The sequence below is a fragment of the Cryptomeria japonica genome, chromosome 3 (genome assembly GCF_030272615.1).
Source record: "Cryptomeria japonica chromosome 3, Sugi_1.0, whole genome shotgun sequence".
Taxonomy (NCBI): Eukaryota; Viridiplantae; Streptophyta; class Pinopsida; order Cupressales; family Cupressaceae; genus Cryptomeria; species Cryptomeria japonica.
This window is the reverse complement of record NC_081407.1, coordinates 110,193,345-110,265,433: the sequence shown is the minus strand read 5'-3', so window position 1 is coordinate 110,265,433 and position 72,089 is coordinate 110,193,345. Positions and strand designations below refer to the sequence as shown.

Sequence of the window (72,089 nt, the reverse complement as noted above, 5' to 3'; positions counted from 1 at the left end):
CTAAGTCAGAATCTGCATTCAAAGCTATTGTTTCTAGGAAGTAGAAATATGATCTGGGAGAAAGTTCCACAAGGGTGTCCAGATATGAGAAGGAGATGAGAGAACTTGAAGAAGAAGAAAGAGAGCTTGAGGAGCGTGAAGCCCCGATTGCCAGGATATTGCTTAAGGGTACATGTAAGTATGAAGGAAAGTTACCTCTTAAATGCTTTTTCATGTAACAAGATAGGATAGTTTTCTTCAAGGTGTCCGAAAAGGGTTCCTAAGAAGCCATTCAAGCCATACAAGTCTAAATATTAGAAGAAATGTTATTATGATACTGATGAAGGTGTGATATATGATTAATCTGAGAAAGGAAATTCAGGAGATGAATGGGTGTTTATTACTATCAAGGATGATGATCAAGTGCCTACTGATTCTACTAGCTGCATTAATGAGGAGAAAGCTTTGGATGCTAAAGTTGAAGAGAAGGATGAATGGGTTATTGCCAGTGGTTCCTCTCATCATATGATAGGTGATAAGGGTAATTTTATGAGTATGGAAAAGTATGATGGTGGTGTAGTAAGATTTGGTGATGACAAAGCTAGTTTAATTTGTGGTATAAGTTCTATTTCTCTTGATGGTAAGCACAATATTGATGATGTCTTATATGTTGAAGGTCTAAAGCATAACCTTTTGAGTGTTGGATAGATGGTTGACAGGGGATATGATTTACAATTTAAGAATGAAAAGTGTGGAATCTTAAGTGGTTCTATAATTGAGATTGCATCTGGTACAAAGACTAAAGGTAATATCTTTCACTTGAATGATGGTGGTAAAAGTTGTTTGATTGCACATTTTGATGAAAGTTGGTTATGGCATAGAAGGATATGTCATGTGAATTTTGATTGCATGGTTAAGATAAGCTCTACTTAAGAAGTAAGAGATCTTCCTAAGTTGGTAAAGCCTACTAATCCGGTATGTAACGAATGTTAATTAGGGAAGCAAACAAGAGTTACTTTAAAAAGAATACAACATTGTTCCAATGGATTATTGGATCTTGTGAAAATTGATTTGTGTGGTCCTTCTAGAGTGAGAAGCTTGTAGTTGGACATGTATTTCATGTTGTTTAATGATGACTATTCAAGGATGATGTGGGTTACTTTCTTAAGGGAGAAATCATAAGCATTGGAGAAGTTCAAGATTTTCAAAGCTATGGTTGAGACTGAGATAGGATTGAAGCCAAAGTGTCTAAGATCTGATAGAGGTAGTGAGTTCACTTTCAATGAGTTCAATGCATGTTGTAGAGAGGAAGAATAGAACAATTCAGGAAGCTGCCAAAACCCTGATGATTGAAGGAAATATTCTGCATATCTATTGGAGAGAATTTGTGAGTACTGTTGTATACACTCTTAAATGAGTACATATCAAAGGTGATACCGGTAACAATCCTTATGAGTTATGGTTTGGTCATGTTCCTACAATTAGATATTTCAAAAAATTTGGAAGTAAATGCTATATCAAAAGAGATGAAGGTGTAGGGCAATTTGATGCTGGATGTGATAAAGAATTTTTTTTTGGTTATTCTACTAAGAGCAAAGCCTACCAATATTATAATAAGAGACTAAGAAAGATAGTTGAAAGTGCTAATGTGAAAGTTGTTGAAGACAATGAGAGATAGATCAAATCTTGTGGATATGATTTAGATGATCAGGATGTTAGTTCAAATAAAGGAAAGCAAGTGTAGACCCAGAATCAAATTCGTATTGTTCCAGAAAAGCCTGAGAATGAAGGAGAGACAAGTGCTAGTGCAGAAAAAAGAGTTCAAGAGTCTAAAAATCAAGAAAATCTTAAGACTCCTAGGTATGTGAGGTTAAATCATTCAGAAAATTAGATCATAGGAGATAAGAATAAAGGTGTGATGACTAGAAGAAGAATTGCAGAAGAGTATTGCTTGATTTCTAAGATTGAACCTAAGGATGTTAATGAAGCATGCAAAGATGAAAATTGGGTTAAAGCAATGGAAGAAGAATTGAACCAGATTGAAAAAAATAATACATGGATTCTCGTTCCCAGACCTAAAGATAAAAAAGTAATTGGAACTAAATGGGTCTTCTAGAATAAATTGGATGAACAAGGTGAAGTTGTTAGGAATGAAGCAAGACTTGTTTGTAAGGGATATTCTTTGATGGAAGGTATTGATTTCGAGGAGACTTTTTCTCTGGTTGCTAGAATTGAAGTTGTTAGACTAATTCTTGCTTATGTTGCTTACAAAGATTTTAAAGTTTATCAGATGGATGTCAAGTCAACCTTTCTTAATGGTGAGTTGGAAGAGAAAGTCTATATTGAGCAATCAGATGGATTTCAGTTGTCAGATTAGGAAGATATGGTTTGCAGATTGAAGAAAGCATAGTATGGACTGAAGCAAGCCCCCAAAGCTTGGTATGTCAGATCGAGTAAGTATTTCATGAAGCATGAATTCAATAAAGGTATTGTTGATAGTAATATGTATTTCAAGATTGATCATGATAACATTTTAATTGTTGAGGTTTTTGTTGATATTATTTTTGGTGGAGATGATAGTTTGTGCAAGAAGTTTGTTGATGACATACAAAATGAGTTTGAGATGTCTATGATTGGTGAAAAGAAATTATTTTTGGGATTGCAAATTACTCAGTCAGATAAAGGTATTTTTATATCTCAGTCCAAGTATGTGAAGGAATTGTTGAAGAAGTTTGGTTTAGATGACTCAAAGCCAGTTGGTACTCCTATGGTGAATGGAAGTAAGTTGATAAAGGATGATGATTATCCGAAAGCAAATCAGACTAGATACAGATCTATGATTGGTGGATTGTTATATTTAACTTAGACTAGACCAAATATTATGAATTTTGTATGTCTTGTTGCTAGATTTCAAGATGATCCTTAGGAATCTCATGTTGTAGCTATGAAAAGGATATTTAGATATTTGAAAGGGACAGTTGATTTTGGTTTGTGGTATCCTAAAGATGATGACTTTACTTTGAGTGATTTTACAGATGCTGATTGGGAAGGTGATGTTGATGACCGAAAGAGTACTAGTGGTGGTGCATTTTTCTTGGGAAAGAGATTGGTTTCGTTGATGAGTAAGAAGCAAAATGCAATTTATTTATCTACTACAGAAATTGAATACATTGTTGCTGCTAGCAACTGTATTCAGGTGATATGGATGAAGTAGATGTTGAAGGATATCAGATTTGTTTATGATGTGCCTACTGCTATATACTATGATAATTTAAGTGCAATCAACATTTCTAAGAATCTGGTGTTGCATTCAAAGACAAAGCATATACCAATAAAGTTTCATTTCTTGAGAGAGAAGGTGAATGAGAAGGAAGTCAGATTGGAGTGTGTGTCTACAAAGGAACAAATTGCAGATATCTTCATGAAGCCTTTGCCTAAGGATACTTTTGAGTATCTCAAAGAGAAGCTAGGGGTGATTGCCCCTCTTGATAAGAACTAAGATGCATGGATTTGCATTAGTCCGGTGGATTTCATAGTCATATCTTGTTATCTGAATTGATGAGTGGTGACTGCTACTCAAGGGGAGTAGTCATTGTTGAGATTCACATGTTCAGATTTGGGGGAGAGATATTCAGTTTAGCGAGTTTTGTGAGTTAGTTCAAAATGAAGAGAATCAAGATTGCAAATATGTCTTTCTGCATTGATGTCAAAGGGGGAGAGAATCACGTGAAAAATCGAGTAATAATCTAAAGGGGAGATTGTTGATTATTGAGAGTTGTTCTTCTTTGTCACTAATTGTTTTTCACGTCATATGTTTCCATCAATGCCAAAAGGGGAGATTGTTGGGATAGTGTGCAAATATGTGATTGCATTGGTTAAGTGATGTGTTGTCATTGATGTCAACATATTCCTCTGTGTGTTCCATTGTTGCAGTCATATTATGTGAGTTGGTTTGGCCAGTGTGTTGTAGGTGAGTTGTTGCAAATTAAAGGGTTTTCAGATAGGTATCTCTAGTTGATTTAGCTAAAGTTTTGGTGGTCTGCATGGTGATTTGATCAAGTTATGAGATCTAGTATTGAGGTTGGTTTCTCAGTTGTTTAATGATGATCAATGTTCTGGATTTTTCTCTGCATTACTCCATGTTGTAATATCTTGGTTTGTAGATTTGGTAGAGTGTTTGGGACGTTCTGGTGTGTCCTTAATTCAGATGGTTCATAATTTGGAGATCCTCAAGTGAATCTTTTAGTTTGAAAGTTAGTTCAGTGAGTGTTCTTGAAGTTTGATATAATGATGATGGAGATTCTAGTAAGTGGTGATGTTGTGGTTGTTTCTGTGGTAATTCATGATGCTTGTGGATGTTTCTAGATTGTGTCTATCCATGTTGATGGTCCATATTGATCATTGTGTGCATTATTGATGATCTTCCTTGATCCACTGGTGTTCTTCATGTTCTTGGACGACATGATGATTGTAGCATGTTGCAAATGTTTGAGGTATAATTCTTGGAGGTGTTTCATATTTGAGGCATAATTCTTGGAGGTGTTTCATGTTCGAGGTGGTGATTTAGGTCCATACCATGTCTTAGATGACATTCTTTTGGTCCACATATGTTATTGTAGCGTGTATGGTTATATCTTTGTAATTTGTGATGTGTGTTGATTCGACCTTGAAAGATAGGTTGATGATATGTATAAATAAATGTGATACTCATTGTAATTGAGTATGTGAATGATTTGTGTGTGCGAATAATGTATTAATCATTCGGTAGGAGAGAAGAAGTGTGAAGAAGTGTGAAAGAGTAGAGTATGATCTTAACCGGAATTGTAACCAGGCATGAGAAGATGCTATTATATTAGTTCATGATCTTTTAGATGTAATCTGATTGTTATTTGTAAGGCAGTGAGCCTTCCCCAGGGTTGTAGCACTCTTTGTTATGTGTTTTGAGCAGTGAGCTCTAGGTAGTGTGCTTGAATGCATGTGCATTCCCCATTGTAGTATTTCATATAATTCTAACACGATATTATCTTATTGTGGGTAGGTTCCCACCATAGTTTTTCCGTTAACTGGGTTTTCCACGCCAAAAATATTGGTGTTATGTGTGTTATTGATGTGGTGCTGATTTATGCTTTCACTATTATTTAGAATTGTGTTTGAGTTAAGTAGAGTTTGTGAGAAAACTGATTCACCCTCTCCCTCCTAGTTTTATGCATTGTTGCCAGCATAATCTACCCCCTAACCATTTGCACACACTTAATTTTTTGATTAAGTGAGGTCAAACCTCCCCATCAAATCAAGTGCATGGCTCTTGTCACCTCAAATACTTCAAAGAAGTTGTTTATTCCTTTATTCCTCTCATTCCTCCCCCTTTGGAGTGTGAGGACAAATTTTCCTTTATGGAAAGATCTCCTCCTAGACCCCAAAGTACCATCTACCTCACCTCATGGTGCCACTTGGCTCCATCCCATGAGGTTAGAAGACCAAATCATTCTCTACCCTTGATCTCATGATCTAGTCCTAGCCATATATCTCATCCCCCTCAACCTATATGCATCCCACCCTTAACCATTTTTTATCGATCTCTCACTCATTTTATAACTGAGCATAGTTATATTCCCAAAATTATTAATGAGCACCATATCCAAATTGAATATCATGTGGAGAAATCTACTCAACAATGAGTCTAATATAGTTTGTATTCATAAAATTATGTGTTCACTTGAATTTGTTCACCCAATCTGAGTGGTTGCTTATCATTTATGTTGTTTGTTTATTATTGCTTAAAATAATTTACTTGACATAAATTTCATGGACACATATGTATTATATTTCTCTTATGCGTCTTACAATATCATAAACTCTTACCCATCTTAAATGGTAGGATGGTCTTACATGTGTCATACAATAAATGACAACTTTTGGAGTCTCACTCAAAGAATCTTGAGATCCCTTCCATGTGTAGCACCCTTTTATATGATGTCCCAACGTTAATAGTTAATGAAATATATACAAACCTTGGAAGTTGGAAGGTGTCCAAACTCACCCAGTCCTAACATGTTTAATTCATATGCCCTCAAATATTTTATGTTTATTATGCCTTAGTTTTTGTATATTTTTGCCTAATTACCTTATGTGTTACTATGTCACATGTTTATGTTGTTTGCAACTTATGTTACTTGCATGTCATATTTTTATATCATTTCCATGTTTATGATGCTTATATATTGTTTTTATGATATTTATCGTGTTTATGATCCTTACAATGTTGTGAGTTTGCGTTTGTGATCCTCATCATCCTATGATTTTATAGTTATAATCCTAATCATGCTTACATATTATATTTAAAATCCATACCATATATATATATATCATATACTTAAATGTTATGGCCTTTGCAATGCCCATGTATTTTCGTCCATGTTATGACCCATCTCATCTTTTGCATCTTATTTATATTGTTTGTGATCTTTACCTATCCTTTGAGTCCATCTTATCACTCTCCCATTCGAAGGCAACATTATTCGCTTACTTTCATGCTTTTGGGTGTTTACATAATTATATTTTCATATATTCCATGAGGTTACATGATAATATTTTTATATAATTTACTACATGTTTGGTTTGCTTACATGTTCTTTATCCATGACTATGCTTGTCTTGTCTTTTTCCTATATTGTGAGCAACCTTTTATACATTCCTTCATGATGTTCTCCATCTTATGTGCTTACATACTTATGATGCAATTATATATGTAGTTAAATTACATGCTTTAGCATGCCTATATATATTTTCTTCTCTCCTTCAATTCCTTGCATCCCATGTATGCAACTAATTGTATAGGTCATATATGTCACAAAATATTCCTTTTTAGTCATATTTTGTAGTGGTAAGTTCATATCCATTCTAATATCTAAATAATATTTGTATTTTTTTGTCAAAAGATTATGCACAATCAAAGATTTGTATCACTTTTCATCATAGGAAGGATCTCTCACCTTTTTTTCTCTACTTCTACCTTTTCAAATTCTTTCTTAAGTAAGTTGTAATTCATTATTATCTCAAATGTTTCAATGAAACACTCAATGCAAGAAGAATTGAAGAATGTTTTGTTATTCTATATGGATTATTATCCTTTGATTGTCTAAAAAATATTTACTTTTACATGTTGACTACTATTCTTATTTAATTTAACATATATCTCCCTACACATAAAAAAGAAGGCAAAATTTTATGGTAAAGTGCATACTCTTGTGCAAATTCAGCTCATGACATCACATATTTGATCCCCAAAGATTTAAGTCTTAATCTCCAAACCCACTTTTCATCACATAGATTAGATCAGTGAGTGTGGACTTGACCTAGGTCACTTCCACAAACATAAACTTGAGATCCTTGAATTTTCAAAAATCAAAATTTATACCTTGACAATATTTCTAGTGTGGTTGTGAGTCAACTTAGCACACATTTTATTAATTTTTGGGCATGATAGTTGTATTTAAAAACATGCATTTAGTCATATGGAATCATATAAGAGATATCAAAGGAGCATGCTAGGGTTTTATTGGTAGAGTATGTATGGGAGCATTCTAGGAAAATTATCAAATCAATTTATAAAGCACATCAACATGGGTTTGTTGCACAGTTGCTTGATGCCTTCAGTATTTTCCTCATACACATAAAGCTAGTCTACTAGGGGTCTGGCAAAAGAGAACATAATCCTCAAAATTCAACAAACTACCCAAATATGTGTTTTAGAAATGTGTTAATTTGTGTGCACTTCCAAATGTCAAGGAATCAATGCAAACAAGATGCAATAGTTTTTGAAAAGGCAAATCATTCTTCTAAGTTAAGGATCACTTACATGCACCATATCACCCTTATATTTTGTGGATTTGATCTTTGACAATAGACAATCAAATTTACAAGTTAACAATAGATTACAAAATCAAGAACCTCAATAAATGTATTTTAAATTCTTAAAATAGAATAGTAATATTTTACATCAAAACAAGAAATAAATACTCATAATTAATTAATCTTCATATTTTATTTTGAATCCTTTTTATATTTAGAAAATTTATATTTCAATATATGTAATTAAATTAATTAATACTAATTTATAATTAATTAATAAACCTAGGAGATTAAACCCATATAAAGCTTAAGTAAGCTAATCAACCTATTGTTGAAAAGAAAGAACCTAGGAAATCAAGACTATATCACGATCCAATTTGAATGCTGCAATTTCATTCAACTTGTAGAAGTCTCTTAAAATTATCATACATATGTAGATTTTGGAGTAGTCATGATAGAAATGCACTAATGAGTGGATTTGAAAGAGTTTAAAAGCTAGAAAAGAAATGATGGTTGGGAAGGAAACAATAGAAAAGACAACACTTTGATTTGACATCCACTTGAAATGCATAGAAGGTTGGGCATTTGGCATTATTTAAGAATGGAAAGATTCTACATGGGAGTTGATGATTATGAAAGAAAAATCTATGCCGGTCCACAAGGATTATAATATCATATTCTACTACTCTACACCATCCAAGAATGGTCAATAAAATCTCACAACACTTCCATTCAACATTACCTATGGAACCCACAATTGTAAGCCCTTGGATTTTCCTAATCACAACCCACATAGAATCCATTATGGGGACTTCATAAAATTTTTATTGAATATTTATTTGATGAAGATTCATATAGATAAGGTTTAGAGGGATTTTATAGTATTTTTAAAGATCTTTGTAATAAAGATATATATATATAGATATGTTTATTAAGGTTAGATTTTTTTTTTTTTAAGTCATATATATAAAGTTTGGATGAGTTTTATAATGGTTTTTATAAAGATTTGTTTGATAAAATTTGATATGGATAAAGTTTAAAAAAGTTTTATATCATCTTTAATGAAGACTTATTTACTAATAATAATGATTTGTGTATATAATATTTCTTCAAGTTTTTACAACACTTTTAATGAAGAGGTATTCAATAAAAAAATTGTATAGACAAAGTTTGGATAGAGTTTACAATAGTTTTAATGAAGACCCATTTAATAAAAAAATATATAGACAAGTTTTGGATGGGATTTACAATAGTTTTAATGAAGAACTATTTAAGAAAGGTTCATTAGACAAAGCTTAAAAGAGTTTTACAACATCTTTAATAAAGATTTTTTAATTTTAAAAATAATAAGATAAAGTATAAAATAACTTTACAACAAAAATCCATTTAACAAAAGCTCACATAAACAAAACTCAAGAAAATTTACAACATTTTTAATGAAAATAATTTAATAATAACTTACATAACAAGCTTTTAAATCTATTAAATAAAATAAAAAATATATTTAAAGTAGTCATATCATTAAAATCATTAATATTTAAAATAAAGAAAATTTTCCATTATAGAGAAGGCCTTGAAATTCTCCATGACATGATGTCTCCCTTGTCCATTGTCACATTCTTGTTGATGGCATTTTCTTATTGTTTTAGTACTAACATGGGTTTATCTATCAAGGTAATAATTGGAAAATGGGCAAAGGGGATGTGATGAGTGTTAGAATGGAATGGACATCTCCATGTTGGGGCTCACTCATCTTCCAATTAGATTGATTTAGAATGTCCACACATCTCTTCATGTTGGCCTTTATTTACTCCTCCCAACAACATATGAGACACAGTTTTCTAAGAAATAATATATTAAAATTGGGGATTTTCAATATGGACATTTTTTAAACAAAACATAGATGATGTAGCCAACATTCTTAGCAGACATACCACATGGAAAAATCCCTTGAAAAACATGATATAGTGGGGTTAGTGATAGGGACCAATCCCAATGCCTGATACTCTTATGGTCCCTAGGCAATGGCCTTAGTCATCATTAACATTCATTCTTCCAATGCTCTTCTAAAAGAGAGTATTGACTCATTTCTTGGCCCATTTAGATACAAAGGAATACTATTTTGGATTAAGGTTTCGATGCTAAATATTATAATAAAGATATAAGAGAATGCTCTTTTGGATTTTAATATTACACTTATTTTTAATACCCACTTGCAATATATTTGATTTCTACTTACTCCAACATGTGGTTTTGGTAAGCTATATATGGAAACTACTTGTTTTATTGAATAATGTTGATTATTTTGGTGAGCTATGTGGGGGAACAACTTTTATTATTGAATTGTTTTATTATATATAAATTAGGGAGCTAATAGGGTTTAAAGGTCGGTATGTATTTGATATGATTGGATTTTATGGTTGTTTAAAGGTTATTTCATATTATGTTTAAAAAAATGTTATATAAATATGTTTTGTGTTTGTTTTAAATAAAAAGGTTGGTATATATATCTTAAATATAATTATATAAAAAATGTTGAGATATTAGTTTTAAAGTGTTTATATTGAATTATTATTTAAGACTTATAAGTGCTTCGAGATTGTATTTTTTAATTTCTTTTAAATAGATATTTAAAATATTTATAGTACTAATATCATGTAAAATGTTAAATTCAATGCCTAACATTATTTTAATGAATCAATCATTTCCCTTTGCAAATAGTTACAATAATTTTAAGTTTTATTTTGATTTTTTTAATTATACTAAACTTTAAAAAATTCTTTGTTAATAATCAAAGTATATTTTATTTAGCCATATACATAATATTCATGACATTGAGCACATAAGGACTCACAATTTATAAGGGTTCCACTTATGAGATGTTAATTCCCTTAGGAGTGTCGCTTGCATTTTAATGATGAGATGTTAGATGATACTACATTATGGTGCTATTTGATAGGTTTCCTTTGTTAGTTTAGCTCCTCTAAGTTGATGCTTACTTATTTGTGCGATTTGTGGAGGAATGCCTATTATGTCAAGAGGAGATCAAGGAAAAGGAAAATAATATGATCATTGTATGTGATGTTGAAGGCCTAGAAGATGATAACATGGTGGTCAATGTGACCATAGGTTGAATGAATTTTGTATAAAGTATATCCAAGGAGATTACGAACTTTAAAATTATGGGTGTTTGCAAAGAAAATGAATGCAAAGTATTCAATAAATATTAGTATTACCACAAAGAACTTCTTGATAGATACAAAATAATCTCTAGCATGATGCAATGTTATTTGACATTAAATTGAGTATAAGTTGTGTTGGTGTACTCTTTGTGGTAGCAACAATTTTCCTATTAAAGGGAGCTTTGAAGGAATCTTAAGAGCAATATGCTTTCAATTACTAGATGATTTATAACACTTGAACCAAATTTTTGAAAACCAAGGTAAACTATGATCCAAGGGACTATAGGGAATTATTACATGTCTCAATTTGAATCTATCTCCTTCTATTGTGAATAAAGAAAGTGCATGTTATGTTCATGATGAAGAAGATTATTTAGAAGAAATACCAAGTTGGGATTGCATTAGTGTGAAAGTATCAAGGATAGCACAAACTATATAATTTTTTTTCCCTTCCCAATTTGTAAGGAAAATATACTTTGGATGAAAGATTTGAAAATAACTAAAAACTATTAATATATTGAATAAAGGTTCTATTGGTTTAGAATAGAATATTTTGTTAAAAATCAAGTTGAACACTTCTAAAATAGAAATCTAAATTCAATTATAAATCTATTTTTTATCTATTAATTTACCAAATGAAAATTGTAAGAAATTAAGTTAGCAACATAGACAAATATGAAATAGAAGAAATAAACACATAACAAAGTGTTTACATGTAGAAACCATTTCAAGAAAAACAAATCCATCAAGAAGAGAGGCCCAAGTCAAAAGGAAACTTGTATGAAAGCACAAAATTACAAATGGGGGATATTAGAGGCAATTTGGGGGCATTAGAACATTGACAGACATGACCTTATATTGGAAATAAGTATTGATTACTACATATTCATTTTTTCAAATGCCATGTACATCACATGCCCCCCTACCCTACTATTCTAGTTGCCCCACCCCCTGAGAGCCTCAATATTTTCTCTAAGCCGAACCCCCAACCAGAGTCCAGCCATCAATGCAGCCAGGAATGCAACTACACCTTCTCTCCGATGCTTACTTTGGGATTCTTAGTCATCATTGAACATGCCATCTTGGCCTATTTTACTTTAAGCACCCATAATTCCCTAGTGGTTCACATTCAAACTTCACATTTTTTTGTTCCTTGCCATGGTTTAAATTGATAGTAGTGATTTTGAAATTGGTCCATAAATATGCACATAGTTTTGACCTTTGGATCTTCAAATTCTAATTTAATTATGGGCTAGAGTTAACTCAATTACAAAATACTCAAATAATGGTGCTAGGCTGTTGTATAAAAAGACAAACTCTAATTTATTTTAGATCATCCAATATAGAGAGTATATTCACATATTACTACAACATCATATAAGGAACATTGCATCAACATATTAGATCGTAATACAAACACATATGCATTTGCATTATTGTTTAGCATATCTCCAAAATTGTTTCCAATAGTTAAAACACTTTGAAGAATTAACTAAGTCAAAATATGAGAAGCTAATTACATTCCTCTCCTATCACAGGAAGTTCTAACAATGCTTCCAAGCACCACCATTTTTAGATAACATAGACATACATATTTCTAAAGATCAAGAATGCAAAGTTTAAGGTCATATATAAGTATCAATACTATGAAAAAAAGATTAAAATCATAGATACCAAATCAAAACCATAGATATGGAATTGAACCTAAACTAAGTATAAACCACCTATTGGTCTCTTGGAGCTTCACAATTTGTTAGTAGAACAAGGAGTTAGATCACTAAGAAAAAGTTACAATATAACATCTTCCTCACACAAAGCTAGCTAAATACACTAATCCTCTTTTATCATCTTGTAGATCATGAATGTTTTAAATTTTATAAACTCAACCCCATAAAATAAGTTGACTATTACACTACACTAATTTAGAAAAGGATCCCAAATAATCATTTATTTCTATTTACGTCTACGTATTAATTGGAAGTCCAATTATTTTCCACCAATTAAAATGGACCCAAAAAGACTCTTGATTGGTATATCGAAGTACTACAATTAAATTGCAGAGATATGAGTATGAATGCCCTCTAGTACTTAAGCCTAAGGTTGAGATTTTGCCTCGACCAAACGTCATTTTCCTTCTCGACCAACGTCTCCATCAAAGGATTAACAACTCAAATCCATACCAAAATAATTAGTACAAAGTGAAGCAATTACAGGAAGAAATTGTGTCTTTGAACAGAAAGTATAGCAGAAGTAGCACCATCAGAGGAGTGAGGACCACTAAAACCCACCAAGAATAGTAAGCACGACAGTATGATCACAGGCCAACAGCCATACCAAATGTATCAACGGCCAAAATAGCGGGTCCCAACATTTTTTACAAGAGAAGTTTCGGATCCCAACTCTCTGAAAAGCGATTAGCAGGAGCACCTCCCAACTGCCCAAAAGCAACTCTAGCAGTTAAAATAGCTGCAACGGATACCAACTACCGAAGAGAATGCCAAAGTTTATGATTGGCAGACAAATCTGTCGGCAGACAGAATTTACAACAGCACCAGCATGACAGCAATATAAAAAGACAATATGATAATCATGAAAAATCCTGAATATAGTAAGCAATAAAAAATCATAAAATAAAGGCTGAGAAATCCCATCTGGAATAATGATGAGCGTGCAGAAAAACATTAAAAAGGAAGCAGTAAGGGAGAGGAAAGAGGACTGCAATTCTAGTCGTCCAATCCGTATACGTGTTAAAAAAAAAGCCCTCTGATTATTCTCTTGTCCGGACACCCACATCCCTATATCTTGTCTGACCCTCCCGGCCAATACCCACTTCTTCAAATCTTATGTCCTCCAATACCCATGTGATATTCCACACATTTTCTGTACTGATAATTTTCCTCTTTTCCAATGCCCATATCTTGCCTGTTGTGTAAAAGGTCCTTAATGCCAATGCTAATGAATTTGTAACAGTAGAAGTGATTGACAGAAGCGACTGAGAAATTAGTTAAACGATAGATGGAGCCTTCCCGGAGGCTATAGCAGCAAGGCCTGTCTTTATATAGGACCGAGAAACTGAGGGAGAATCATTAATTTGTGAGTTAGAATCATCTTCGCCATAGAACTTAGGAAGCTCAGGCAATGGTAAGGCTTGCTTAGTGCAGGACCAGAAGGCACCTCATATTTTCCAATATCAAATCCCTAGACCATGTGTATTTATTGTTGTAAGAACACCCGCTTTAGTAGATCCTTGTTTTGCCTGCGTTCAACGCCCACATCATCAAATGCTTTTCGTAATTAAATTTTGGCCCATGTTATATTGCCCCTTTTCCTCACACCCAAATCTTTAGATCATTTGTTTTCATTGTTTTAAGGACACACACATTTCTGAATCCTCCTTGGCTGGTGCTTCGTGTAGCATCCTCATCACCAAATGCTCTCTTACTGTAAATTTGGCCTCTTGCAAATTACCTTGTTTACAAATACGGGTGCACCCAGGCCATTTATATATATTGCTTGAAGGACACTCACATTTCTGAATCCTCCCTGCTGTTGTGTTTTCTGCAGCACCCATATCTTGGAGAGCTCTCATTTTGTCCGTTTTGCCCTTGACAAATGCCTTGTTTTCTTCATTAAATGGATCTTTAGTTCATCATTGCAGGAGAGGATGCATTTTCTAAAGGCCAGTAGACGGGAAGAAATCTATTAACTTCGGCAGGATTTTCATCTGCAACAGTTAGGCAACTTATTTTGTTTTATCTCATCAGAAGAAAAGGTTTGTCTATTTCAATTTTTACAAAGTTGATGCAAGTTGTTTGATTTTGGAACAAGTTTTGATGATGGCTGGAGGTGCTATCATTCAGCTTTTTTCTATGATTGGTGTTTGGTTTGAATTGCTAAAGTTTTCATTAGTGGGGCTAGCATCAATTTTTGTTGCTTTGTTTGTGTATTTGCACAGTATACATGATACTGAGGGTCGAAGGGGTGATCCAGGGCTGCATGGGGTTTGTGATGCTGACTGCTGCAAGCTTTTTCAAAGGTAGAATTTTCTTGGGACGTAAAAAAAATGACCCTTGGAATATTCTCGATCTCTCAGGCTAAATTAGATCTTTGAATACGTTAATGGCTTGATAGTACATGTTCATTAAGGGATGAAAAACTATGTAGACTTTATTGTGACTAGCATTTTTTAATCTCGGCTGGTTAGCATTTTTTCCCTTTCCCGTTCAATAGAAAACCATAAACTTATGAACGAATTTGCTAACATATTGTAAGAAGTTAATACAAAACAAGGAGGTATAGAATCAGTGCGGTAATTTATATGTGGGAAATGATTTAACAAGTTTGCGAGCCAGTTCCTAAAAAATCTGTCCTGAAAGGAAAATTGTGTGCAGAATGTTTGAGAGGAAGCAGATGAAGAAGATATAGATAATGAGATTTTCTTGTGTAACCTTGTTACTGTTGCAAGACGTGTATAAGACAAAACACATACACATGAATTAACGTCAAGTGTTTAGTTTATTGTAGACAGGAAAAATCTTGTTTGATGAAGGGGTACACGCTGCTTTGTTATTTGACTTTCAATAACTGCTAATTCGGACAAAAATAGCTGTCTAATGAGAAGTTAAAAAATGATTTTTCTAAAACTTTCGTAACCGAACAAATATTAATATATAATCAAAATCTGCCGCAGGAAGTTGTGACATGCTACCCTGAGATGCAGTGTTACCTATATGTTAAAACTAAAGCTTAAGAACCTTTGTCGTCCATATTTGAGATTTGGATTAGCTGCTGCTGCTAATTATTCTACTGAATTATAATTCAATAGGTGGCGTGGTAATAATAGGAAAGCAACACTCTGCTTTGTACATTGCGTTTTTTGGATACCCGTTTATATGCAATGGTAGCGTTTTGTTATTTAAGGAGTATATCTATAATCGTACTTGTTAAGGGGAGCCTATTTTACTTGTCATAAAATGCCACTACGCTTTATTGAAGTCCCTGTCTCAGGCAACTTTAAAACCTGGCACTTGTCCTGGACAGTGTGGAAGAAATTTATATGGTAACATATTAAACATTTACTGTCACTGGTCACCAACTCTACCTATAGAAGTCAACTATTCACATTAATAAGATTAATTAACTGTGTTAATGATTCTTATCATGCAAAGTCCTCACTCCCTGGATGCACAGTGGTTCCTGAGTCCAAGATTGTTTGTGGAATTGCATACAAGTTGCATCAAAATGAACTGCTTATAATGCAGGAGTAAGATTGTGGTATTTGTGAGTACTGTGATATTATGCCTCTCTTTTACAGGTCAAAGAGGAATGTATGTTAGGCACAAAAAACTGACAAAACCTCTGACAAATTGCCTGTCAAATAAAACATTTGCTTGTGGTATTCACTGACAGGAAGCCTGATGGGAAGGAACGGAGAGGTGTGGGATTTGCAACATAACAACCTTGCTGCTTGGTGGGCACTGGGCACTGATGCAGTCAAACAATTTATCATTAAGATAAATTTTATTTCTGAAGATCTTCATCATGTAATGCTGATACTTGGGTTATGTTACAAATGACCATTGATCAGCTTTGAATGGCATGTGGTGAAAACATTCAGTACTTTGGTGGAGTTTCTATAACTAAATAGATTCATAATCTGTCATCAAAGTTCTGATTCTTAGATTATTTTCCTGAAATCTGAGTCTTTGATGCTGGCGCTCATACTACTTACCAACATTTCATGAATTCCAATCACAAGTCCCATTGGATTTGTCCAATAAAAAAAATAAGTCCAAGTTATGGAAGTAAATGTAAATGTTTCCTGTAAGTTATAGAGTATCACACTCAGGAGAAGAGCAAAAATTGCCCTAGATTTTCTATTTAATGGGACAAAGAAAATACTTTATCATGGGTGGTGTGAGCTCCTCAAATAGTGCTTGACTAACGTTTGCGTAGTTGCTTATAGAGATATAAGAATCAGGATGACATTTCATATGAACCTTACCGCTAGACATAACTGTCTTGCATAGATTACAATATAGCTACTACCTCTGCAAATGTAAGTGGATCAAACAGCACAATGGCTTCCTTAAGAAATGACACAATTACAATCTGAAATAGGGACCTGAAGTTGATGCTGGCAGCCCTCTGTTTCTCTGCTGCTGTATATAAGGATATTATGATATATCTGTTCTGTGTTAGCCAACAGTAAAAGCTCCAGTGCGATTCAATTTAGGACAATCATAATAATTTTCTTCTTCACGCCCCTTGAAAAAATTGTCTGAGCCTCAGGTTATCCCTACATCCCATGCCATCTTAGCTATATGCGATAATTCTGGGATAGTTCTAGTTTTACTATCCTCACAGCTACTGGGATGAAGATAAAAGAGACTCCAGTTTCTGTTCAATACTGTATTTGACACAGGAACTAACAGGGACTGATTATGCAACGAATTATATAGTCTATTAGTTAGAAGATGGCCTCCAAAGATATCAAAATATACTGCAAAGAAAAAGTATAGAACTTAACTTTGCTAACTTGGAAGTCTCTGCTCCCTGGTTGGAGGTATCTAAATGGATCTCTCCCACAGGAATTGTTGTGGGCTTTAAAGATTTTAATGGTTTCTAAAATTCTTAAAAGATTATACAGAAGGCGTTTGATGGGGAAATGAGGATGGGTTACCCCTGCTTTTTGTTTTATATTATGATTGCGTTCTCTTTAAAACAATGTGAATTGGATCAGAGATTGTTGGAGAATTCACTGGTGACAGGTGACTGATATTAGAAACATCACCAAGGATATCATTCATATTGTTTTAAATGAAGTTGAGCATGGTTCTTAAGTTCTGAGTCGAGGCCTACAGGTGTGTAGAAACACTTAAGTAGTTCCTTCCTTTCAGCTAGAGGGTTTCCTCTCTGATAGCAATTGAACTCGGTTGTTCTATTTGTTTGCTTGCCCAAGCTCTGTTAAAGTTTGTGTGAAGTGAGCCAACTAGGTTATTTTTGAGTGTACCCAATAGATGGATTTGTCTTTAGGTCAATCTTGCAAAGGACCTTAAAAGTTAATAACACTCAGGCGGGAAATAAGGTCTTCATCCAAGGGTTCAGTTTATCAAGCTGAAAAACATATGCTGACCTAAAATGGATGATTGATGAGTTTTTAACCAAGGTTCCATGTTTTCCTAAATGTCAATTTTGTGCTTAAGTGCAAACATGAGGAAAACAAAAGGAATCTATGGCTTCAAGGCATCAGTCAGATCTTCAGAAAGAGAGAAATTGATGGAACAAATTCCAGACTAGTATTATGAGAATCTTGACTTAAGTGACAGAATTCAATGTCCAGCCACAGATGTTAAGAGTTGCTGCCACAACAGTTCTCAAAGTGACAAATAGGATGTTGGACAATTGAGATGCATGTGGATGCATTTTAAGGGTTTAAAAGGTCAGAATATGCCAAATGAAGTCTTTAAGGTATGAGTTAACAAAAAGGTTGTGAAAATGGTCGGAAGGCAAAATACTTTGGAAGACGCGACTGACATACAAGAATGGTGGAGAGATCAACTACTTCGAAGGGTTACTGACAGAGGAACTATGCCAACACAAAATCCTTCTCTAGACCAGCTGGAGGCAGATTTTGGAGAGAAGCTCGGTGTATTCTTGGAGTGCTATAATAAAACAGACAGCTCAATTTGTACATCGCATCCAGAGAGAACCAATGTACTTTGTATGAATGTCCATCAAGTATTACTCATTTTCCCATGGATTTTAAAACTCTAGATGGTTTTTTCAGCTAAACATTTGTGTCAAGCTTGTTTTACGTTATTGTGTTTTTATTCAATATGTTGATTTTCATTTTCAAGCATGCACAACATTAATGAAAAATAATTAGAATGTATTTGAGCAAACAATGATATGAATTCAAGGTCTATGCAATGAATTGACCTAATTTATAAGTTTAGCAATTAGAAATCACATGATTTTGTTTTCAGAGCTAGGACCAATATTAGGAATGCCCTGTAGTTTAATGTAATAATCCTCACTAACAATCCTCACTAGAGTCATCAGGCAGCTATTACCTGAGAGTTTAATGTAATTAAGGATAGCTAGGCTGTTATTTTTTTCAAAGCTGCTTCTCAAGCTCTAATTAGATCATCATCTCCAATGAATTTGTAACATGACAGTAAAGGAGATTTGGGTGTCAGAAATAAGTACTTGATTAGCTAGCATAGGCCCTCAGACTCTACCAGCCTTAATTCTCAGAATCATGCCTTCAAAGGGCATCTAAACAGATGGCCCAAACATCAGCCTTCCAAACTGATAAAGAAACCAAAATCTCATACACAACAGGAAGAAGGATAGCTCACTAACTCAAAAGCTACTCTCAGTGCTTAAGAAGATGTGCTTGGAGGCCCTTTCTAAGGATGAGACATGGAAGTTTTGTCATAGAATGCTAGGAGTCTTCTTATGGATTGTTGCAGAAATAAAAGTTGTGAGGTATAGGAGGTGTGGATATTTTGTCTGCAAGAAGCCAAAATTTTTGGGTTCAAGTTGCATGTCTCTTTCAACAGCATTTGGTTTAACTTTTTCTGCTTCATCCATGATAAAACTATTGATAGGGAAATGGCTCCCATAAGGTCTGTCGTATAAATTGGATGTATCTACCATACGTGATAATTGGTTAATATCTTTTATATAATCAATTCTTCCATAATATTTGTCATTTCAAATTCTTTCTCTCATGAACATGACCATTAAAGCTCTAATTGTGGCAGTGGCCAGCCACAGCAGAAGTAAACAATGACAGAATGCTTTTAATAATTTGAGCTGAGAAATTGTAAAAAAGGAGAGCCCTGTTTCAGTAGAAATTAATGGCCATTTTATTTTTGTGGAAAATAAAGAATAGAAAAACAATCATGGACAGATTCTACTGCTACACTACTAGCCTCACTTCACTTCATTTGCCTTATACCTATATACTTATTTTTGAAGTACTTTACATTTAGCCCACATTTATTGAGTTTGACTACTGATTTGAGTGGTGTATGTGCAAGTACCGTTGAAATCCAATTGTAGTTGTCTATTATATTAGTGTTCCATTGTGGGTGCACATATTCCGTGGAATGATCTGTAGCAAGTATAGATCCATTTCACTCCCCTCCTATGAAGTCTGTCCAACTTTAATTCAACATAACCAATTAAATGCATCCCATGTCCTTAGTACTTCCGTATTAAAAATACTTGATCACCACCCAATATGCAAGGTCTCTATGTTTCAGATTCTCGCATCATGGAATTTGTGCAATAAATATCATAAGATCCATAACACTTAGTTAAATGAGAATGGCACACAATCAACAGTGGTGCACATATTCCATGGAATGATCTGTAGCAAGTATAGATCCATTTCACTCTCCTCCTATGAAGTCTGTCCAACTTTTAATTCATACATAACCAATTAAATGCATCCCATGTCCTTAGTACTTCCATAACAAAAATACTTGATCACCACCCAATATGCACACATCATGGATTTTGTGCAATAACTATCATAAGATCCGTAATATTTAGTCAAATGAGAATGGGTCACATGATCAATAGTGTTCAACCATAATGTCTCCCTGCATTCTTAGCACAACTCATTGAATCTCTAATTTCAAAATAGCAGGATTAGGACATAGATAATTTATTTCTGTTGAATATATATCATGTTTGAATGGTTCCAACTCCGTATTCATGAGTAAATCCTTATTATCGTACAAACAATTTGCAGGATTGTTACCAAATATTTAATCAGATTGAAAAGTAATATTTCCAACTCAAAATATATCCTTAACAAAATGGTTTTAAAAATTGGCAGCCCAAAAGTTAAACTTGGACTTAGAATTTTGCAAAAAACTAGGCTTACTAATAAAAATATATAAATTCAAATATCATGCAAAACACTGAATTAAAAGAATTCATGGGTAATTTTTCTATTAGTTTTAGAGCAAAAAGGAGTACAATGTACATCATAGTGCCATAAATGCAGTGTCCCTTGAGGATGTATTCCTGAGGTAGAACTGATGCAATATCAAGGTCGGAGAGCTCAACAAAGGGCTGTCTAATCAAGCAGCAAACAGAGGACACACAACATACACCAAAACAAAACTCAGATTCAATGCAAAGACTTAAATTGAATTACGGAAAAGATGTCATTACAGGATTTCAGAGATTACAATGCTCCTTCATGGGTACAAAGTTGAAAACAGGAACTCATCATCTTTCTCCATGCTATTGAACCTCCCACATTCCTGTTAGAGCCAAGATCAACTGGATGAATAATGGTACTTAGTTGAGCTGCAAAAGTCAAGCAATCGTATACTCTGCAATAGTTAAAATGATAGTATGCAAAACAAAATAAATGAGAGCAATGACACAATTGATTGAATAAAAGTGTGAGTAAAATGTGCAAGTAGGCTTGCATATATAGGCAAGCTAGTGAGGTGAGAAGGTAGGAGAAAATGACTAACTACCCCTCCATATGTGGGGCACTTGTGAACACATTTGACAAGTGTGTGAACAAGTGGCATGTGTGTGTGCAAGAGGTGTCTCACTAAGTCAGTACACATGTCTCACCACGTGAGGTGAGACAACTCTCCAAAAGTCTCTAAATGGAGACTTAAACAATGTGAACAGGACTCTACCTAAGTAAGCTAAAAGCAAACTAGATACATATAGTCACTATTTTACACCAACATCCCCCCTTAAGTGCAACTTGGGGAGTAAAATAAACAAGATGATGATGGGTATGGCTACTAGCCATGCTAGGTACCCATGTACAATGAAAGTTTCCCATAAAGTGGAGAAAGGTAGAAAAACCTTGTGGGGAAAAAGCTACCTTCCAAAAGAGAGATGATACAAAAGATGTACGAAATGCCCCCCCTCCCCCCAAAGGAGAGAGAAAAGAGAGATTATGAAGCCCCCCATAAGATGATGCTCAAATGCTCCATGTGCTATCCTGCTGGAAAGAATCTCTGGATGCTCTTGGTGAAGCGTCTCTGAATTCTAATGCAACATTTGATGGTGGAGATGAACAATCCATGCTTAAAGCTGTGAGTGCATGACCCTTAGATTTATCCATTGCCTTAGAAGATTCTTATTAGAATAATATCTTTCTCTTTGTGTTATTAATGGGCATTTAAGTTGTTTCTAATTTCGCCTCTAGTTAACGATTGTTTCTTTTAGAAACATCGTCTTTGTAACTCTATTTAAAGGAGCTTTGTCTCCTTGATTAATTGAACAACATCGATTCTTTGAAATCCATATGCTTTTGCATTTGTATTATGGTATCAGAGCCTTGGTTATTTTCAAAATAATTTTTCAATTAAAAATTCGTCATGAATTTTTAACAGTTTTTTTTTGAATTTTTTTTTTGTTTATTTGAAATTGTTGCTTTGGCAGTTCGTTTTGGCTACAGCTGTTAGGGTTTTTTGGCTATTTTCTGCCCTCTCCCGTGACCCGTCTCTCTTGCATTTCGCGCAACCATGCGACGCGTTTTTTTCCCGCTGCAGATTTTTTTCTGCCATTTTTGGACGGAAATTTGCATTTTCGGCTAGGGTTTTGACCCTTCAGATTCAGTTGAAAAAAATTTCTGAGCACAGATTCGTGGTGGGTTTTTCGAGATCTCAACTGGGTCGTCGTCAGAATTTTGTGGGTGCCTCGATTTTCGTGCCTCAATTTTCGAGCCAGCGGATCCAAATTCCGACAGCAGATTCTTTCTGGGTTTTTCGCAAGGATCTCTGGGTTGTCTTTGGATTTTTCTGGGTCAGCCGGAATTTTTTTCTTGAAATTTGTGCCTGTCGTACTTCATTTTTGAAGTCTGTACCTGCATCTGCCTCTGTTTCTGCATTGGGATTTGAATTTTTTGAATTCTGTGCTAGCACCTCTTCTCAATTTTTTCGTTTTCCATGCATTGGGAAACGTGCAAGATGGTGTCATTGACCAACTTGATGTTGGAAGGCAGTCAGGTTTTGTGCACTTAGCATCTTCTTAGTACCTCATTTTTCGTGCCTCAAAAAACATGAAGATGGCTTATGGGCATCGATGTTTGTTTCGGTAAATTCTGATGGGTTTTAATATTTTTTCCCTTAAAAAAATCTGTGGGTTTTAATAATTTTGTCCTAAAAAATTATCTATGGGTTTTTAAATATTGTCCCTGTAAAAAAAAAATCATGAGGGTTTATGATTTTTTCCTCAAAAATTGTACTTTGCTGCAGTCTGTTTTTCGTCGCACCTAGAGTTGTTGTGCGAACATCTACACTAGTCTCTTATTTGCAGTCTATTTTTCGGGCATCTTGCTCATCTGCAATAGTTTGTAGGGTTTGCCGATTTTTTCCTCAAAATTGTGACAACTATTCTTGGTGTGTCTCTGGTTACAGGGAGGGACAGTTCTCCAACATCAGGTTGGATGGTTGGTGTTGTTTTGAGTATCTCCAGAAGTTTTGCAGTTTCTGGGAGAGTTGGTGACAGACTCATCTCAAGTGGCAGAGTTAGTGGCATGCTCTTGTCTTCTGTTGTAGTGTGTTCTAAGAAGAAGGGGGCAACCTTCTCTGTTATTTCTCTTGGTAGTTAGAACGATGACCATTAAGGGAGGGTATTAGAATAATATCTTTCTCTTTGTGTTATTAATGGTCATTTAAGTTGTTTCTAATTTCACCTCTAGTTAACGATTGTTTCTTTTAGAAACATCGTCTTTGTAACTCTATTTAAAGGAGCTTTGTCTCCTTGATTAATTGAACAACATCGATTCTTTGAAATCCATATGCTTTTGCATCTGTATTAATTCTGAACTTGGTGAATACTCAATGCTAGATTCAAAAATCTCATGTTGCACAAGAAGATGCATTAGTTGGTAAATCCTTTTCTGCATACTTTTGTTCTCATTATGTCCTGATTTCTTGCAAAAGGCACATTTCACTTTTTCTGTCTTGGTTTTCCCTTGATTAAAAAAAGTGTCAATTTAATTGGTAGAATTCTTGTCTTCTTTACCTTCCTTATCCTGTTGATAAGTTTGTTTCCCCCCTTTGTTTGAAGCCTTATGTTCCCCCTTTCCTGCAATGAGGGCATCGGGTTTAGTGGTCTGAAAGGTGTTCATGTAGATTAACTTATCTTGCTCCCTTATTAAGTTTGCAATGAAATTACCCAGCGAATGGCATTTTCCATGTGGCTCCAAGAGCTCTCTTAGTGGAATAAAAGGTGGATAAAAAAAATAAAAATTTAGTAGTTAGTCTTGAAAGAATAGAGAGGATGAGTTGATCCTCTTTTTTTTTCTATGCCAGTCTTTGAGTTGCAACCATAGTGATTTGAATTTTGTGAAATAATCCTCCAAGGTGTCAGTCTCTTGGACTCAAACTTAAGAGTTCATTTTCTAGCTCGTGAATCCTTAATTCATCAATTTTCCCAAAGAGTTGTTGAAGGGCTTGCCAAACTTCATTAGGTGTTTTAAGGCCTCTACATGGAATAGAAGTTCAGGAGATAGATTTAGACACAATAAGACGAAGGCTTGATCACACTTATTGAACCACTTTTTCTTATCTTTTTCTGAATTGGGTTCTTTCCCTATACCCATAATTACTCTATAATACTATATAACCATTGATCCTTTAACATAAGGAAAATGGCCATTTTCCATTCATGATAATTGAAGGGTGTTAAAGGCTTAATGGTTTTGTTGAACTTCATGCTTAGTATATTTGGTTGCAAAACTTGATGTGCAAAAAGAAATGCTGAAAGGGAAATGTGGAAGTGTTCAAAGTCAGAAATGCTCAATGGCACAACTCAAGACAGCCCCCTTGATGCAATATGAGATGACCCCCACAATTTTTGGCAATTTATAACTTAGTGCGTTTTACAATGTAAATAGGTCCAATGTGTGGGAAATGGAAAAATAATAACTTTTGCAAAAAATGCACTCAATTTTAAGGTACCAATCAAAAGTTATTACATAAACAAATTCCCATAAAATAGGCCTATTTTTAATACAGTTGCACTAAAATAAAATAAAAATGCCTTAGATGGAAGTGGACCTAGGCTTCCAACTACTCATTGGAATCGGCATGAACAATGGTTTTCAACGATTACTCCCACTTGAAAAATCGACTCTATACAAATTATGCAAAAACAAAAATGTCCCTCCCTTTACGAGCTTATAACAAACTGTGATTGTTCTGTTCTGTCAAAAAATGACCACCATATGAACAAATCGCTGTCAAAGATTAGTGTTAACAGTTCAGAAAAACAAATTCTTGTGATAAATGTTAACATCAATGATATAAACGGGTATTTGACTTTGTCTTCATGCCAAATGTGAAAGTTGACTAGTTGAAGGCCACTAAAGGAGGCATTTGGCAGCAAATAGGAAACAACTTGCTGTCAAAGATTAGTGTAAATACAGGCCCATGTGGAGAAGACCCTCCTAGATGGAGTGCCAAGTGTGAAAAAGATTCTTCAATCCTACAAGAAGAGGGGCATGTGGATTTGAGCAAGCATGGGAAAGTGATGAGGGCATTAGGAGTGCAGTTATGATTGGTTCTTGAACACTAAATGCATAGGGGTTGCTTGCTAGAAAAAATCTTGCAAAGATGCTATAGATAAGAATTAAACTCTCAACCAATAGACAATAACAAATTTGTTGGTTGATGTGCAAAATAAACTTCAGATGAACAAAGAAAGTGCTATTCTCCTTCTTGTGTGGCTTGACACGGTGTGGTGTGGCTTGTATAAAGCTTGTTTGCAAATGCTAGAGACACAACAGACAAGGAAGAGTATTTGACCTTGGTATTGATGGCAAAAATGGTGTGAAGATTGAATGGAAATTGTTGGGAGTGCATTGTAGGTGTGACCGGTTCAAACCACTATAAACCTTTAAACTTGGGCAGATGATGGTGCAATGGTGGAAGGCGTTGCAGATGATGGAAGGCACTGCTGGTTGATTTCAATGGCAAGCAGATTGGTTTGCATAGATCTCAACAGAGATTTCGAAGACCTGACGCCAACAAATGAGATGCTCACACTGCACCAAACTTGGTGTTGACAAACAGTCCCTTGCAAAGTGTGGCCTTCTACTATGAAATGGATTGCTTCAGCAAACAAAACCACTGCTTCGACAAACAATCTTCTTTGCAAAAGAATTCATTCCACATGAAAATGCACGGGAGAAAGAGAGAAGCAATTTAATGCAAACAATGTTTTAAATTTAACTATGCATATTACTAGACTATCAATCAAACTAGCAAGGCTTTGATACCATGTTAGAGCCAAGATCAATTGATGAATAATAGCATTTAGTTGAGCTATGAAAGTCAAGCAATCATATGCTCTACAATAGTTAGAAAACAATGGTATGCAAAACAAAATAGATGAGAGCATTGACAATTGATTAAATAAAAGTGTAAGTAAAATGTACAATGCAAGCTTGCATATGGAGGCAAGCTAGTCAAGTGAGACAATAGAAGAAAATTATTAACTACCCCTCCATATGTGGGACACTCGTGAGCACACTTGACAAGTGTGTGAGCAAGTGGCATATGTGTGTGCAAGAGGTGTCTCACTAAGTGAGTACATGACTCAAATCACATGAGGTGAGACAAATCTCCAAAAGTCCCTAAGTGGAGACTTAAACAATGTGAATAGGACTCTACCTAAGTAAGCTAAAAGAAAGCTAGATACATAAATCCACTATTTACACTAACAATTCCAAGGGTTTGGATGACCTCCCATGATCCTAAGGTGTGTTGTTCCTTTTCCTTTTCTAGTTTTGGTTCTATCATTTCCTCCTTAAATCACAATGGCCCTAACCATGTTTTCATGGATGTCTACTTACTAGTTCCTTGAATTGATTTGTCCATGGACTCCAAGTCCTATTACTTGTTGATGGCACGTGACATTAATTGAATCCCCATTTAGATCCATACTAACCACCAATTGACACATGCCTACATCTTATGTATTGAGGAATCTTTGACTAAGTGACAAGGTGATATAGGCTAAGCATAATCCAATTGCTCTTTGCCATTCCTTTGTGTTTCAAAAAGTGACCAATGAAAAGGCAATGGTGATAGCTTGAATATTTATAGCCTTGCACAATACCAAACATGATAGCTCGAATATTTCTAGTTTTGGTTCTATCTTTTCCTTCTTGAATCACGATGGCCCTAATTGGGTTTCCATAGGACGTCTACTCACTAGTCCCTTGAATTGATTTGTCCAATGACACTAGTGTGGAATCCAACTCCTACTGCTTGTTGATGGCACGTGACAGTAATTGAATCCCCATTTAGATCCATGCTAATCACCAATTGACACATGCTCACATCTTATGTATTGAGGAATCTTTGACTAAGCGGCAAGTTTATAAAGGCTAAGCCTAATCCAATTGCCTTTTGCCATTCCTTTGTGCTTCAAATAGTGACCAACTGAAAGACCATGGTGATAGCTCGAACATTTCTAGACCTTTGCTCAATGCCAAACATGAGTAAACGGTCTTTTAAACCTTTGTTGATAACACACACCTACTAGATGACTTAGCTTAGAACAATATTGTGAGATGCGATTTGCTCCAAAGGCATAAGTTTATTGTTTCATTCCCTCATGCCTTGTGGCACAAATGCCTCATCTGATGACTATTGCAATATCACTGTAGATTGTTTTGAGCCCAAAAATAACACAAGTAAGATTACAGACTCTAACTCTTGACAAAATTCAAAACTTGCAATCATAAAAACACTTGCAATTATAAAAACAAAACAAGGAAGCAAAAAACTTACTTTCAGTTAATGCAAGTTTGCTCAATCCCTTGGATGATCTTGCATCAAAATCTGCACATCGGAGGATGAGGATGGTACACAGACAAAACATCCCCTTGTTTTCCCTTGAGACACTACTCCTAAGGGGGCTGTTGTTGAGATGGCCTATAGCACACGAGATGACATGGGAATATTCCTATTTGTAGGTGCCCCTAGGGACAACCTTCTATCCCTAGGATGAGTGAGGGTCATTGTAGATATCCCTCAACCTTCTTTAGTGTAATGTCCCTGTTGGACAAAAATCTAGTGTGTTGACTTAAGAGTGGGTTTATGTCTCACCAGATTGCTAGCGCAAGCCAACCCCCTTGTGGACAACTAACACATAGTTGTTGGCTCCACCATCTAGTTCAAGTACACGCCTGCTAGCACAACAGAGGAACGTTTGCGGGGTTTAGCCAACATATTGTGTGTTTTTTGTCAAGTAGGGACACATTCAAGATGGTAGGGTGTCCCCACAACATTTAAAAAACACTCATTTTTTAACATTGCATTTAAGCTTTGTAAATTTTCTTTTCATAAATGTTTGCATGTTTCTAAATCCTTATTACGATTTGATTGGAAGCAAGGGAAGTGAAAACAAAGAAGAAAATAAAATAAAAGGAATGATGATATTCAAGTGTACAACCTTCACTTTCAAACCAGAATGCCGTATACTACACAGCCACTCTGTAATATTTACACTATGCTATTAATTCAGTTTTAATTTAAAAAAATAAAATAAAAAATCTTACACTTAATATCAATTGTTTTATTTTTTTATTTTTGTAAACCTTAAATTTCAATTAGATATAAGAATCAATTACTTCAAATTTGATTTTTCTACCGATGCCTATCTATTGTCAGCATATCAGACAAATTGTAAATTTCTACTTTTACCCTACTTTTACCACTTAAGCTCAATACATTTGAAATGTTCTATTGTATCTGTTATCTCTTATCAAAGGCCAGCTTATAACAGGCAAATAAATATTATGCCTTGGGAATTTAGGAGTTCTAGAGATGAGAAGTACGCCATAACATTTGCATTGAACAATGAGTTTGATTAGCCATTGACCTATTACCCTTGTAACACTATTTTTTATTGCAAATTTGATAAAATCGTGAAATTGAATGTTATAATATATATTTGAAAATTTTGGTCAGCTGATTGTCAAATTGTTTACATAAATGATAAAATGCAATTTCTTTTATTAATTTTTAGTATTAGGTTTTCAACAATCATATATTATTTTAGCCACCTTCCTCTCATTGTCCCCAAATTGTAGGAAAGAACTTACCATGCTTGAAACTTGTTCCTCCATCCCTACATCCTTCCATCTTGAAGATTCCATGCACTACATATGTGATATGATAATTCATCATCATCATAGAAAATTACAAATCCATAAATATTTTACAAATCTCTCCTTTGACTAAAGATCCTCATTGGCTACATCCTCAAATTGAATGATAAAGGTTCATTCTTAGGGACAATATCATCCTCAAGCATATCATCAACCAATGCAGTCCCTCTTGATGCTTTTCTTCTTTTGCCTGTGCTAGCACTTCTACTTCTGCTGCCCCTTTTGCCCTTCCATTTCAAAGTTGGCAATCTCTTCCTCAATAAATAGGGACTCAACATCCTGGGCTATCCAATCCAAATATGGAACAATGTCAACCAAAAAAATTGCATCATGAATCTCTTCCTCCCCTCCACCTTTTAAACACAAAGATGAAGGTTGTAATAAAAAAATAATGCATTGAGGCACGTTTGGGTCAACTTGTTATGCTGCTTCATGTGAATGGCCTCAAATAAATTCCAAATTATAATCAATCAAAAATGTTATAGGACTGGCACAAAATTTTGATGGCTAGGGTTTGAGTTTGAAGACTTTAGCTCTTTGCATCATAATCTTCCCACCACAAATCTGCAAAGAGAACATTTATAGCTTTGTAAGTAAACTACAATTGCACCTTAAATAAATCAATTATTTATGAGATTATGGTTGAACTTTTCAAGAATCATTTTTAATTTCACCTAGCTGCTAGCTGAAACTGTGAATATATAGAGGTGAAGAAAACAGCCTCACCTCCTCAACCTTATAAATCTGCAAATGATATAGAGGTGAAGAAAACAGCCTCACCTCCTCTATATGAATGTGTTGAGGTCATCCATGGCCTCTTCATCATCCTTAAAGGAACTAGAGAAGAAAAACATGGGACTCAAGTAATAAGAAGTTGCATATATGTGCCAATAGAGTGGCTTCCTATAGATAATCCATTGGATTATTTCTCCCATCCACTGAGCATAGGACCTTGACCAAAGCTTTGGTTTATAATATGGATTATTAAAATTAAAACTAATTATAATTTGATTAACAACAACAAATAAAAAATATAAAAATTAAATTTTTATAAGTTGCACAAACTATAAAGTAATGGAATTGATTTCTTTTTAAGTTTGAGAATGGTAAGTTTAAAGTTACCTTGAGGATCTTGTTCATGTTTTTGGCAAAATGGCCCTGCTTGTGTTTTTGGCAAACACAACAAAAAATGGTCTCCAGGAACCTTTCTCCTTCCACAAAAACCTTCTTAAGAGACATTTGCGACGTTAATGCTATTTAATGTGATAAAGTTGATGTTGAATTGTGTGACTCTTGATCACACAAACTTATTTGGTGTACTCCCTTATCAAGTCAAGCACTCAAGAGTGGTTGTAGATGTATTTGGTGTCATTTCTCCCCTTTTCAACCATGGTTTCAAGTAGGAGATCAATGCAATGGTTGGCACAAGCACCCCAAAATGGTAGGATGCTTTTCTTCAAGAATCCTTTGTTGCTAGGTATGTTGTTACAATGTTAGTAACTACTTGGACAACATTCTTATCGCCCACTTCCTTCAGTACCTCCTTTGATGTATTGGACAAAGTCTTTAACATTTTTCACTTCATCTAAAGGGTTCAATTGACTTCAAGAACTCCAACCATCCATCAAAGCCCTTTAGGATGTTGAACAATGTGTGTTTCCCACCATTTGTGCACCCATTAGACAAAATATTGGAACACTTTTAGGGCAACACTTTTAGTGCCAAATTCTATTTTGATTGTTTACTATCTCAATTTTTTTCATTGTTGTAACACCAAAAGCTATCCTTGTTCCATGTGTTGGCAATTTGGAGGAATTGATTATGTGTTGCATTGATGTCAACACTAGCTTGTTTGGTTGTCTACCGGGTTCTGGTGGAGTGGTTGGATTGTGATGTTGATCTGGAGATCATCTCCGGTATGTTCAGATTGGTGGAATTGGTTTGGTTCGGTTATTCATGTTATTTAGATGTGTGTCACATTTAGTTGGTTCAGGATTTGGTGATCCGGAAGCTATCATATGTTCTAGTAAGCCTTTTGGTTACCGGTAAGGGTTTTACCGGCAGAGCTTTGTTGAAGATCTTTTGATGGATTCGATAAGTGGTGTTGGTACGAATTCTAGAAGGTTCTCAGGATGCTGATGGTTATCATGTTTGTATTCCAGTTGATCGGTGGTGTTGCATTTGGTTTATGGTGACCTATTTTAGGTCCGGTGCTATTCTGTTAGGTTATGGACCAGTTTATGTAATGTGTTGGTGGATGCTCCCGATGCGTTACCGGCTGGATTTATTGTATTATCTTTTAGGTGGCCGACCTAATTGTTTAGGTCCCGAATTGGTATAAATATGATGTAAGATCTCTTTGTAGATCGTGGCATGTGGTCGTGGATTATGGGATTATCTGTGTGCGAATAAAGTTGTAATCATATATGTAGAGGTTTTGGTCGATCATAGGTGATCGAATTGGGTTTGTGTAAAAGGTTAAGACCTTCGACATTGAGCTTAACCGGAACTGTACTCAGGCATAAGAGATGCTATTCTTGCAGTTCATTCTTATTTCCGGATTGTAGTCCGAAAATCTTTTGTAGTCAGTGAGGCTCCTTTATGATGAGCAGTGCACTCTAGGCTGTTGGCCTTTCTGCATGTGTAGGCCCCTTATTGTAATCACATACTTACTATAGAAATATCATCTGACTGTGGATAGGTTTCCCACCATGGTTTTTCCCTTTACCGGGTTTTCCACGTACAAATATTGGTGTTATGTGTTGTGGATGCATGGTATTTGGTTTATGATTTATGTTTGTGCTTAATTGATATATCTGCTATTCCGGTATTTGGTTTATGCATTCTGGTAAAAGGTTTTGTGTGCTTAAAGTTTCATAATCTATTAACAACTGATTCACCCCCCCCTCCCTCTCAGTTGTTCACTGGTTATCCTAACACCATGATACTTCTTGTTCCAAGAATTAGCTTCAAGAAAAGGTTGCACATTGAGAATATTACAAGGAACAAGTAAGTCTTTGTGAATGCAACTAGCTAGAACTCTTTGTAGTTGATGAATCTTGCTCCATGGGCCAAGATAAGAACCTACTAATTAAATATTGAAATCAAGAGAATTTATCACAACTGCAATTGCCTTATCTGTCTTTTTTTTCTATTTTTTCTCCTCATAGCTAGCAAAGAGAGCTTTCATCTCTTGTGCAACCTTGGGTTCCATTGAAGTACACCACTAGACATCTCAACCACAAATTTGTGCAAGGAGATATTTGATGCAATTGATGCCTCATCTAAAAAGCCACAATAATTGTGGCCATTAGAAAATCCCAACCCAATTGGCAAGGAAGTTACAAAGTTACATTTAGCAAGTTGAGTTTTAAAACATTAAAGAAGGTTGCATTTTCATGTAGTAATGACATCTCTAAGTCATGACCTGAATTGGCAATGATCTAATGAAACTACAAAAAGAAATAAAGATAAGAGTATATAATATGATATTCCAGTGGCAATGCCTTTCCAAAATGGTGAATCATTTGGTAATATCTTAATAATACTACATCCAATTAAATTTCTAGATAAAACGAAGTGCGATGAAGGAATAAGCTGGCTAAGGACCAAAGTCAAATGCCTATATAAGATCAGAGACATCAGACCATTCATGATGCTCTTATCCTAGTCAATATATATGTTAAGGAGAAAGCTAAGCAGGGATGTGCCTATTTTAGTTGGTTTTAAGTGATTCATTTCCTCTTTTTCATGAATATGGATTAGGATTGCTTTAAACCAGCTTTAAATAAATTATTTTATTACTTGTTTTCTAAAAGTTTGTTTTTGAGCTTAGAATATGTATTAAATACATTAGCAAGCAATGATGGTAGAGGGCAGACATATGTTGTAGAGATTGTCATTAAATGGCTGAAGTCAAGTTGTTGTGTTCATGTGTAGAGTGAAGGATAAGGGTGTAAAGCTTATGTTACAAAACTGTCCAATTGTGAAACCTATTTTTGTATTTTTTATTTGTTAAATTGAATTTGAGTAACCTTGTTAAGCCTTGCATTGATGCATGCTATTCATTAAATTAATAATTTTCATATTGCTCGAGCAATTTATCTTGTTGAACTGTATGATGTTCATCCATTTAATCATTTCAGTTGATATAGAATTTTGGTCTCTGATTGAGCTAGTAGTCAACATCCGTTGGTATTATTCCATTAAACTTTGTTTACTGCTAAATATTGGTCTATGCTTTAACCATTAGGAGGTTGTGCTTGTTTGTGCTTGAAGTGTTTGCCCTTTTTAATTTGAAAATTTCATTGCAGGGGCTTGACTGTTAATAGTCTGCTGCTACATCCAGGGCAAAAGCATAGTCAGTCAAATATTTACATTTAATTCAAAACCCCCCATGAAATCTTATACAGTGTGCATTAATGTAAGTTCTACTGGTTTAAGGTTTAGTTAGGTCCAGGGAACTTCTTACAATTTGAAAAATGGTTTAATTATATGTGCTGTTCTATTTCTGTTGTCTAGCAACAAGAAAAACTCTAGCAAAATTGAAACCCTAGAAGTGCTAGAGCACAACTAAAATGAATGAAAAAACAGCAAAAATGTAGATCAAAAAACAAAATACAATTGTATTCCAGGAACAAACAAGATGTCACTAAGGTGCAGTGAAATACCAGAGTTTAAATTTAAAGTAGTGCCAGAACCTCTTACCGAATACCGAGCATCATCACCAATTACCATGTGGAGGTTGGAATCCTTTTCTACTAAGTCTAAAAGATAATCACGGTAGCCTGTGATGTGTCTGGAAGCACCACTGTCAATCAGCCATATATTACAGTCTGTAGGTATGCTGCTTGATAGGGCAGAGATGAATAAGAAGTCATCATTTTGTTCTGAGACTTCATTTAGGTTGGCTTCTCTTTGAGTAGGATCATTCTGACATTCTTCAGCATAGTGAACAAATTTGTCACATCTGAAACATCGGACACGAGATAAATCTCTAGGTTTCTTCCAAGGGCGCTAAGACCTAGATGGTCTGAATTCCCTATTTCTCTTTGGATAATGCTTCTTCCAATTTCCTCCTTTCTTGCATTGGGCAACAAGCATGTGATGGTCATCTACATGAGGACTTTTGGTTTGCCCTCTTGTGATCAGGCGAGACTCTTCTTGAATGCAATCATTCTTAAGGCGATCAAGGGTGGGTAGCTCAGTTCTACCACTTATGGTTTGAATAAAGGACTCCCATGAGTGGGGTAAACCATTTAGAGCAATCATGACAAGGTCTTTGTCTTCCATGTTATGTCCAATTAAACCTAGCTGATTCTTTAGTTTTGAAATTCTCATAAAGTAGGAAATAACAGAATCTTCTTTTGCCATTTTGATATTAAGTAGTTGTTGTCTTAAAGTAATTGCCCTACTGAGATTTACCTTGTAGATGGCTGAACATTTCCCTTGCAGTAGTGAATGAGACAATAGAGGTGACTAGGTGGTCTTTAACTGAATCAATGAGAATCTTTCTGGCCTTGACAACATCCTTTTTGAATTGTTTTAGCTCAGCTGCATCCGTAGGTTCAGTTAGCTCTTTCGCTTCTATGAATTGAAGAAGATCTTCTTCTTCTAGAGCCAACTTGATTCGAACCTTCCATGCAGTAAAATTGAGATTCCCATCAAGCCTATCTTCAACTTTCAACCCCATTGACCTGACCTGTGAATAAGACAACAATCTGGAAATAAAGGAGTACTAAATTCTGAAATTTGAAAGTTGATCTAGCCTATAGCTCTGATACCATGTTAATTTTAACACTTTCAGATTGATATAAACTCAGAATTTATATTTAGTTTCTAATTAGTTTGATTAGCTGAAAGAATTTAGAAATTAGTGACAACATAGAAATGAACAAAATGAGAACAAGACACAGTTACCTTGGGAAAACCTCCAAGGAGGAAAAACCCAGCCAGAAAAGATCCTCAGATCTGATTATGGATTATAGTCATGTAATCATTACAACACTAAGTATTTGAAGATGCAGACGTTGCTGTCACAAGAAGGATGGCAGATTGAGGTAGCTGCCTTCAAGATTAGCTTGCTGTCACATGAATGGTGGTTGCTGTCACTTCGTTGATGTTTGCTGCCCCTTTAACCTAGATTGCAGAACTTCAAGAAGGGTTTGCTGTGCCTTCAAGGAATTCGTTGTGCATCCACAAAGGTTTGTTGACTCCTAATGATAATTCACAGATTTCTGAATGTGCTTCACCAAACCTAGAGGTGTTCTGCTGTAGTGTACCAAAGTATGGATATGTTAGCTTCTTTAACCTTCGCAGTCAATAGAGGTATATTTCGCATGGAGAGATGATGAGTGAATAACAATAAGGTTTGACAATTACTTATATGTGGACCGAAGCCTTTAGATAGGTTGGCTTTCCTTATAATTATCTTTAATTATATTTTTCCCTTTTAGCAATTGCCTTGTAAATAGGGTCGGCCCTATTTTATCAACACGTTGAGTATGTGGCGTGGGATTTAAGTTGTGTGGCGTGAGGTTTAATGTTGCCGCAAGGTATAGGGCCCTGCCCTACACATTTGAGGAAAGGGGCCAGCCCTTTGGGCAGATTCCAATGTTGCCCAAGGCAATTGGAATCCGCCATTCCCTAATTAAAATCAACATTGGACTGGCTGTAATTCACTATTTCTGAGGCAAGTTTTTGGCTGAGTTACACACTAGGGTTTTTTTTTCACACAAATCAGCAATTCACTGAGATTTTAATCTATGCACTATCATGTTTTACATAAAAAGTGCATTATTGAACGTGCCCTTGAATATGAGCTTTGTAAGAGCCTTCAGGGTATTGTATTAAAGAGTTCGAGATTAATGTGCTTGAATTACACAATCAACTAAGGATATGGTTGTGGCCCATATGTGCAGGTAAGTGATTGTGAAGCACTTAAGATTATTAATGAACAAAAGGATTGGCATTAAAAAGCTTATACTAAAGAAAAAAGGCCACGTTAATCCCACAAGGCACCAAAGAATGGGGTTAGGATAGCTTCATGATGGTTTAAAGTTTAAATGATCTCTCCCTTCCCAGATTAGTCCCACTTAGAATGGCCAACACACTGACCATAATTTTACCAATGGGGAGTTGACCGATAGGGTAAATTGTCTATTTAGATACTACATGCACAATAAAGTGTATCTATATCCCTCGAATGATTCACTCATCATTGTTCTTCAATTTGGAAAGCATTTATGAGCTGATATTTTTACTGAATAAAATGAGCAACTTTCTCTTCTAATGGGGCAAACTACACTTGTGATGGTCTTTGACCATTTATGACAACTTTATGCTGGTGAAGTGGAAGGACCACTTTTTATATTTCTAAGGGTTGCTTTTAATTGTTTGAGAAAGGAAATTTTTTATAAAAAGGACAAGAATGTGCTATAAATTAAGGTTGTGTTAAGTGCTTCTTCATGTACTTTCAAATTTGGGCAGTGACAGGGATAGGAAAGCTGATAATTGAGGTTTGGTTGTGTCTTATTACTTTTAACTTGATTGGAGGTAGTTGGCATGATTTCTTGCCCAAAGAATCATACACAAATGATGCTTTAATGTTTTTATGTCCATTACCCATGATCTGTCATGAGTACATGTTATGGTGCTGTTAAATTTGGCTATGTATTCAGATCCGTAGTTAAACCTATGGTAATTTATGTTACCTGGTAACTCCAGTATAAGTATGAGAACTGCATCCCTATACCTTTCTCCATACCTACATTTTCTGATGACCACTTTTATATATAATATAACCCTATCCTTGTTCATTGACTCATGCACCTGGATTTGAATGGCATCTCTATCTCTGTACCAGTGTCAGTATTTCCATATCTCCAGGTAGCTGTAGCAATTTTAGTTAGTTGCCCACATGCTTCATGGAATTCTAGTTATATCCCCACATTCTTCATGATGAGCCTTGTTGACAATTGTCTAGGGTGATAGGTTAAGTTGAAATGGATTGTGCACATGGGAAAGTGTTCACGGGGAATCCATCATAGCCACATACCTTATGTATATAATTACTATGTTCCAATAATCAGCGTGTTTCTTTCTGGAGTTTGACATTATTTTAGACACATAATGTGGTTGTGTCCAATTATTAATACATTTCATAGGTTTCCTATAGTTCTAAGTGATAGGGAAATTCTAGGTAGGAGAATGGATGAGCTATTAAAATACATGAAGCTTAAAATCCTTGTCATCTAAAATAAGACACTTCAAGACACAGAAGTTCAGCATCTTTTCCTTATCACCTATAATGAGTAATTATGACAATTGTAGTAGGAACACGTTGGGAGACTCGGCTAACCATATAGGTGTCTTTGTAGGCGCATAGAGGATCCTCGTCACAGAGAATGCTGGATTTAATCACTGTACGCATTTAGGTGGTTAAGTAGTCAAGCATTCACCCTAATTTTACAATGTTATCTTGGTCTTCATGTGTTTGAGACGTAGGAGTGAACATATATTACTTGATTGTGATGCTAAGTTGTTTGATCTGTTTAAAGATTCTCTTTAGCCGCTGTGTAGTTTTCGAGACTGTTTTGACCTCTCCATTGCATATTTTTAAAATTATAGAATTGTTCATTATACGCACACACATACACATACATATATAATATACATACATATATGTATGTATGTATTATAGAATTGTTCATTTTGTACACACATACATATACATGTGTATGCACATATTAAGTGCACATCTGTATTTATGTATGTATGATTTTTCATTTGAATTTTGAAAATTCAAATATCAATATTCTAAATTCTCTGACAATGTTTCCTTCTTCAGCTTAGTGCTCATCATCTTTGTATCTACATATTGTTAGAGACAATGTGATTCTGAGATTTGTACTTCAATAATTGTAGAAGTATCTACAATTTATGTCAGATGCTGTGACTGTTTGTACATCCAAAAAAATGAAATATGTATATTGTATATGTATTCTTTAAATGTTCTTATGAAGGTAAAAAAAAATTTAATCAGATTAATAGCATAATTTCTTACAACTTGGTATATTTCTCATATGTACTCATTTGGACCATGTTTGGCATTAAGCTTATGCTCTATACTTCATTGCTTTGTCTATAAAACGGATTTGCTGCATTTCAATTCTTACGGTTATAATTAGTGTTGCAATACCTCAAATTTTATCTGAGCTCTTGCATTTGCATTTTCTCTGCAGACTTTAGTGGCAATGGGAGCCAAAGTGCAATGCAATAACTCTTTGCAATTTTTTGATTCCAACAAGGATGTATGGGAAGATGTCAAAACAAAAAAAAACTTCGGAGATGCTTGGCCAGACTACGGCACAGGGATGATGTTGAGAACAAATCAGTCTTGCAGCATTTTTAAGCAAGATACAATGGAAAAATGTTCAGAATATGATAAGGAAAGTCTGAAGCAAACTATGCTTAAACATGAAAAAATATTCAGATCACAGGTATGCAAGGAACATTAGTCATAATCTGGGGTGATCTCAAGACGAAATATTAATTCCAATAAAATACAAATGATGGATCATTTTGTAATGTGTGTTCTCTGCAAATGCAATGTCATACACCTAGCACAAGAATAACTTAAATTTCATCAATTTCATGTAAAGTCTGTTTATTAAAGAAGTGAACTGACACATGGAGGATGCTTGATATGAGCTCAGGTAACTTAGATTAGTAGGCAAAGAGAAGATGCAAGGGTGAATACTAAACAATGCTATACACTTGAGGCATAGGATTTGGAATATGTCTAATTATCTGAGTGATTATTGGATAATGCAGGTCCGCGAGCTCCATCGTCTATATGAAGTCCAAAAGAGCCTCATGGATGATCTTAGAAGGAAAGATTTCTCCTCATCAGCTTTTTCACCAACAAGGAGATCAGGAGAGCTTCTGTTTCATTTTGGGCCAGAACAGCAGACATCAAAAGATAAACGGAATCTTTGGGATTTTCTTGATGGGTCTGTGAGAGAAAAAGACAACAGAGGTCGTAGCCATCCTACTTTGGGCACAGACAACATGCAAACTCCTGGGTCTGGTCTAGTTGATCATAATACTCTGATTGTGTTGAACTCAAAGGAAAACAATGGTGGATTTAAAGACTTTAACAGGTTACAGCCTATCAGAGCCACACCTCGACGTTTTGATCTTGAACAGCCAGCTGATGAATATGTAGATGATGAAGCTGTGGATGAGCTTCGAGAGGATCCACTTTTAAAAAGGGAAATCCATGGTAATGGAAAGGAGTCAAACTTCTTCAAGTTTCAGTCTGATGTAGAGCCTGAAAGTGACTTGCAGCTTACTCTTAGTACTGGGTGGGAGAAAAGCAAAAAGAAAGATGACAGGCCGAATGGAACACTTTTAGATATGGGTTTCCATAACAAAGAAAGAGAAGAAGCAAAGGAAGCCAAACATTCGAGATTTAATGAGGATTCAACACTTTTTTCTGCAGCTTCTAGTAGGGCTGATGCTCATGTTCAAGAAGATCTTGAAAAAAAGAGGTCTGTTCTGCCAAGTCAAAGATATTTTGGAGCACCATGGGGATTAGGTCAGGACTATCAGAGACATGAAGATCACAGAGCTGAGTGGAAAAAGTTTTCGATTGAGCCTGAGAAGAGAAAGGAGAACAGCCAATCCCTTGATATAGAAGCGGGTGAGAGGTCCACACAAGAAAATCCAAAAGAACCACATTGGATTTTTCAGGTTTTGAGCCTAAACAGGATTTGATGTGTTCTTTTTAAATGTATGCACTTGCTCAATTTATAATAAAATGAATCTTTCAGAAAACTTGTGTATCGATATTTTTGTAGTGCTTTCTGTCTGCAATAGTTGACATGTACTGCCTTAAAAAATGGCATTATGCTTATGTGCCAGAAATACTGGAGTTGTATGATTCTATGGTAGTATATGTTTTAAGTAAATTATTATCAACTAGGTGCTGTTTTTGCAATTTATCAAATTATGTGATATTTTTATCAAGATTCAACTACTTAATTTTTAGTCAAATTCATTGACTCATATTTCATGAGTAGTAGTTCACAAGAACCCCTCTCTCATGAGCACAAATGGTCCACTTAGTACTCATTGCATCTAGGTGATGCTCAAAGTGGTGAAGCATCAGGACTTCTTAGGAGATCACCTAACCTATTACTGGTCCGACTCAAGTGTATTTATCTATATAGTTTCCCTCAATATGTGAGTATTGGGATGGGTGATCTATTGGAAAGCCTTGATGCTTCACCCTTTTGAGCATCACCTAGATGCAATGAGTGCTAAGTCCATTCATGCTCATTAGATATGGGTTCTTATGAAACACTATGCATGATGGGTCAATGAGTATGACACAAAAATTATGTTGTTGAATACTGATAAAAATATCACAGGTAGATATTTGTAACTGAAACCCGATCAGAAATTGTAGAGTTCTGGAATCATGCATTTCTACTGTAAATAATTATCTTTGTCCAATTCAATGGCAACACTCTTCTAAAATTTTAGTTTTAACTGCCATTTTCACATGTAATTGATGAACCAAAATGTATTTAAGGGACAGAAAAGGAGGAAGACAAACATAACAAAACATGAACTACTCAAATTTTGTTCATAAGAAAAATAAAAAATGTAATAAGAATTTATAAATTGGGGAATTTTGGATCTCAGTTGATGGTAAATGGTCTCAAAAATTATTTCTTCTTGTGTTGATCAGTCCAATGTAGCCTGAGGAGATTTGTTTTGTAGCCTCTCTAACCTTTGCAACTTTTAGTGGATGATCAGATTTTCCAAAAACTGGTGCACTATAAGAAAAGCAAGCATTCAAGCAGTAGAGAACAAGGTAAAATATGCACCGTGATAGTTCATCATGTCTTTAACCAAGAAAATAAGCAGTTTAAATGATGCAATTCTTGTTCCACGGGGACGTGTCCCCCCCAGAAAACCCCATGCCCCTTGTACGAGGATGATTCCGAGACTTGGGGACTTGGGGGAAATGCCCCCCCATAGCACCACCACCTCTGCCACCTCCATCAGGATGCCGCCAGGTTGCTTGCTATATGGCACACTCCATTACATCTGATTGCAACCTTGTAACTTTGTGAAAAGTAGTTTTCCTTTCATGGGGCACTCATAGAGATGTTATATTACAGATTTTGTGTTGTGAATATTTCAATTCACCTCAATTTGTATATCAGCGCTGCCGCTCCACCGCCATCCCTCCGCTGTCTCCTTGCCGTCCCCAAATCTAGACCCTTGGTCCCCCTGTCAGGAAACTCTGTGGAAGTAGATATTAGTAGTGTTTTTTATTATACAACTGGATATTCTCTAAACACTATTAGCTTCTGGAATTGTCTTTCTGTTGTCAACTTCAAATAGTCGGCATTGTCATGTGCCTTCCAGATTGTGTGATATCATTCGTTGTCCACTGGACTTAGAATACAGTCTGACAGCTAGCTAGATTTCACAAGGGCAGGGTAATCATGTATCACTGGACTTGCACTGTGCAGTTGCCTCTAAATACTTGTTTAAAGTCACTGTCTGTTCATGGATTAACAGAAACAAGCAGCTATATCATGACCTGCTTAATGTGTCTTTCTGGGATACCAATAGAACAAAGAAGCTTCAAATACATGAATGATATCTTGACAGAAGTTAAGACATGGCCAGAGGCGCAGAATATGCCATGGAATAGGTTCTGAATTAATTCTTCTCTTCTGAAACTCTCATTCTGCAGGGTAAGTATTTATTCTCATGAAGGAGAAGAAATGCAAAATAAATGTAATAAAGTACAGGAATAGGCACCTATCTTAAGTTAGAATATTTAAGAAAACAACTAGATTGTTAAGGTCTGAAGCAAATGCTCCAACCAATAAAATGGACACAATCCCTAGAGAAAACTACGACTCAATAAGACAGACTGACATGCACAGCTCAAAGGATACCATCAATGTTGACTTCAAGTAGATGAGCTAGTTCAACTGCCTTGGGTTGTAAGTAGAAAGGAGATACAATATTATGGCATTATTGCTGAAGCATATAGGGTACATTTTTATCTAACCAAGAACATGCCTTATTCAAGTATGAATTACATCAAAGACCTTTAGAGAACTTTATGATTTCTTGGGATTGGAAAATATAGCAGATCCTACACTGCATGTGCTATATCCAAGCTTGCCAAAAAGAAGTGAGGAATGCATTATCCTTTGCCAGTATTGAACAGATGTTGAGAACTAGTTTCCATGGATTTTCTTTGATGTCTACCTTCTACCAAGCATGGAAATGACTGTCTTTATGAAGCAGTGAATAGATTCTCAAAAAGGCAATTCTCATGCCATGTAAAAAGTGCTATTTCAGCTCAAAAAACAAATCAACCATTCTTTTATAATTTATGCATTAACTTTTGATTTCAAGCTGCTATAATATCTGATAGTCACTAATTTCTTGAACAATTGCTACAAAGCATTTTGGTCAATGATAAACACAGGGCCTACTAAGTCTACTGTATTTTATCTTCAGGCTGATGTACGTGCATTTTTTCAGAGTGTCCAATTTCAAGAAGCATTACACATTGGATAATACTCTACTCTTTCTTTATCAAACTACAATAGAGCTCTTCATAGCTCTAGAGAGCATAGCCCGGTCAAGATTTGTTTGGGTTTCCAATAAGGCACACATTTATGTAGCGTAAGCATATTATTTGAGATGAGAGGCTACATTTCATTTAACATAACTACTACAGAGCTCTTCACAACACTAAAATTAATGCCCTTTTGAGGTTTGTTTGGTTTCCAACCATTGGCACCCATTAGTGCAGCCTTACCTATGCTACCTTCAACAGTAGCAAACTATTCAGCAAAACAAACTTGACAAAGCAGCCAAGTTCATTGGACATCTCAAACACATCTAGCAGCAAGTGCAAACTATTATGTAAAAGTCTGATGCTTGACCAGTTTAAGGCTGATGATATATTATGGTTTCATTTGTATAAGGAAAGACTCACTGGACTTCAATGCAAAATTTGTCTTTTTCAATATGGTCCACACACCATCACTAAGTGTGTTGAAGATAATAATCATTACTACCTTTGAACCTAATCTTCCATCTTATCTTTGTATTCATACCACTTACACTAATACCAATTTTTGCTTGCTGCAAATCTAAGATAAACCCACTTACATTAAGTTGTAATAGTAAGTGGTTGCATTTCTTAGATAATTGTTCAATGTGCTATTTACTGATAAGTGGTTCCATTTTTTTGTAATTGCCAAGCTGTCTTTGCCTCCTCTTGTATATTATAGTTTCATGGAATAGTTGGCCAGATGGTACAGTGTTTTGGTTGATTCATCTATAACCTCTTAGATAATTTCACATAACTTGCACAATATAACCTTGTGTGATATTTCTTGCTTCTTGTTCTACTGTTTGTATATTTTCTCTGGTTCATCTCTAAGTACTGTTGGTGCACTCTAATCAATCATAAATTGTTGTGCACATAGCACATTGAATCCATTTAGTGCATTGCCTCTCGGTTCACTACTGGGCCACAGATTAAGATCATTCAACCAGTTTGACTACTTGGAAAACTAATTGTATGACCATACATATCCATATTGCTTATATGCCTCATACAATTTTACAATCAGTTTTTTGTGTAAATTTACATTATGATTTTTCTCATTGTTTCCTTTACTTTTTTGCTGGGCCAAAAATGTTTTTTTGTTACTTATTTTTGGCCTAGCTGAGCATTCTTTCTTGGTCTGTAACCTGTTTATTAATCAGTTCTCTTTCCCTCTTGTCAGTACATATTTTTTACTTTTTTAATCTTTTTTATTTTAATTTTTAATCTAACAATAAATTTAACCTAAATGTATAGTGGCATGCAGAGATTTCAATTTTCCTTTTGCTAGGATAGAAAGCAAAGATGTCAGTCTAACTATCTTTTATTTGCAGGGCCAGGGTTCATCAACAGCAATACTCTAAAACAAAGATTAATTTGGCAGAAGCCATTAGCTACATATCAGGCAAGCCAACCTGACATTGATGGTGTTGATAGAATGCTTCTGGGAAAAAATAATATCCAGCCCCTTCTTTGTCAGGAGCAAATAGTGATAGGCAATTGTTGGTCCAACCCCACGCAACAGAGCAACCTTATATCCATAATGGATTCCTCGATAGGATCATCTATAGCAATATCTCCTTCTCCATTGCTTAGATCCCATAATGTTGTTTCTCAGAGACGTACAGAAAACTCAGAAGGGGGAATTTTACCCCTAGCACTGTGGAAGAAAAATGAAGATGCTTTTAGTCAGTTTCCCATTGATGTTCATTCAATATAAGGTAAACCCAGTCTTACCTGCAGCAGTAGTTTTTCAAATGCAGAATCTTGATTTACAATCTTTTACTTATGGGCAAGACTCTATTTGTAGTAGTACAAATGGAATGAATGTGATAGGAGAGGTTTCTGGGTTTTACAGACATAAATGGTATACAAATCACAATCAATCAAACTGTTCATGGAATCAGTTTACATTCTCAAGTATGGGGCAGGATCTAAGTCAATCAGTCTCTGCTGATACACCAAGGAGCATCCATCAACAAGTTGTTTTCCATCCAACACCTTCATCTACTCCTTGTTTATCGGGATCATTATCAAGAGGCTTAGAGGAGAGTTCCTGGGCCCTTAAATCCACATATATGAATGAACTGCCACACTGGCTGATCTCTGGAGGACGAAATGTTGGAAATGGTCCCCAAGTTTCTTGTCATATTGATCTAAATATAGCCAGCACAATAGGTCTAACACTTGGTCCTTCAAACCACGCCATCAAGAATCCTATCTTTAATGCATCAGATCATTTCAATTTTAAAAATCAAGCAGATATCCCTTGTAAAGAAAACACTGAGAATATAAGTAGAACCATCCAAGACACATGCCAAGGTTCTGTGCATTCCAATGGAGGAAATGCTGAAAGGAGTGCATGTTTCACCATAGGGGAATTGTCAGCAGGTGTCCAAGATTGTGAAAGCAATTATGTGAAGATGATAACACCCATGAAAAATATGGGCATTTCTGATCTAGGTGGAAAGCACTTGTCAACACTAAGAGGTGTTACTCACATGAGTAGGAGTCATTCAGCAGATAAGTTTGTTGACAGAGTAGTTCCATTTTCCTGGAAAGATAATCTAAACGTTTCCTTGGCTTGTGATTCAATTTGGATGGGTAACTGCATACTAGATGAGAATAATGTTGTAAAGCATGGAGAGATACAAGCCAGAGATGGATTGCCAAGACCAGGAATTCTAGATAATCAGGATTTTGATGAGCAATTGCTTGCTTCAACAGGTCATGATTGTACGCATAAACCAGTCCATTTGCATGCTACAGCCTGTCTTACTGGTCGTGGCATTCAAATGATGACATCTAAAGAGAAGATGATTTCTGGTCAGAATGATAATATTTCCAATATCAATGGGGCAGAATCTAGATTTTCTTGTTCTGATACTAAGCAACTGGGGGAGCCTGGGTTCCAGTTCGTCTTAACTTCAAGTAATCTTCATCAGCAGCCTGAACTAGAAGTTCCACTTTGTATGCATTTTAAAGAGAAAACTGCCCAGTTTTTGGAAAAAATATGTTACAAGGAAAAATTGGGTGTATCCTGTGCACATTGAGATGGAAACTAAACAAGCTAGAGATGATTATGACAAAAGGATTGAAAAACCATCTCAAGTGGTATACAGCAAGTCTTGCCATGTTCTGGAAGACCCTGATACACTTAGCAGGGAGAGGAAAATCTTTGCTCATATAAGTCCTGGTAAATTACCACAGGGGAATAGTGGCAATCAGCAGAACAAAAAGTGCTTAGAACAAGGTTTGTGTGATTCAAGCCCAGCCAAAATGAATTTTGAACAAAAAGAAAAAAATGAGAATGGTATTCACATTGAGGAGGCAGTCTGAAGAGTCCTAAAGTTAACAAAGCTGTTAGCTTACATTGATAAAAGTAATGTGAAACCCACTTTGAATTCAGGAAAAGAATTCTCTTGCAGTCTGCAGCTTCACCAAGTGGAAAATGCTGGAAGTGTTGTGGATTTATCAGAGAGCACATATCTTGCAGCAGAGACCCTTCTAAAAATTAGGTTAGATAACTTGAAACCTTCAAATGTACATAATTTTTCAGGTGTGAGAAATTCATTAGAATGGTTTGCAAATATGATTCCTAGCAACATAAACTGCTTGGAGTATGCATCTACAGGATCTAGAGAAGAAGTTGATGATTCATTATTATCTCCAGTTGGTTTTTCAAATGTTGAAGGATCAGACTTATACTAAGATCCAATGCCAACAAAAGTTTTTAGTCCTTGTTCAATTAGTGCGCTTTCTGAGTCCATGACATTGATACTTCCAGAAAGAAATGAAGAAGAATACTTTGAACCAATTGCAAAGGATGACAGGGAAGGGCAAAAGAAAAATTCTTTCTGTCAATCATGATTTTAGTACATACAAAAGGGGAAAATGTTGTCCATGAAATGTTCAGAGTAAGATACTTCCTGGTATTTCATCTCTTTCCAGGCAGGAAGTTACGGAGGATCCGCAAACTATTGGATTTAAGCGAATAGTTGTAGGAGGAATCCATTCTTTCAGCAAGGGTTGGCTTACACCCTTCAGAGGTTTGCGCTCCAGATAAATTGTCTGTTTGTAATTCATTATAACCAAGTCTTGTAGTCAAGATGTTTCACAGGCTAAATAAGGTGCAATTGAGCAGGAAATGCTTTAAAGCCACACAAGAAAAAAGCATATGCAGAAGCACTCAACCCTTGCAGTCCCTCCTGAATAGAGTCCTCTTTGAATAGTTGCATTGTACAATAGGATCTTTAGGAAACCATGGTCCTGAAAGGGTTTAAACTTTAAACCCCATGACAGATAGCAGATGAAACTCTTTCTCTACTTGAATGCTTTTTGAGATTGTTATTTATTAAAATTTGGTTTCTTTTAAAAGACCATTGCAATTAATTTTTTGCACCTTGAATTTTATTGCTAATTTCTGGAACTCAACCTAGTGGCTTTTCTTTGCATCACTGTGTAAATCATTCCTTTTCTTTTCCTTTAAGGTCAGTCACTCAGAACTATAGTAGGAGATGGGTAACTTAAATTTTATCATTTTTGAGACTCTGCATCTTATGTTACACAATAAAGAACACAACAGTTATTAAGAGAGCATATTGTTTGTGGACAACACCCAATATATTCTAGGAGAGGCTGCATGTGGGATTTTGCTTCAATTTGGAAATAGTTTCTTATTTACAAGGCAGCTTTTTTAATTAAGCAGATACTATTTTGATGTGCTCTAACCTAGATGAGACTGGAACGAAAGAATTCTGAATTTCTGGATCTTCTTGTGTCCAGAATGAGAACCTGCCTTGTTGGCTTCATCAGATCCATCCTTAAATACTACAATTGGGCTCGGATCAGCCTCATAATAATAATGATGGCACTGCCTTGAATGTCAGCTCCATTATTGACCACCTTAAAGTGGGAATCTGGGGGTGCATGAAATGTCTTGGCAAAATTTGGAGTGTATGCTAGCATTTATTAACAAATTATCGTGTAATATCGTAGAGAGGTTGAAAGTCCTTGTTTATGTTTATTCTCAATAGCAAAGGGAGGTTATATATTTTGTAGTGTTGTAATTTGTTGCCCCAAGACTAAGTTACCAGTTCCAGTATAGCTGCAGGTACAGGTATTGGAACCTTGTGCAGCAATTTTTTTTCCTTGGGTACAGGTATGGGAATATATATATATATATATATATATAAGTATTAAAAAATTTAAAATTATATTATATAAAACAATGATACTAATAACTGCCAATAAAAAAATATTTGAATACCTCATAATTTGCTAAAATGAAACTATGCATAAATTCATAATTCAATGATTTGATAAATGTCGTTGCACAACAAAAATTACAATCGATATTTAATTATCTTCATATTGCTCTTCATAAAAAAAAAATTAAAGTCTTAACATTTGGTTCAGTTTCACTTGAACCACAATGAGTTACAATGCCACTTCCACTGGCAATGTACTATACAAGCTACCCCATATAAAGATATTTTCTGGCAAGTTTTGCTACAATAATATCTAAGTCAACACACTCATGAGTTGGATCCCAATTCCTCATAACCCTCTCATTGTAATCAAGTTTCTTATGTGAAAAACCTTCATGATGCATGACATTCTCACAAATTTCACTTAAGGGCAAAATTATGTAGGCATTTTTTTTTATTATAGAAATGATTATATTTATTTTTTCTATTTGGGGCAGCCCTTGGGTCCTCCCAAGCACCCCAATTTTCCTATTGGTTCTTTTGGGGCTATGTTATCGGGTTCTTCTAACCCCACACACCTTCACATAGTTGTGCAGGTATGATTTTGGTTTTGGTCATTTATTAGTTCCTCATTGGATTCTCCCAAGGTACCTCGAGAGCAACCTAGGAGGTGGGGGAGGTCAGAAGAACCCGGTAAAATGCCACATGATATGATTGTTTTTCATGACATTATAAAAGTGTAAGTCCTAGTATTGCTTTGCTTGTGTAATCATGTGCATGTGGTGTGTAGACATTAGAGTGGGTCTTCCATGGCAAATTGCATTCTTATTAAATGCTATGCAACCTAATGTAAGATAGATCAAACCTTCTGGTTAGATGATTATAGGCGAGACTATTAAGCTTCTACCGTTTATAGAGCTAGAGTGATTCGTGTTGCCAATAGGTAAACTTGGAGTTGTTGCCTAAGTTGCCAAATCGGGTGTAAGCACATAAATTTGGTTACAACATTTTTTGGGCAGGGTTGGATATGTTTGTACAAAAAAACAAAAAATAATCATAAATATATACATATTTCCACCCTAAAAAACAAGAATTTAGTTCAAAATACCTTATATTGTGCATATGCTTATTAAAATTATGATAAAATATTACAAATAAAGTATTCTAATTTGATATCAATTTGTCAAACCAGAATGTCATGATAGATATTCCTTGTTCAATATTAAACTAATGCAAGCACTAATCAACACCATATGGCTCTTCAACAAGACTAAATTATCATCATCGTTGATAGTAGGTTATCCAAGTAGAATAGAAGAACAAGAAGCAACCCCACTCGATTTCCACTAAAGCATGCCAATTATTTGATCGGTCAAAAAGTGAAGCTTTTGACAACACAAAGATCCAAGTCAACTTGTTTTGGGACAACATACAACAACTATTGGTGTGAAATAGGTGTTTTACCTACCCAATTCATCACCTAGGTCTTTATCACACATGTTATTTTACTTAGGGTAGACATGGGTTCTAGGAATCTTTCTAAAACTTAAAGGTGTCATGTGATCTTATCTTATCACATTTGCTTCTTGTTTCTTGGGTAATTTAGTTTTTATCATGTTAATTGTCTCGAGTCATAAGATTAAGACATGTGTCATAATCTTATGCAATCCTATGTTCATCTTGGCCTATATAACCAAAGGGTCCCCTTTGTAATCTCATAATATGGTAAGTAATATATCATTTGCATCTTTTGTAGCTAATCTTTTGTGTGCTTTCATAAAGTGTCTAGATCTTGGGTGGTTATGATCTTCAGACAATCTTGCATGGTACAAAGTATTCTATTCCAACTCTTACATGGTGTCAGAGCTTATGGGATAACTTCTCAATGATTTGGAGAATAAAAAAAAATGATTGAAATACCAAATTTGAGGGTTTCCTCTTTGTGGGTTTGTATTGCAAGTCAAAATTGGAGCTTGCTAGTACATATTTGAGCTCACCATTGAGTTCAGAGAGTTTGAGAAAGTTAGTTTTGTCTTTTGTTTCATCCAAATCAAACATTTGAGGTAAAATCTGAGGGTTTGAAGCTGGGAGGTAATTGTCAGATCTAGTAGGTAGATGCAATTTTAGAGCATTTTGGGCCAAAACTAACCATACCATTGTGCTTAGAAGGTCTAAAAATTCCAAGTGTGACTGTTAAGTAGTCAAAATCAGACACTTGTCTGGGACCATTAGAAAAAAAAAAAAAAAAACCCCTTAGTCATCAAATCATAGGGAATATTTTTCAAAATCTTTCAAAGATTTCACTAGCCTCATCTCTATACCAGCATGTGCAAGTCGGGTACAATTGGGTAAAAAATAATTAATTTCTATTTTTAATAACTTTTCAAAAATAATAAACAAATTTACAGATCTGCAACAAGTCATACCCTACCCAAATTGCACTTTTATACATCAGAGCAACCAGACAATGCCAAATGGCAGTTATTGGTGCCCATGCAAGGTATGTAGACACCAAAAACTAGTTCATGAGTAGTGAAATATTTCATGAGGGATATGTTGTCAACAAAGAAATATTTCACGTTGGTGACAAGTAAAAGCATATGTTAGGGGTTGCAAAGAATATTTTGTTCCAAGCACAAGTTAAGTATATTTCATCAAACAAAGAATATTCTCTATTGATGTCAACATTGCATCAACAAGGTTCAAAATTTTTTAACCTCCCTCTCCAATGAAGTTTTCAATTTTTAAGTCCAACTTTGCAAGGTCATAACTCTGGCTCAAGACCCTTTTGCAAGTGAGTTTTTAGTTTTTTTTTTTTTTTTTTTTGGTAAGGTAGAATTTTGTGCTCTTCATAGTGGTGTAATTAATTTTTTATTTTGGTGCTAGTTTTTCCACAAATTGCAGATTCTCAGAAGTGTTCTTCAGCAATTCTTGTTTTGAAAACTTTTGGGAATCTGTGTTTACTTCTACATTAACATTTTTTAGTGTCATTTTTTGGAAGTGCATGATTTTTCTTATACTTGGTAGTGGTGTGATTAGATTGGTTCCATTATGTGTAAAAAATATACTTTGAGCGTGTGGTCAAATTTGCCATTTGTATGTATCAAGATCAAGTCTAGTTTGTTATTTTTGGCATTTAGCATTTGTAAACATATCAAGTATAAAGTGTAAAATCATATTTTACTAGGGGGATTCTTGATTGAGTAATTTTGGAGGGTAAACTTGTGGTGATTGGTTGCATTTTTTTGCTTGTGTGTTTATGCAATGGGAAAATATCAAATTGAACTCTTAACACCACTTAGATATGCATCATGGAAAAAATTAGTATGGAACTTGTTGGCTTGATGATGATTTTTGTATTGGATGACTTTATGTGTTGTCATTGATGGAACACACACACACACACACACACATTAGTTAAGTCAAACCAGTACTGCTCCTAAGTCTTTGTATTGCATACCGATATCATATGTATAGAGAAGTCTAACCAGTATGAAGGTGTCTAAATCGGTATATGTAGACATTCGGTATATGAAGTAATGACAATTGATTTTGGTCAATTCCATTGTTACTAGTTTCAAGTTGTAGCGGAGAGCAACAAGGAGGCACGTGAAGACAATCGGTATATGAGTTTGATGTGGTGAACACTAAACTGGTATCGGTGTTCAAACCGGTTTCACAAATTATGTGATGAGGTATCACCAGTCATGATGTGTTATCTCTAACTGACTTTTTTGGTGATGATTTATGTAGGATTGTCCAGATACACTGAACCTAGGAAATTGTGATGAGGTTCTTGAAGCCGACATGAAATCAAATGTCTATAAAAAGGCATTGTGATGAGTTATTTACATATGCAAGATACAAGTTGTGTTATGAGTTAGAATTGATGCAATTTATTGAAGGAGTTGCAGAGTATGTCGGTGATGCAGTATTGAGTGAGCAGAAAAGGATCTATACAAGCAAGATGTGTTATTTCTAGATCATACCACCTATTGTTTTCTAATCACTACAATAGTTAAATCCCCTAACCGGGTAAGCTCTAACAAGCTTCATTGTACAAATCCTCTAACCAGGTAATCCATTAGTTTGGATTTGAAATCCTCTATCGAGGTTACTCCTAACAGGGTATTACCTTTAACCAGGTATAGCTTCTAACAAGGCTTTTGGAATCTCTAAGAGGATTAGCTCCCAACAGAGCACTTTGTAGGCCTTAACCGGTCAATTACCTATTTATGCAGATAGTTAACTTGTGAGTCCCATTTCCCAGTTGGGTTTTCCACGTATAAACACTTGTGTTATGGTGAATGTTTTGCGTATTGTGAATGTTGTTATAACACTTTGGATTGCATGCAAAGTCTTAAGTAAACTGGTTAATTGTTTTTACCTGTCTAGTTTTAAAGTGTTATTGTTTTTGCTATCACTGATTCACCCCCCCTCTTAGTGCTTTATAAGTCTATCAATTGGTATCAGAGCCTAACTTCCTTAAGGCCTAACTGCTTGGAAGGAAACCTTAAAGTCGGTATGGGGGATATGAGTTATAGAGAGATGGCTAGAGTACTTGATGCAACCAAGGAAGAACTTGAAACCCTGAGAGGTAGATTCAAAGCTTCACAAGTAAAGAGGAGAGAGATGACTGAGCAATTATTGGAGATCTCTAACAACAGTTCTTCAGAGGAGGCCAATATTGATGCACTGGCTAAAGAAGTGGAGAAACTGAATGATGAGAAGCTAAACCTGAGGAGAGAATATGAAGCCCTAACAATCTGTATGAGTCAATAACTTGAAGCAAGGAGGGCAGCTGAAGACCTGATCAAAGAGAGTGATCATGAGATTTCTAAGATCAAGGAGGAGAATGCAACTTTGCAGGAACATTGGCTTGAGGAGAAGGAAGAGAAGAAAGCATTACAATCAGATCTTGAGATGGCAATGCCTCTTAGAGAGACTCTTACCAAGCATAATGAAGATCTTACCAAAGAGCTTACTGAGGTTGATGGGAAGCTTGACAAATTTAACAAGAGCTCCTCTATGTTGGATGAGCAGATCCAATCTCAGAGAATGAAAGGTGACACATCTAGATTAGGATTCAACACATCTGAGAAAGGAGAATCTTTCGATACCAAGAGCAACATGCATGAACGTAAAACTGCTCCTAAGGATAAGAAGCCTACCAGTAAGAAAGATTACAAACCTGTTTGCTTTATCTATCACAAACCTGGACATACTACTAATGTTTGTAGAAGCAGATCTAATGAGAGCACAAGCTATAATGTTAATACTAGATATGTGTCTAGAAGATTTGGAGGTCATTATTACACATGCAATATGTATGGACATAGATAAGTTGAATGCAGATATGGAGCGAACAATCTGACACCTCACATGAATCCAAGACCTATCGGTGACTGGAGAAGGACTTTTGACAACCGGAGAAGCATGAACTAGCAAAAACCCTATGTCAACCGATTCAATCCCCATGAGATGGAAAAGGTAACCAATGTAATTTGCACAATTTGCAATAACTTTGGTCATGTTGCTATGAAATGCAAAAGAAGGACTAGAAGAGGTAATGTAGGACCTTGGAGAGCATCTGGGATGGCCTGCTATCATTGCCATAAACCGAGACACACGGCTAAGTTCTGTAGAGCAAAGAAGAACAAACTGGTAAACCACTCTGAAGATCATAAAGGAAAGCAGAAGGTTGATGTTGAAGAAACCAGAGTAGAGATGAACAAAATCTGGAAGAAGAAAAGTGAGGACAAGCCAGCAGAAGAATCAAACCCTCAACCTAGTTTGGAGAATCCTAGGTGAACTAAGTTTTTCAACAAGCCTTAGGGGAGCATATCGGTAAATCTACTTCCGGACTCCTTGAAGAGTGTATGGTAAGAGAGTTTTGCATTTCAAGTTGTAACATGAGAATCTTTTATATTATTACCTATTGATTTTCTAAGGATTACCAACAGGTTATATACCTATCGGTATAAGCGAGTTTGTTAAGTGGCAATTATGGTTTGTTACCCTATTGGTAGTGTAATTAATGCAGTGGGTAAGTTGATAAAAGAAAGTTCTACTAAGTTATTTTTACCCTAATTGCATTCGAAGAAGAATTTGTGAGCACTTGTAGAGCGAAACAGAGCATTGTTAGCTGATTGCAAACGGATCTGTGCTACGGATCAAAAGTCGAAGCGGATTTGAAGCGAAGGTAGGCGAATTGAGTGTGAAAATGAGAGAGCAACCGGAAACCCTAGCAGCTTGAAGGGAATAAGGTATCTTGATCAATCTTCTCTTGTAAGTCAGATTATTTCAAATGGCATCATCGTCTACACTAGCAGAGAGTCTTATGATTACTGCTGAAGCTATAGAGTCTATGGGATCGGATAAAATAGAATCATATAATGCATTGTCTCAAGTTCCTAATGGTGTTTTGATTAAAGGAGATTTGTCTAGTTACATTGATTGCAAAATTGAGGATCTAGGGTCATTAGCAATCTATTCTCAGCTTAAATCTTTGTGTGATAAGAATGGGAAGATCAAACTCGAATATATTAGGGTTCATGAGAAAGGTTTTCATAATGTGGTATATTTTCTAGAAGATTTTGAAGAGCAACATGTCAGGATTATCCTTAGGCGTGTACATGGAGGGAATATGTATCTTGACAGGTCTCACACAATCACTAAGGAGGCTATTCATATAGTGACTGGTTTCTGCCAAACCGGTGAAGTACCAAAATTGAGGACAATCTCAAAGGAGACTGTGATTGCACTGACAAAGACCATTGTTGACGGTCATGCTATATCGGTCAACAACATTGCAAATCTAGGAGTCAGATTTGCAACAATGGTTATTGGCTACCGAACATTTCATTCTATCAGGATGAACAGGGTACCATCTGTTGTTGTCCATGCCGCCTACAGGATGATGGTAGAGAATGAAAATTATGATTTGTGCAACGCAATGAGAAGTCAATTGATGCTAATTAAGAAAGACAACAGTCAAAAGTTTAGATATGGCCTGTTGATTGGTTTATTTTTCTACTTTCAGAATTTCATTCCTGGAATTGGTGATATTCAATGGTCTAAGGACATACCAATTACAACCCAAATCAAGAATAGCATTAAGGCTGCGAAGAACACATTTTCTGTTGCCATGAACATATATTTTAATGAGTTTCAAAAGAAGATGAGCATGAGAATAAGGTTATCAAATGAAGTGGTGAAACACTTTGAAAAAGACATCTGTTTCACTGTAACCACTGACTTTTGCCTTATGGAGGCCGTTGAACCAAGAGAAGAAGAGATGAAAGAAATGAGCTATGAAGTCAATTATGACTTACTAACCGGTTATGCCAACAACCTTTTGGCATCTCCTAAGGATAAAAAGAAGAAAATATTGGGAACGTAACAAGAAAGAATTGCACCTACTCAACCCAATAGTACCAAGGAGAAAAAGAAGAAAGTTGAGCAAGCACTACTGTAACCACCGGTACAAGGGTGACTAGAAGTATTCAAATAAAAAAGGAACCAATACCCAAAGTATATGCAAAGAAGCAGACTGTAACAAAGACGAGAGGAAGACATCTCATTCTTCAAGGAGAATCTGAGGGAACTGAGTGTGATGAAGAGAAGAAGAAGCTAAAGGCAACTGGTAAGAAATCTAAATCTGTAGGGGAAATCCCTAAGCAAAATGTTTCTATTGATGTTACATCTTGGAAGCCAGCAAGTCATTTTGAGAGGAATCTGAAGCTATTACCTATGTCAATACAACCGGTTACCACACGATATTAAAAAGGACATTTATGATTCTTTATATTCAATTCTTGAAAATAAATGGCAAATGGTTGTAGATAAGGATCAAGAAATTATTGATAGAGTTTTTATCCAATATTTTCCTGAGTTGTCTTGAGATGAGTTGTTAGCATTGCTTGCTAAGTACAAAGGGCGGTTTCATTCTAAATCAAGGAGACTAAGGTTATTGGATGTAAAGTTTCAACCTATTGAAGATGATACTCATCTTATAGCCCAAGATATTCAAAGGATGAATGCACTTTTGAAAGGATATGATAATAAACCTAATCAACCTGACACTAGAGCTCCACCAGAGCTAGATGTTGAAGAGTTTATTACACCAGATATTGTCTATCCTGTCAAGGATAAGGATGACACAAGCTCCACACCGGTAAGATTCTCAGTGGATGAAGTTGAAGATATTGTTGATCTAACTAACAATGTCATTGAACCTGTTAAAGAAACTGAACAACAACCGGTCATTACTGATACACATGAAGCAACTGAAACACCAGTTATAGAACCAAGTGTGGATATCCAACCGCCACTGGAAAAAAGAACACCAAGTTGGAAGTCCACTGCCACCAGTCACTACAACCCCACAGGAGGATCAATCAGAGAAAGAGAAAGAGAAAATAGGGGAGAAGATAACGGAGAAAAAATATGAAAAGGAAAAAGCAAAGGTGAAGCAACAAATTGATGATGATGATGACTCAATCAGTATACAAGGTCCAATTGATGTGGAAAAATTGAGCACATCTGAACTTCTGGAAATTGCTTATGTTATGCAATCTAGGGCTCAAAAGAAAAGGTTAAAAGAGCAAAGAAAAGAAGCAGAAACTATACAAACTACTATTGGCATTTTGTCAAGTCTCCTACCAGAGACTGGCACTGGCAATTTGTCTACCCCTATTGAAAAACTTGGACAGTTGGTTGTTGATGCTACTGACCAACTAAATCACTTGAAGAAGAAGCAACTAATGTCAGATATAGATAAAGACAAGATTGCTTTATCTGTGAATAAAGATCTTTTGAGAACTGCTATAGAAAAAGGAGGTAAAATTTTGGCCAATATATCTAAAGTTTCTTTCTTCTATTCTGATTTGAAGCAAAAGTGTGAAGAAATAGAGAAAGAACTAGAGCGAATAAGTGTTGCATATAACCCTGTACAAGATTCGACTTTAGATTTTGGAAAATCGGTTAATACTTTGCAACATCTATTAGATGTCTATGATTTTGAACAGGTTAAGCGAGTCAGATCCTTGAAAGAACTGAAGAACCAGTTGATCCCAAAACTTGAAATTCTACAGAGGGCATATAAGGATTCTGAAGCAATTTTGGCTACACCAGAGATGAGCACAGTGGATGCTATGGAAGAATTTTCTACACAAGTTTTGACAACTATTGAGATCACTAAAACATTGTTAGAAACATGGGATAATGATTTTGCATAGATGAAATCTCATTTCATTGACATTTTCTTAAGACTTCCATTGTAAAAACTCTTATATTTATATATGCAATTTTTGATGCAAATTTTGATGTAATATATATGTATTTTACTTTTCAATTTGGCATTGTTGTCAAAGGGGGAGTTGAAATATGTATGTGATGTAAAATTTTGTATGTACTATTAAGGGGAAATCTATCTCAAAATTTTCTAAGTGTTGCCATCAATGCCAAAGGGGGAGATGGTTGGCTTGATGATGATTTTTGTATTGGATGACTTTATGTATTGTTATTGATGGAACACACACACACACATATTAGTTAAGGCAAACCGGTACTACTCCTAAGTCTTTGTATTGCAAACCGATATCATATGTATAGAGTGTTGGCAATTGACACTCAATTGGTTGGTTTCACTATGTTTTCATTGATGGCAACATGGTATCTTGTTCTGACTTCATGTTTTGGTTCAGTTGTGTATCGACAGGCACCTCATTGACACCAACACTGGTAGGATAAGACGATTTCTTTGGTTACCAACAATGTAGGCCGACATGGTTTAGAATATGATTATCGGTATTGGAGGTTGACATCTCTTGGATCCAGCATCGACAATTGTTTTTGATATTCATGTATTTATGTTATCTAGATGACATGTAATTTAATATTGTAAATATCTTTGTAAGTCGACATAAGGCATGATAAGTTGTATAGGGTATATAGGTCAATTGAATTAGATCATTTTGACATGATGGTTGATATCGAAATAGGAGATTATGGAATATATGTGGATGTGATATGATGCGAGATATATCGGAGAGATCATGTATGTGAGGATATTATTGTAAAGGGTTATTCTGGTAAAGGGTTTAGGGTTTCAGACCGGAACAAACAAAGCTTAATTGGAACTGTATTCTGGCATAGAAGATGCTATCTTAGAAATTCACACACTTCTCCGGATTGAAGTATGGATTTATATGTAGTTAGTGAGGCTCCTTTTGTGATTGAGTAGTGTGCTTTAGGCTGTAAGCCTTCTTGCAAGTGCAAGCCCCTTATATTTTGTAATATCTCTTCATATGACCAGTGGATTGATATTGTGGGTCACAAATCCCACCGTGGTTTTTCCTCTTTGAGGTTGTCCACGTATAATTTTGTGTGTTATGGTTCTCATTTATGTGATTGGCTTATTGGTTGCTTTACTTCTTTTAATTCTGTATGTACTGGTATATCGGTTGGTGTATGCATGTTTTAATAAGGCTAAAATTGTTATTTCCGGTATAACACTGATTCACCCCCCCTCTCATTGTTATTGGATTCCAACAATTGGTATCAGAGCCTTGTACCTCGGAGGAAGTTTAACAGCTTGAGGAGGATCCTGAATCCAAAATCCATGGACATGGATTTGAAGAAGCAACTTGAGATGACACTTGAAGATTATGATGTTGAAAGGTTGAAGAACTTAAAGCTACAAGATGAATTGAATTTTTCTAAGGAATTGATTCTTGTCCTACAAGAGAGGCTATCAGCTATTCAAGGTAGGAGGAAGGAACTTTTGAAAAATCAGGATGATGAAGAGAAAGATGCACTTAAGGAACAATGTCAGAAACTGAGTCAGGAGAGCATGGTGATGAAAAATGAAATGCAAGCTATAACTATGAGAATGTCTAAGGAGATTGAGGACCGGAAGAAAAATGAAGAAAATCTTGTTGTATCCCTGAAGAACAAATTTGAAGAATGTGGTAGGTTAGTTCATGAAAATGATATGTTGAGAATTGATTTAGTACAATCCTAGAGTAATGAACAAGATCTTGAGAGACAAATGATAATTCTAAGAGAAGATCTAACTACTGCAAGTTAGTATAATGAGAAATTCAAGATTAGTATAGCACAGCTAGATGGGCTATTGAAGAGACAAAGGCAGATTGGAGATTGCAGTGGACTTGGATTTGAGCAAAGACAGAGTTCCGGTACTACTAATGAAGATCAAAACCATAAGGCATAGGTAAGGAAATTTAATGCTTATAAATTTAATGGTAGATGTTTTGTTTTCAATAAATTTGGTCACATGGCTAGGCAATGTAGAAACTGAGCAAATCAGAACCTTGATTCTGCTCCCGATCAATGCTTTAAATGTAATAAGTATGGTCATAAGACAAAAGATTGTTGAATGAATGTTAAATGCTATGCATGTGGAAAGTTTGGACATATGGCTAATCAGTGCAGGTCAAGCAATTATACCAGTTTTAGCAAAGCAATTCAAAGGAACAACGTTACATGTTATGCATGTAATGAGGTTGGACATATTGCTAAATTCTGTAGAAGTAGAAATCCACCGGTTGGTAATAAAGGAGAAAATGAGAAAGGAAAAGAGAAGGTTAATGAAATCCGACAAGATCATACTCAGGGATGGGTCAAGAATACTGAAGAACAATCAACAGATGGGAATGCACCAGTTACTTATCCGGCAGAGGATGTTGCTCCTGCACCGGCAGGTAGCTCAAGTAGTAACTGAGGTAAATGCCTTAGGGGTAGGAAAAATTCATGAAGATGTTGCATATGCCCTGAGAGGAGGTTCTGGAAGATGTTCCATACATTGGAGATGTTTACTCGACATGGATATATTTTTTTCGAGATCTGGTATATTTCATCAGCAGTCATTGATGTCAATGAAAGATTAGGGTTTTTATTGGAGGATATAAGGTCGAATTCACTTCGTTCTTGATCAACTTGCATTTAGAGTGATTCAATGTGATTAAGAGTGATTTAGAGCGATCAAAGGCATTTCAGAGAAATCAAATTTCTTGAAGCAATTTCACTAGCGGCTGGAAGAATTTGTTAAGGGTTTTCACCGGAAGCGATTACCAGGTATTTTTCTTTAATAATGGAAGCGAGATCATCATCTATTCCTATGTTTGTTTTAAATCTGACTATTGTATAGGTCAAGGACCGTCCCAGACCAACTTTCAAGCAGTATCTGCATGTGGCTACCCTAGATGACTTGGTTGGAGCATTTTCCCGTGTTACAGAGGGAGCTATTTATGTCGAAGATGTTAGGGCATACATACATTGTCACATTGAGGATTTGGGGACATCTGATATAAAGAGCATGTACATGAGCGAGCTTATATGAGATTCTGGAAAGTTCAAACCAACATACGAGCACATTGAAGACTTAGGGTTTACTGGCATTCTGGACATTCTAGAATTCGAAGATGAAATCATAAGGTATGTTTTGAGTAGAGTACATGGGGAGTTTATCTGGTTAGATAGACCTTACAAGATCACCAAGGAAACCATTAGGGCAATCACTGGTTTACCACATGTTGGGCAATGTCCAGACAAGGTCTCTAATGATTATGTCAACAAAATCACCGATGCAACATTGGACAGGAGATCGCTGAGAATAAGCACTATTACCGACACAGACATCGGATTCGGTAGCATGATCATCGGTTATAAGGTAACTCAATCACGCCAACTGAATTTTGTTTCCAATTCCTGCATTTTTGCAGCTTACAAGATGATGAGAGAAAATGAGAAATTAGATCTATGTGGTTAGATGTTAGATGAATTATTAATAAACCTAGGAAAGATTAAAGATGAAAAGAAAGGGACTTTCCGTTATGGCAACTTAATTGTCTACTTAATGTTATTTTTCATGAATGACACTCCTGGTTTTGGGAAGAGACAATGGGCATTTGATATCCCGGTAGGGAGACAACTGAAACAATCAATTGCTACTTTAGGTTGTTAGAGGGATGATAAAGTATGGGGATATTTTAAGGGATTCTAGAAGGCTATGAAATCTAGGGAAAGGGTTCCTAAGCATATTGTTGAAAAATACTCAACTGACATATGCTTCATGGTGAAGAAAGATGAAACACTTATGGAAGCAGTTAAGCCCCAGAAGATCTGGATTGAGGAAATGGGTTATGAAGTTGATGCACAGATCCTTTATGCTTATGCAAAAATGTTGATTGATGCACCTATTGATGAGGATGAGAAGCCCTGTGGTACTGCAAAGCAAAAGGCACAAGAGGTTGAAACAAAGTTCAACCAAAAGAAAAGAGAGAAGAAGGAAGGGAAGGCAAGAAAATTTGTTGAGAAGGTTTCACAAGACATCAAAGCATTAATTGATGTTGTCCCAGAGAAAGGAAGGAAGAGGAAGGATCTAGAAGTACACATTGAGCCTATTATAGCAGAGTCTGAATCTGAGGATGATACACCCTTGGCTTTCAAGAGGGTTATAAGGAAGAAAACAAAGGAAACCAAGGTAGAAGCTAAAAATCAACCGGTTAGGAAATTCACATTCAAGTTATTTGCACAGAAGCAAGCACCAAAAGTAACACCTTCAACTCCATCTGGTACTGAAAGAAGGAAGAAGACAAATGATATTGATCAGGCAATTCAATTTGGTAATGTAATTATCATTCCACCGAAAACTTGTGCAGAGTTAGTAGATGAAATCACTAAGGATGACATGTTAAAAAATTTATAGTTTTACTATGATCGTTTAGATAATGTTGAACAAAGAGAGATAGAGGAGACAATTTTGTTATATTTGGATATTTATAAGAAAGCCTTGATAGAAATTGAAAACCAAATACCGATAGAACTGTATGATATGTTAGATGCTAAGAGGCTATCGGCAATACAAGAAGATAAGCATATTAAAATTCAAGAGCTGTTATCTATTTGTGTTTCTATTACTCCAGAAGAAATGGATAGGAAACTTGAGGAGGCAGATAGAAAAGTATTTAACAACAAACATAGAATAACCAGTTTGATGCTAGGAAGGGTAAATGAGATAATAAAGGAGACCCAAAAGGCATGGGTTAAGTTCTTTGAAGAGAACCGAGGTTTCTTTACTTCACCGGAATCAAAGACAGATACTGCAGACATCCCAGATGAAAGGAAAGGAAAGGGTATTATGGGTACTTCACCCTCAATTTTGAAAAACATTAAGATAGTGGAAATTAAGCCTTCGGTAGATACAAATGTACAAACAAATGTTGAGATACCGACAAATACAGAGAGTGAAAAGGTTGATATTGTACATGATACTAATGTTGAGGATAACAATCCTCTGGATACATATGTATAGGTTGAGGTTACAATTCCTATAGGGGAACCGACAGTTACAAAGATTGTACCAAGTGGCGAAGCCACCGATGCAAGTGAGGAAGTTACTAAGGATAAATCATCATAAGAGAAGAAAGGGGAATCCGATAGGGAACTGATAGTAGGTCCATCATTGTTGTCAATTGACACCTCGTAGGTTGTAAAGAAAAACATAACTGAGATGAGTCCTATTGAGCTCATGATGATGGTTGCACAAAAATTAATGAAGGAGGGATCTACGGATAAACGAATTATTGATTGGTCAATCACTGTTTTACACATACTAGTCCTAGATTGAAATTTTGACAGAGAAGTGAACCCATCCAGCAAGCTTAAGACAATTACTAAGCATATTTCAAAGGTTTTCAATCCTTGCAGCAAATTTCAAACCGACAAGCATTGAAGAGGTTCACTCGGGCTAAAAGAGCTACAATTGATCAGGTGATTGAATATGATAGGAAGAAGATTGATGAGAAATTAAATTGATAGATAATTCTTTGAAGCAGTGTACAAATTATTTACAGGGTATGTTGTAACACAAATGTACTTATAGTGAATGTGAATAAAAAGATTAAGGAATTTCAGGAGAAAATTGCAAGTATAGCCAATTCTTTTGATGGATTAAATTCATTGAATACATCCATTGATGGTCAAATTTTGGTTTTGGAAGCTCAAATTTCTGCTCTTGAGAAAGAAAAAGACAAGATCATACGAAGAGCCAGAAGTCTAAGAGGCTTGGTGAGTCCCCGGTTGGATTCACTCAGTGTACATAAGAAGGAGTGTATGGATATGGTTGGGAAGCCCATACCGATAAAGTTAAATGAGAAAGAGTCATTTGCACATATACTAAATGGACTTGTATCTATTTCTGATACTTTGAAATCTGGTTGGGATACTTATCTTGAGCTGTTGGAGAAGGGATATCCGGAAATTTTCAAATTTGTTAAGCTCCAGTAAGATATTTTTGGGATATTCATCGTACAATTTTGGATCTTTAGCATTCTTTTTGAAATTTTGATGGCATTGATGTCAAAGGGGGAGTGATATAGATGTGAAAGAGAAAAAAGGAAAAAGAAAAGGATTTGTATACATTAGGGGGAGACATGTAGTATGGAGTATTTTGCATTGATGAATATTCAGCTTAGGGGGAGCAGGCATGATGAAACCAACAGATGAAACCATGACCATTTTTCACATGAGTGCTACCATCAATGCCAAAGGGGAAGATTGTTGGCAATTGACACTCAACTGGTTGGTTTCACTATGTTGTCATTGATGGCAATATGGTATCTTGTTTCGGCTTCATGTTTTGGTTCAGTTGTGTACTGACAGACACTTCACCGGCAGGCACCTCATCGACACCGACATCAACAGGATAAGAGGATTTCTTTGGTTACCGGCAATGCAAGCCGACATGGTCTAGAATATGGTTATCGATATTGGAGGCTGACATCTCTTGGATCCGACATCGGCAATTGTTTTTTATATTCATGTATTTATGTTATCTAGCCGACATGTAATTTAATATTGTAAATATCTTTGAAAGCCGACATAAGGCTTGATAAGTTGTATAGGGTATATAAGTAAGTTGAATTAGATCATTTTGACATGATGGTTGATATCGAAATAGGAGATTATGAAATATATGTGGATGTGATATGATGCAAGATATATCAGAGAGATCATGTATGTGAGGATATTATTGTAAAGGGTTATTCTGGTAAAGGGTTTAGGGTTTCAGACTAGAACAGACAGGGATTAACTGGAACTGTATTTTGGCATAGAAGATGCTATCTTAGTAGTTTACACACTTCTCTGGATTGAAGTCTTGATTTATATGTATTCAGTTAGGCTCCTTTTGTGATTGAGCAGTGTGCTCTAGGCTGTAAGCCTTCCTGCAAGTGTAGGCCCCTTTTATTTTGTAGTATCTCTTCATATAGCTAGTGGATTGATATTGTCGATCTTAAATCCCACCGTGGGTTTTCCTCTTTGAGGTTTTCCACGTATAATTTTGTGTGTTATAGTTCTCATTTATGTGATTTTCTTATTGGTTGCTTTACTTCTTTCAATTATGTATGTACTGGTATACCGGTTGGTGTATGCATGTTTTAATAAGGCTAAAATTGTTCTTTCTGATATGACACTGATTGACCCCCCTCTCAGTGTTATTGGATTCCAACATAGATAAGTCTAACCGGTATGAAGGTGTCTAAATCGATATATGTAGACAATCGGTATACGAAGTAATGACAATTGATTTTGGTCAATTCCATTGTTACTAGTTTCAAGTTGCAGCAAAGAGCAACAAGGAGGCACATGAAGACAATTGGTATATCAGTTTGATGTGGAGAACACTAAACCGGTATCGGTGTTCAAACCGGTTTCACAGATTATGTGATGAGTTATCACCGGTCATGATGTGTTATCTCTAATCGACTTTTTTGATGATGATTTATGTAGGATTGTCCAAATACACTTAACCTAGGAAATTTTGAAGAGGTTCTTGAAGCCGACATGAAATCAAATGTTTATAAAAGGCATTGTGATGAGTTATTTACATATGCAAGATATGAGTTGTGTTATGAGTTAGAGTTGATGTGATTTATTGAAGGAGTTGTAGAGTATATCAGTGATGCAGTTTTGAGGAGCAGAAAAGGATCTATACAAGCAAGATGTGCTATTTCTAGATCATACCACCTGTTGTTTTCTAATCACTATAGTAGTTATATCCCCTAACTGGGTAAGCTCTAACAAGCTTCAATGTACAAATCCTCTAACCAGGTGATCCATTAGTTTGGATTTGAAATCCTCTATTGAGGTTACTCCTAACAGGGTATTACCTTTAACCAGGTATAGCTTCTAACAGGGCTTTTGGAATCTCTAATAGGATTCACTCCCAACAGAGCACTTTGTAGACCTTAACTGGTCAGTTACCTATTTCTGCAGATAGTTAACATGTGAGTCCCATCTCACCGTCGTTTTTCACAGTTGAGTTTTCCACGTATAAACACTTGTGTTATGGTGAATGTTTTGCTTACAGTAAATGTTGTTATAACACTTTGGATTGCATGCAAAGTCTTAAGTAAATTGGTTAATTGTTTTTACCGGTCTGGTTTTAAAGTTTTATTGTTTTTTCTATCACTGATTCACCCCCCCCTCTCAGTGCTTTATAAGTCTATCAGAACTATCTCACGAGAAAGGGTTATCTTGACTATATAAAGGAAACAATTTATCAGCATACCAATCCTAATGCATTAACAAGATGAGAGATTGAACATGAAAAACACTTGGATGTATATGTTCATTAGTCTCTTTTGATTTAAAATTTCATATTGAATCATGTAAAACATCTAAGGAGGCTTGAGAGATCTATTTGGTAAAATTGATAAGATTAGGGGATATTAGATTGATAACGATTTAATGAATCTTGATAATGATTAGAACTCTATATTGGCTTATATCAATAGATTAGATTTCCAAATGATATATATGTAATACATTTTAAGTGATCTTGCGATACCTTGGACGGTGGTACTGCTAATCTTTCATATTCGCATTTCATGTAATTACGCACTCTATTGAATAAGAATAGATAAGGATGGCTTTCTTCCTTGTGTGTCTATCTTTCTAAAATTGTACAGTCCAATAAATAAGTGCAAAAGTTTTTCTTTTCAATGTTTTGCATCAAGCACATTCCATTAAAGAATTGAATATTTGGTTGGGTCTGCCACCTAGTGTGTTTCCTTTCAATTTCATACATCAAGCACACTCCATTGAAGAAGTGTAGAACTGGTTGGATTTGCAACTTGGTGTGATTTAGTTGATTAGATGAATTCATATGCTACTTTGATAAATGGGTGTAGTCCTATACACTAAATGCTATCACCTTGCCCATCTCAAGAACTAAATGATTGAAAAGTGTTAAGAGCATTGTATTGTAGCTTTAATTCATTTGAAAAATTGAAAAATAGATTAGGGTGTTTATTACACCTTATCCTTCATATGTTGATGTTGTGTGACTCTTTCATATTGGACATGTTGTGTGTATACTTCATGATTGGTGTGAGAATAAGCCTACTCCCTCATGTTTGGTGTGAGTGTGCTTGTGACTCATATGATCGTTTCCTAGCATGGTGCAGTGGACCTAAAGGTACAACATGGTTGTGTGGTGTTGAACCACCATCACACACTAGAAAATCGTGGAATGTGCTTGGGAACCATAAGCAAGTTGAACAAAGAGCTTCACCAATATTTCTTTATTTGAATAATATTGTAAGAAGTGTAATTGAAGGATATTTGATTCCTCACATCATTGTAATGTAATTATTAATTCTCCTTAGTTGATAGATTGTAGATGGTTACATAAGTGGTGTTGGTATTATAAATAATTTTGCATGCCTTGGTGTTGTAGTCAATCGCACATGTTCTCTTGTATTCTCTTAAATTTTTTTATGTTGTTGGATAAAATGAACTTAGAGCACCTTTCCTTGGGTTTTACAATGAAAATATTTGGAGAGCATGAATTCAAACATTGAAACATGAGGGTTTCCCTTGTGTCCTTAGGTGTGATTAGTCATGGAGGACCCACCTTGTTTGAGGTTGCTTAGGGTCTCTTAGGTGATCTTAGTGTGGTTGGAGAGTGGGGGAAATGTTGCCCCCTTTGTCCCTAATGCTTTCAATCTTGTATTGGAGCCCTTAGTGGCTCCTCATCTCTTGGGAGTCTTCTTTCGTATGGGCTAGTGTGTCTTGGGACCTGACAATCTAGTATCACTACAAATTTTGGGCATTTTTTTATAGTTCATAGTTTAATTCCTATTGTATGCATTTCTTGGTAGTCATTGGGTGTTGTGCATGTCTTAGGGATTAACATTGAGCTTGGGTTTTCTCATTGGTAAGGAAACTAGCACTAGATTCAAGACTGTTGTGCTAAGAAGGACTATGATGCCTATCTATAACTCTAGCACCAATCTAGGACACATGCACTTAGGTGGTAGAGTCCTAGGGCACTATTATCCCTTTGTGGCATTTTTGTGCTTCCATTCATCAAACAGGATTATTTTCAAACCTTTTTGGGAAAAAATTGTGAACAAAATTATTTCCCATGGTCTTGTGAGTCTTAAATTTTCTATCTCATTGATAGGTGGTTTCATTAAGAAATGCTAAATTTTGCATTGGTAGGTCAATTGTTGCAAGTCTTCCACTTATGCCACATTAAGTGTGCTATATTGATGTGTTTTTATGTATTTTTGTGTGTAATGTGACATCATTTTGTCATTCTTCTTATGTTAGTATTTCTTATTAAAAATAAATATGCATGTCTTATAAGCTAATATCTTGTAGGTCCCTAGTGAGGCATTATAGTGCTTATTGAATACTACATCAATAAGTTCCATTATGTGTCACAAAAAGAAATAAAAAAACTTAAGAACTAAAGAATAAATCAACTAAAAGGAAATATTTTTGGTTGATACAAGATCACTCGTCTTGGATGCTCTTGCATCAAACATCACAAGTGACTAACGTGCAAGGATAGAAATTTTAGGTTGGTAAACAAATCACAATACATCCTCAACATTTGATAAAACTTCTAGAATAATCATTGTTTTTATACTTTCACCTTTTCTATTTCAAGAACTATGACATGATCATGTATTTGAAACTCCTCCTTTCCTAGTATATTGACAATTTGACGTTAAATAACATCATCTTGTTTGATTCATAATGTTATATTTCATATAGCATTTCACTCTACTAGAACTCAACCTCCTTTACCAACCCAATATCCTTTATTTGTAGCTCTCAATTCCCACTCTCTCTAACTCACACTACCTTGTATAGTTCTAAAACTTTCCTAAAATTTCCTTCTTGCCTAGGTCCTACCATATTCTCCTTTTATCGCACCCAATTGTCTTTACCTTTTGGATTCTCACTCTATGTACATATCAACAAAGAATTCCCATTTTTTGCTAGTAGTGCCAGGTCAAAAAACTCGCCACATTCTATCATGCTCTATAGTCTCCCAATCTTCTCAATTACATGCCCTAATCAATTTATTGTCATTTTGATTTATATCATTTCAATGTATCAAACAATCCACACCACACTATCACTTTTTTTACTTATTGTTTTTTATTATCCTCCTATAATTCCCTTACAATCCTTATGCAACTTTGATTTATAGTTTGCACTAGCAAAACATCTATTGTGTTATTCTTATTCATTTTATCTTCTACCTGTTTATGGTAAAAATGGAAACAACAATATTGAAAGACTAAATGAATTCAACCACAAAATCCTAGCCTAACAACAACAAAGATCCACCATAACATATGAAGATTACCTAAGACAATGTAAATCAAATGAAAACACAAAGACTATACCATCACATGTCCAATAGGGTTTGGATCTCCATTTTTCCTATCTCCATTGATCTTGCTTGATATATTTGCCCTCAGATTTTATATGTGCACAAGAGCTCAACAAAGAACGGAAATGTGGTTGATAGCTAGATCGCATATGGAAGTTATAATGCTAGAATGCTTTATTAGGGTTGATAATGAAGGAAGCATCTCCTTATATAGAAGACACTATAAGAAATGGAGGGACAAGATTGAGAGGTGTAAAAGATAAATGGTCGGCTAAGATTAGAGGGTAGGTAGAGAAAATAAGAAAATAATGAGAGGGTAGGTAGTCTAGGAATTAAGAGATGAGTGACATGTGTCATGGGTAGAAAAGGCTAATGAATTAATTAAATAAATAAAAATTTATTTAATTAATAGAAGAAGTGAGATCAATTAAATAAATAAAAGTATTTATTTAAATGAGAAATAAGGCTAGAAAAGGATAAATGAATGAATTAAATAAATAAAGATTTATTTAATTAATAGAAGAATTAGGCTAAAATAATTAAATAAATAAAGATATTTATTTAATTAGATAAGACAATTTTAGGTGTCTACATTTTGCTCCTCTTTGAGACAATGCAGCTCGTCGCGTTGTTTCAAAGAAGATAAGATAAACTGATACAAAGTTGCCCCAAGATGGAAATGATATGCCCCCTCGAGAGATTGGATGAAAATGTCTGGAAAGATCGCAGACAATCTCTCGATAAGAAAGAAAGGGTAGAAAAGACTGACAAGATAGAGTGACAGAGTCACGGGATAAAGAAGACTGACATGGGAGACTAGGGCTAGGATAGTCTATAAGATAGACTAAGAGGGAAAACATCCTCATTGTCATCCACACACCTAAGAAATCAAAGTGCAGAGAGAACAGAGAGCAATTAGCAGTCAGTAGCGATGGCATTGGTGCACAGATTCGATTGCGTTCGTTGATATAAGAGGCCAACAGATGCAGGAGAGCCAGTAATTACCACAAAACCTCCTTGTACCTTGGTGCATTAATTTTTGTCATAAATGCATGTTAGGTAGGTAATAAATGTGCTTTAGGTATGTCAAGCGGGGGATAAAAATGCTAAGGCGCGTCTGCATTGGTGTCAGGCGTGTCTGTGTTTGTGCCAGGTGTGTCTATGAATGCAACAATGTCTATGTTCAATGTGAGCACATCTGTGTCTTGTAGGCACGTTTATGTAGGACAGGCGCGTCTGTGCTGAGTAGAGGCACGTCTGTGTGATTCAGGCACATCTATGCAGAGCAGGCGCGTATGTACAGTATGTAAGCACGTTTGTGTCATGAATGCACGTTTATGTCTTCAAGGCCAAATCGACAGTTCTATGATGAACATACGTCGTCGATTGGATAAGCTGCTGAGAGGATACACTCAAGAAGGTCCTCTAGGGAAGACTAGAATAGTAGATAGGGCTAGGATTGACAATTTTGTGATAGAACATACGTTGCCAATTAGGAAATGACTCAAGAGGAAACACTCGAGTAGAGGCCCTAGGATAGGATCAAAGAAGCACTTTGTGATGAACAGGGAATGCTACTAGGATAAAAAAAGTACTTTGTGATGAATAGGGAGTACTAAAAAGAGCAGCACTTTGTGATGAACAGGGAATGCCACTAGGATAGAAAGTAGTACTTTGTGATGAACAAGGAGTACTACAAAGAGCAACACTTTGTGATGAACAAGGAATTCCACTAGGATAGAAAGCAATCCTTTGTGATGAACAGGGAGTACTACAAAGAGAAGCACTTTGTGATGAACAGGAAATGCCACTAGGATAGAGTGCCATATGATCGATATAAGCACTAGGATAAAAATAAGCACTTTGTGATGAACAGGGAATGCCATTAGGATTGACAGAGTTGATTTGCTTAACTGCAGGAGGATCTACCGATGCTTGAGTCACGGGAGAGATTCCCTTCGACTCAGAGTTTGCGAGCAGAGATGATACTCGAGGAGAGACCAACAGTTCAGGCTATGGGCTTGTGACATATTCTGTATGTGCCTGAGTTTCGGGTGAACATGGGTTTGCTGACTGCGCTAGCTGAGAGATGGCACTCAGAGACTTGCACATTTCATTTGCCGATGGGTGAGATGACAGTCACCTTAGAGGATGTATATAGGATATTGAGGATACCGATCGATGGGGAGTTGGTTCCTTACGATCGAGACAGAGATAGGGATGCACTGAGACGAGTGTTTCAGGATCTAGGACTAGAGATGAGGGCAGGACACATGGCTTGGGATACCATGACATAGACAGGATTGGTGCTACCAGCGGTGTTAGCATGAGTGATCAGTGGGTTCCTGTGTCCAAATAGGGCGACACGAGGGTTGGCAGTGGGATGGGGAGGGACATTGGAGACATTGGTGACAGAGCACACCAGGTTTGCATGGGGACCGTGTCTACTGGCACACTTGTATTACGAGCTACATCAGTTTGTGTATCATGGGTCGGCAGGATTGGGATGCGGGGTGACAGTGCTGCAGGTATGGGCATATGAGCATCTGTCGATTACACGATTGATACATTTTAGAGGCAGAGGACATGGGTGCAACTATGTTCATTAATATGATATGATGATGTCTTAGCCACAGATTGGGAGGCTGGAGTATTGGCGTCGAGTGATTGATGAGATAGACAGTGTGGTATGGAGGCCATACCGAGATTGTCAGGAGTGAGAGGATGATGTAGTGGAGTTGTCGTATGTGTTCAAGAGTAGATATCTAATTGGTCGGACACCGTATTTTATTGAGAGGTAGTTGGTAGATAGGGTGGGTAGATGGTTTGGTAGGATACAATGGATACCATGGGAGTCAGGGATGTATGCACAAACAGTGAGGTATTAGGTGCATTTGGGGCCATTGCTTTCATATGATCAGGTTGTGACACAACTAGTAGATATGATTCCCTTGCCTTGGGATATGTGGGCAGATATTGAGGATGCAGGGATGGATGCAGAGTACACTACATATTGGGGAGAGCATCCATTTCCACGACTGATGGATCAAGGGGAGGCGATAGATGGAGATGGTGGAGGTGATGGAGATGATAGTGGAGATGGTGGAGGTAGAGGCCGACGGAGGAGATGAGACGTAGTAGTAGAGAGGAGAGTGGCTCTAAGGAGAGAGGGTGGAGAGGAGAGATAGGCTCGGTAGGCTCACATAGTGAGGGGCAAAGGTGGTTTGCCTTTACAGGTTCCCAGACAGGTACAAGGACAAGAGCAGCCATAGGGACAGGGTGAGGGGGGAGAGGAGGAGGA

General features: G+C 35.8%; 1 protein-coding gene across 2 annotated transcripts; it reads left to right on the top strand.

The window, feature by feature from the left end:
- The first annotated feature begins 13,239 nt into the window (after window positions 1-13,239).
- LOC131064910 (uncharacterized) lies at window positions 13,240-44,325 on the top strand. 2 transcript variants are annotated; one of them, XM_057999237.2, is made up of 5 exons: window positions 13,240-14,784; window positions 14,968-15,048; window positions 38,439-38,696; window positions 39,031-39,951; window positions 44,191-44,325. In XM_057999237.2, the coding sequence occupies exons 3-5, from the start codon at window positions 38,451-38,453 to the stop codon at window positions 44,218-44,220; spliced, it is 1,197 nt and encodes a 398-aa protein (XP_057855220.2). In that variant the 5' UTR covers window positions 13,240-14,784; window positions 14,968-15,048; window positions 38,439-38,450; the 3' UTR covers window positions 44,221-44,325. The 2 variants fall into 2 exon arrangements, with proteins under 2 accessions (XP_057855220.2, XP_057855221.2); XM_057999238.2 differs by having other exon boundaries at window positions 39,031-39,991; window positions 44,191-44,323.
- Window positions 44,326-72,089: the final 27,764 nt, after the last annotated feature.

Coding starts and splice junctions, on each gene's coding strand:
- LOC131064910 (XM_057999237.2), top strand. CDS start 38,451: ATGGGAGCCAAAGTGCAATGCAATAACTCTTTGCAATTTTTTGATTCC. Junction 38,697..39,030: donor AAAAAATATTCAGATCACAG/GTATGCAAGGAA, acceptor TGGATAATGCAG/GTCCGCGAGCTCCATCGTCT. Junction 39,952..44,190: donor AACCACATTGGATTTTTCAG/GTTTTGAGCCTA, acceptor TTTTATTTGCAG/GGCCAGGGTTCATCAACAGC.